This window comes from Tauraco erythrolophus, chromosome 20 (genome assembly GCF_009769465.1).
Source record: "Tauraco erythrolophus isolate bTauEry1 chromosome 20, bTauEry1.pri, whole genome shotgun sequence".
Lineage (NCBI taxonomy): Eukaryota > Metazoa > Chordata > Aves > Musophagiformes > Musophagidae > Tauraco > Tauraco erythrolophus.
Genome location: NC_141484.1, coordinates 13518356 through 13573915, shown reverse-complemented (window position 1 = coordinate 13573915; position 55560 = coordinate 13518356). Strand labels below are relative to the sequence as shown.

General features: G+C 43.5%; 1 protein-coding gene across 1 annotated transcript; it reads right to left on the bottom strand.

Annotated features, from left to right (window-relative positions):
• Positions 1 to 28348: 28348 nt before the first annotated feature.
• Positions 28349 to 49883, bottom strand: LOC104375920 (myosin heavy chain, skeletal muscle, adult-like). The gene is made up of 38 exons (XM_086624279.1): positions 49680 to 49883; positions 49447 to 49590; positions 49209 to 49365; positions 48829 to 48856; positions 48616 to 48730; positions 48434 to 48526; positions 47550 to 47613; positions 47284 to 47382; positions 47079 to 47182; positions 46863 to 47001; positions 45537 to 45655; positions 45291 to 45440; positions 44418 to 44588; positions 40154 to 40463; positions 39984 to 40060; positions 39374 to 39461; positions 39162 to 39279; positions 38864 to 38987; positions 38642 to 38778; positions 38285 to 38540; positions 37121 to 37363; positions 36723 to 36899; positions 36496 to 36641; positions 36313 to 36403; positions 35835 to 36224; positions 35467 to 35593; positions 35246 to 35364; positions 34818 to 35014; positions 34220 to 34403; positions 33968 to 34133; positions 33670 to 33794; positions 33168 to 33476; positions 30336 to 30539; positions 29823 to 29948; positions 29554 to 29724; positions 29365 to 29469; positions 29126 to 29221; positions 28349 to 28504 (listed from the first exon to the last, which is right to left on the bottom strand). The coding sequence occupies exons 1-38, from the start codon at positions 49881 to 49883 to the stop codon at positions 28349 to 28351; spliced, it is 5829 nt and encodes a 1942-aa protein (XP_086480405.1).
• Positions 49884 to 55560: the final 5677 nt, after the last annotated feature.

Genomic DNA, 55560 nt, shown 5'->3' with positions numbered 1-55560 from the left:
TGAAAAGAGTCTGACTCTTTTTAACTGCACACTCACTTTTTGTTGAAAATAGTAATAAGACAGCTACATTTTAATTTTGTCTCCAGAGTGGACAAACCCCACCCTTTCAGCCTCTCCTCATACATTGTGTCCAGTTTTGGGCCCCTCACTTCAAGAAGGACTTTGAGGTGCTGGAGCAGGTTCAGAGAAGAGTAATGGAAGCAGTGAAGGGTTTAGAGAACCTGTCCTATGAGGAGCAGCTGAGGGAGCTGGGACTGGTCAGTCTGGAGAAGAGGAGGCTCAGGGGGGACCTTATCGCTCCCTACAATTACCTGAAAGGAAGTTGTAGGGAGATGGGAGTCGGTCTCTTCTCCCACGTTAGGAATAACAGGATGAGAGGGAATGGCCTCGAGTTACACCAGGGGAAATTTAGGTTGGATGTCAGGAAGAGTTTCTTTACAGAAAGGGTTGTGAAGTATTGGAACAGGCTGCCCAGGGAGGTGTTGGAGTCCCCATCCCTGGAGGTGTTTAAAAACCGTGTGGATTTGGTGTTGAGGAGCATGGTTTAGGGACCCTGACAGTGCAGGGTGAATGGTTGGACTCGATGATTGTGAAGGTGTCTTCCAAACAGACGATTCTGTGATTCTACGATCATTTGCTCGTACCTATGTTGAAAGCTCTCTGCTGCACTCACTCCAGAATGTCCATGTCTTTTTTGTTACCAGGGAGCACCAAACTGGGCACAGCACTCCAGATGTAGGAGCTGAATGCAGGGGAAGAATCGTTTCCCTTTACCTGCTGGCTACACTGTTATGAGTGCTTGACAATGTACTGTTGGCCTTCATCCTCCCAAAGGCACACTGCTGATGATACATGTGCATCAGGACATATGACCCTTTTCTGCAAAGGTGTTTTCTAGTCAAATAACAGCCAACGTATCCTTTTTTATGGTGCTATTCTTCCCTACATGCAGGACTTGACACTATCTTTGCTAAAATTTGTGAAGTTCTTGTCACCTCCAGGCTGAAGACTTTTGGGAGCCTTCTTAAAGGTAACATTGCTCTGTAGTATATTCATTAGTCCATTTGTTTGATGTCATCTGCCCAGTTCGTGAGGATGCATTTCATCCATAATTTGGGTTGCTAATGGTGATGATAAATATCAAGCTCCTAGCATTAGCATATTTCCAGCACTAATGTGTTCTATTATGTGATTCAAATTTTGAAAAATGCCAACTGAAAGATTTGTGTTTCTTTTTGTGTTTCTTTTTATATTTCTTTTTATGTTTCTAGACATCTATACAACTTTGGAAAATGGCTTATGCCTTGTCAAGCTGAGCAGAGCAGCTTTTACATTCTTTTCATATTCTGCGTCCAGGGCTCCCAAAACCCTCAAAAAGCTGCTCTTTCCAATTAGACTGATAGGCCCCAGGAGGCTGGAGATTTCACCAGGAAAATTTTAAATGAAAACACTTGTGAAGGAATGCTGCAAGACTACTGTTATTGAATGCAGCATCAATAAAGCACTTGCAATTTAATAAGCTCAAAGCTTTAAAAGCGTGTTGTAAATGCTTTGTGTCCTTCTGCAAGAAAATATTAAGGAATGGGTTCCAAAGAAGAACTGAAGCCATCACAGTGAGGCACCATGCTGGAGGAGGAGGATATTCACATCACCTACCTGGAGTTACCAAACCAAAAAAAGCCTTTAAAAGCCTTGCTTGCCCGTACACAGAACAGAGGTAGATGAGTCCAGAAGGTGTTCAGATTCCAGCCTCCTCTTTTTTAGCATAGATTCTGATTATAAAGTGGGGGTTAGATATGTACGACTGCTTTCCTATTGTTGAAATGATCTGTGAATGTTAGCTGTGCTATCAGCTGTACAAGTCAGTGCTAGCTGGGCCCCCTTTGCTTATCAAATTGTGTCTTTTAGGTGTCAGAGATACAAACAAATTTGTTTCTGGGTTTAAACACAGAGATATACTCAGGTCTAAATTAGAAATAATCCTGTTAGTGGACAATAGAACAATTTCAATGATCTAAAAAAGTCGTACTGGAAATTTTACAGTTCTATTCTGTCTGAACGAAATAAGACTTTCTTCCCTCCCCCTCGCCTCCATGTTCCATTGTCCAAGAAAAGTGTATAAATAATAGTTAACTTCCTATTTGATCTCATGCTTAAATTTTAGTGACTGTCACCTTAAGTCAACTGCACTGATATTTCCTTGACAATGGCAGAAATCTGTTGCAAGTGACTTAACTCTGGGAAGTAGTATATGAGCAAATAGTATATAAGAACAGATAACACAGTGAGTTAAAGTACTGATCAGCAATTATTTCTTTGTATGCTAATTGTGAAAATAATTATATGCAAAGTTCTTAATTCAAGAATTTACAAGTTAAAGCTGGATATTTAAATGCAGTACTGCATGTCCAAGGAAATACCATATGTCCAGTAATAGAAAGTACCTGAGTTCCTAGGAAATTAGACAAACAGGTGACTTATTTAGATGTCATGTCATGACTTTTAGTTACCTAAATCAGCCAACCAAATGTTAACATTTGCAACAACTCCCAGTAGCATGCAGATCCTTCATTTTACTCTGTTTTGTTTCAGAGGAATAGGAGCAGTACATTCCCTTTGTTTGTTTGTTTGCTTAGTCGGTTAGCTGATTTTTGCATTTATACCAGATTTCATAGCATAAGGCCACATGCAGATTATAACCCTGCAATATTATCTGAAAAGTACTTTCATATAAATGTTTCATATACAGTAATACATATAATTTGTTACAAACCTTTAAGATTCTGCAGTAGTCTGTTCTATTGGCTGGCTCCATCTATCTGGACTTTGTGCCAGAACAGATCGTTTACTTCACTGATCCATAATTAAACATGAGGAATCCCCAAGAAGCATTTCCTGATGTGACATCAGTGGCCAGTGGCTTTAAGCACGGACACTTTGGAAAGCTTGCTCGCCATGTGCAGCCTACCCAACCATCAGCATGCTGTACTTGCCATAACCAAGCAGTGGCCAGGAATATATGGGCATGCAGCAATTGCCCACACAATCTTATAGAAATTAGACACCATGAAGAAATCTGTTCTGCAGAAGTATACCACTTTTTTGTCTGTCCCTTAAGTGTAAGTAAATTAGGCTCTTACCTCTTATGATATAAAAAGATGCTTTGCAGGCTGGAAGACGATCAGTACTGCAAAGCAGAAATGGCAGATCCCTCATTACTGCTGCACATAATTCCACAGGCAGGTCACAAAGTGAAAATACCAACACACTTTGTCTCACAGTTATTAAATCATTGCAGACACAGATACGTACACCGGGACAGCAGGGCTGCAGTGAGCCATGTGAACTGCAGGGACTCTGTCCCCTTCTGCCAGCCACAGACATGCACTTACCATGAAGTTTTCTCTGGAGACAGGACAGCCCAGATTCAAGGACTCTTTTATAGAGTCTGGTCAGCACATGCTGCAGATGCCTCCTCTGTCTTTGGGCAAAGCATTTTTGGCAAACCTTGTTTTTGGCAAAGCATTGTCTGGCAAACTGGATGAACTGAAAACTGGAAAGTGATGTTGCTAGATATAATTAGAAATTTTTGGTCTCTCACTAGCTATGTGAATAAATCTCCTATAAATAATATGAGAAGACTCCTAAGGAGGGAATTTCAACTAATGCTGACTAGAGAGATGAGGGTAACTACTAATAACCGTAGGCCATAGATGCTCCATGAATATGAGCTAAGGGAGCAGGGACAATCATTCACTGGGCAAGCACGATGACATTTGGGTGCATACCTTACCCTTTTCTGAGGCCACCAGAAGTGTGATGACAGCTGTCCTTTTACAGAGCTCTCTACTTACAGACCTTGGATATGGGATGTGGATTTTACTGCTGTCTGCACTGCTTGTCTTAATCAGATTGTTAAATATTACTCTGCCTTGATTCTTTCAGTTGTAACATAATATAGCGCAATGTATCAGGGAGAATAGCCACCTTGAACCAAATTAAGTGTTCATTAAGTTGTATTCCATCTCTGAACACACATATAAAATAACATTTATTTGTGTATCTTCCAACATTCAGGAAATGCTGAGTTTAGAGATTCTTAGGAGGACACATGACTGTGTTTGAGAGCCTTGACCAGGTTTCTGTTCCATTGATTAAATCACTTTAGGACCAATTTTACTTTTTGGCATCTAAAGAGTTCTCTTGCAATGGGATTTATAGTTTAAATTAATTTATTAAAAAATACTTTCTTTACTTTAGTGTTCTTATTTCCTTGTCAATCCCTAGTTCTTCCCATAACAGAAAAAAATATCAATAATCCCTCTCCACATAACAAGGCAAATAGTACTAATCTATTTTATCTCTCCTTGTATGGAAATCAATATTAATTATCTAATTATTAATCGACTCATTAGCTTTGACATTCTCCCCTATAATTTCTGGTTCTACCTTCTCTCTCTCAAGATCTGACGACATGCAGTGCTAATGCTACATCTCCAGAGGTCTGAACATTGTCCATCACTTGACCTCATAGTTAGCATTGCTTTTTCTGTGTACATTACTTTGCACTTACCAACATTTTTTTTTTCTCAGTGTAAGTATCACAAAATTCTTTCACAGTTTTTTCAGTTTACTTTTTCCCACTGAAAATAATCTTGTGTCATTGAGGACATTCTTGAGATATGTAGACATGCTTTTTCAGGGCCAGAAGTATTTCATCCTTAGCTGACAGAACTCTAACATATAAGACTCAAATATGTGAAACTCCATGTGTAACAACAGGTAATTTTACTGTTTGCCTTTATTGAGGCACATGGTCAGGACGGAGTAGTAATTCAGGTGCAGAAAATGTCGGGAGGACTGCATGGATGAATAAGGAGCTCATGGCAAAACTCAAGACACAAAAAGGCAGCATATAGAGGGTGGAAGCAAGGGTAGGTAACCTGGGAGGGGTACAGATACCCTGTCCGAGCATGCAGGCATGAGATTAGGAAATCCAAAGCCCAAATGGGATTGAATCTGGCCAAAGATGTCAAAGACAGCAAGAAGGGCTTCTGTAAGTAGATAGGTAACAAAAGAAAGACTAGGGACAATGTGGGCCCATTGTTGAAGGGGTCGGAGGCCCTGGTGACACAGGACATAGAAAAGGCTGAGGTACTGAATGCTACTAGCAAGACCTTCAGGAATCTTAGGTCCCAGAGAACAGGGAGAAAGTCTAGAGCAAGGCAGACATACCTTTCATGGAAGAGAATCAGATCAGGGAATACTTAAGCAAACTGGACATACAAAAGTCTATAGGCCCTGAAGGAGTACCACCCACAAGTTCCGAGGGAGATGGCTGGTGTCATTGTGAGGTCACTCTTGATAATCTTTGATCAATCATGGTGATTAGCGGAAGTGCCTGAAGGCTGGAGTAAAGCAAACATCACTCCTATCTTTAAGAAGTTGAAGAAGAGGGGCCCAGGGAACTACAAGCTCAATCCTTGGGAAAATGTCGGAGCAACTAATTCTGGAAATTGTTTCTAGGCACCTGAAGGAAAAGAAAATCATCCCCCAAGGAGAAGTCATGCTTGATCAACCTGATCATCTTCTATGATGAAATGACTGGCCTGGTAGATAAGAGCAGAGCAATGGATATTGTAGACTTGACTTCAGGAAGGCCTTTGACACTGTCTCCTGTAAGATCCTTCCTTTGCGAGTAAACTTCCCAGCCTGATACGGCCCTCGGACTTACTACCCGTTATTACTCTTCCATGTGGGTGGCGATGAAGCTGCAACACGAAGTCCAAAGGAGACTTCAGGGCCCTGGGACAGCTGATAAGGGGATCTGGGGTGCAGGTTATCTTTTCTTCTATCCTTCCAGGGAACGAGGGTCTTTGCACAACAGCCAGTGGGGCTCATTGACAGGGCTTTAAATTAGATTCCAAGCGGGAGGGGAATAATATCAAGCTTGATCAAGACATGTTGGAAGCACCTAAAGAGCAGCAGAAAGGAATTCTATCCACTCCAGCCAGGAAGTCAGTTTCATCAGGGGCCCAACTTAAATGACTCTATGCAAATGCACGCAGCATGGGGAATAAACAACATGGAGTTCAAGATTCTTAAGATTCTTAGGGAAGCAAGGAGGGTGCTCAGCAAGCTCACTACCCTGGATTTCAGGAGAGCAGACTTTGGCCTCTTCAGGGATCTCCTTGGTAAAGAACAATGGGATGAAGCCCAGGAGGAAAGAGGGGCCCAGGAAAGCTGGATAATATTCAAGGATCACCTCCTCCAAGCTCAGGAGCAGTGCATCCCAACAAAGAAAGGTAGGAACACCAGGATACCTTCATGGATGAACAAGGAGCACTTGGACCAACTTGGACACAAAAAGAAGGCCTGCAGAGAGTAGAAGAAAGGACACGCAGCCTGGGAAGAATACAGAGCGATTGTCTGAGCAACCAGAGATCAGGTTGGGAAAGCTGAAGCCCTGATAGAGTTAAATCTAGCCAGGGACATCAAGGGCAACAAGAAAAGCTTCTATAGGTATGTCAGTGATAAAAAGAGATCTAGGGAAAACATAAGCCCTCTCCAGAAGGAAACGGGGACCTGGCTACCCAGAATACGGAGAAGGCTGAGGTACTCAATGACTTTTTTGCTTCAGTCTTCACTGGCAAGAGCTCCAGCTGCACAGCGCAAGTCACAGAAGGCAAAGGCAGGAACTGGGAGAATGAAGAACCGCCCACTGTAGGAGATCACATTAGAGACCATCTAAAGAACCTGAAGGTGGACAAGTCCATGGGACCTGATGAAGTGCCTCCGTGGGTTCTGAGGGAACTGGCAGATGAAGTTGCTAAGCCGCTATCCATCATACTTGAGAAGTCGTGGCAGTCTGATGAAGTTCCCACTGACTGGAAAAGGGGAAATATAACCTCCATCTTTAAAAAGGCAAAGAAAGAAGACCCAGGGAACTACAGGCCAGTCAGTCTCACCTGGAATTGGCTGGATGGTCACACTCAGAGTGTGTCAGAGAGTTTCAGTCAACAGCTCAATGTCCAAGTGGAGGCCAGTGATGAATGATGTACCTCAGGGGTCAGTACTGGGACCAGTGCTATTTAACATCTTTGTTGGCGACATGGACAGTGGAATCGAGTGAACCCTCAGCAAGTTTGCTGGTGACATCAAACTGCGTGGTGTGGTGGACACACTGGAGGGAAGGGATGCCATCCAGAGGGACCTGGACAGACTGGAGAGGTGGGCCTGTGCAAACCTCCCAAAGTTCAACAAGGCCAAAGGCAAGGTCCTGCACATGGGGCGGGGCAATCCCAAGCACAAGTACAGGCTGGGCGGAGAATGGATTGAGAACAGCCCTGAGGAAAAGGACTTGGAGGGACTGCAGGTTGATGAGAAATTCAACATGGGTTGGCAATGTGTGCTGATAGCTCAGAAAGCCAACTGTATCCTGGGCTGCATCCAAAGAAGCGTGGCCAGCAGGTGGAGAGAGGTGATTCTGCCTCTCTGCTCTGCTCTCGTGAGATCCCATCTGGAATACTGTGTTCAGGTCTGTGGTCCCCAACACAAGAAGGACATGGAGCTGCTGGAGCGGGTCCAGAGGAGGGCCACGAAGATGATCCAAGAGCTGGAGCACCTCTCCTATGAAGACAGGCTGAGAGAGTTGGGGTTGTTCAACCTGAAGAGAAGGCTCCGGGGTGATCTTACAGCAGCTTCCTAGTACCTGAAGGGGGCCTACAAGAAAGCTGGAGAGGGACATTTGACAAGGGTGTGGAGTGACAGGGTAAGGGGCAATGGCTTTGAAGTAAAAGAGGGCAGTTTTAGATTAGATATAAGGAAGAAATTTTTTACTATGACGGTGGTGAGACACTGGAACAGGTTGCCCAGAGAAGCTGTAGATGTCCCATCCCTGGAAGTGTTCAAGGCTAGGTTGGATGAGGCTTTGGGCAACCTGGTGTAGTGGAGGGTGTCCCTGCCCATGGCATGGGGGTTGGAACTAGATGATCTTTGAGGTCCCTTCCAACCCTAACCATTCTATGATTCTATGATTTGCTTAATATAACTAAATGGAGTGGCCTTCAGTGGCCTTCCACAACTGCCCAGTTTGGGGAAATGAGGTGCCAGGTCAAGAACAGAGGTGTAAGACATAAGTGTCCTCAAGGAGACTGTGGATCCTGCTGTACTCATGAGTATCCTATACATCTTCCAGTGCACTCAATACTGTTGTCCTTAGCTGTGTCCTGGTGGAGGAAAAGTGGTCATAGCTCTGCAGCTGGACTGCTTAAGTTTCATGCTCTACTATTTCATTTCTTTATTCCTCTGACATTAGACAGGACCTTTCTCATGGAACAATACTTGGTGGTGGTTGCCTTGATTGCTAAGCCAGTCGTGACTGGTCTTACTGACATTTGAATGGTGCTTGTCCAGTCCGCCAGAGGAGACATGAACCACTTGGAGCTTTTATGCATTTTGTGGACATTCTCTGTTGGGTGTTCACCAACTTTGCTCCAGACATCACTCAACGAAGAGTAAGTTCAGTTGTTCAGATCTGTTTGGCCCATGATTTGATCTAAATGTTTTTCATTTCTTGCAGCAGCCTAGCTTTGTTTGCCATGACTGTCTTGCATAACCTAAGGGAGTCAATGCTTTTGTTCTTCAGCATGAACCACATGGTTAGAAATTTACACAAATATGTCTCTCCTAGCATCTAGGCACACATCTAACCATCGTTTCTGGGCCAGAAAATAGGGAACAAGAGGCTAGCTCTTGTTAGTGAGAGATGTAGAGAGCACTAGATTCATTCTCCTCATGTTTTGTATGGAAGACCTGGAGGCTTCAGATAAGCTGAGAGACAGACAGAACTGGTGCTTAAACAGTTTTGGTAGATGGTGTTGTGCAAACTGAAATGAACAACATGGATAAGACGAGTTACTATTCCTGGTGTTCCGAGGTTCAAGTTACCTGAAACTGCTTCTTCCCAAGCAAAGGGAAATCCTTCAGTTGTGCCCTTGAAAGACATAAAACAAGTACAAACTTTTCCAGCAGAGTAATGCACCTCACTAGGGAGTCTCCTGCTGCATGGCAAATGCATGCTTTCAGCTATCAATGCTATATGCTGCCGTCAGCATTCACTCCTTGTATCACACCCTGATATCTCTTTTATCCAGTCTACATAGGAATAGTTGAATTTACCATTGCTATGGTATTTTCTGCCGTTATGTTCTAGTTGTCATCATTTTAGTTAGATGAACCTTATACCACATTTTTCTGCTTTGGCTTGCAATTTCAATCCCAAGAAATTCTCTGCTGCTTGTTAACATGTGTCTTTTCTTCATGGAGGGAGACTCTAGTCTTTTATTTCGCGCTTCCCTGTTATTACGTGCTATGGCAGTGCAGGATCCTTTCTTTTTTCTGTCTTTTGCCAAAGTCTAGGAATCCCTAAGGCAACTTGTACGAAAGGCTACAATTTTCCATTACTTATGCTGGAAAAAATGATTACGGCTTTCTCTTCCCCTCCTGGGAAGATTCAGTCAGATTATTCAGCATAGAGCCACCATAGTCACTATCTGTCACTATCCGCTGCTATCGGTTTACCTCCCCATTGGATAAACTTAGGTATTACTAAGATGATTGTGACAGACTACTGAGCCACTGAACAGTTTACTTCGGATGAAAAAAGAGATGTTGCTCTCCCTATTCTTTCCGTCGCTCTTCATTTTTGTTCAGTCCTGGAAGGGGATGAATTGGAGAGGAGAAATGGGATATCCCAAAGTATGCGGACCCAATTTGTCATTTCAGCTCACCTCATCTTGAGGAGTTACTTCTCTAGGTTCAGCTAAGGTTTCAGTGTTTACAAATCTTTGTCATTGTCAGCTTTAAGCAGCTTTGTGAGAGCTGCCACTGAAATAGCAAGCATGTACGTTTTTTTCTACAGCTACTGAAAAAGAAAAAAAAAAGCCAAACATTTATCACTTAAAACTAAAGCATTCATTTGAGCAATGTTTCCTTCATCTTTCAGTTTTGTTAAATGGAAGAGTTAAATTCTGTCAAATGTTTAAGCTGAGTCTACACTGTTACTACACTGAAATGTAAATACTACTGCTTGTTCCTGTTTCCACATTTGTATAATTCGATTGAGTACAGTGAGATAGTACTGAGGAAGCACTGACTTACCTAGTCAGGTAAAGGATGCACCTAGGTAAAGGATGCACCTAGGTAAAAGATGACCAAACAGTGCATCAGCCTTCTATTATGAAAAATATCTAAGGAATGAAACAAACTTTGAAACAAAAAAAAAAAAGGAAAAAGGAAGTAGTTCCTGCCAGATATCGTTTTTCAGCCATTCTTTTTTCCATCCATCTCTGCAGGGCTGGACTTCACCAACGCTGGAAGCAAAACATAGTGCAGCTGAAACAGAAGAGGCAGACTGAAAGACATCTATGGGTACAGACTGTCCTGCACAGCAATGTGACTTGGGCAAAGCACTGGAGTGCTGATATTCCCCATGGAGGAGAGGAGATTCAGGCGTGCTGAAAATAGATGCTTCTTGAGAAGAAGATCATAGAATTACAGAATGACAGAGTGACTGAGGTTGGAAGGGACCTCTGGAGCTATCTGGTCCAATCCCGCTGCACAAGCAGGGCGACCTAGAGCCAGGAAACTGCCTCACTTTCTGCTGCACTTTATGATATAACTGCTTCTCCCTCATATTCTGTGATTATTGAAAATGATCTGAGAGTGAGAGGCTGCATTTTAGTGCAGTTTGAATCATGGAAGTAAGTGGAGATGTCTCAATAATGCCTGTCTCTGACCTCATGAAACTCCTCCTGTCACATTTGAGTCCTAATGGTTGTTCAAATTATGGGATTGAACATAAGAATATCTGTATCAAAATCTTCCTAGCCCAGGATCTTGTCTCTGACACTTGCCAAGAGGAGATTCCCAGTTAGAATATGTGAACATTGCAAGTGTGTAGTTGTCTTGCTGACAATACTTCCACAGGCCCTCTAATTTATTGCGTGGAGATTTTCTGAGCCAGCGATAGCATCCTTGAATTTAAATTGAAAACGAATTTTTATTCTATGACTTTGTGCATTTCCTGGAGTTGGGTAGTTTTATACCAGACAGACAAGTCGTACGTCACTCTGGTGCAAAACTTCATGTATTCTGTAGATCTTTCTTTTCTGACCTGGTAAAAAAAAAAAAAAAAAAAAAGAAAAAGAGAGAGAGAGACAAGATGAAGATAGAGGGATATATCTAGCAGTGTTATTATTTTAAAGCTCCCAGAAGACCCAGTGGTTGTCAACACTAAAAAAGACTCTGCCACTATAGGTACAATGATGGGCCAGTGCACACAGGAATGTCTTCAGCCAACCCTGGAATGAAGGTCTAATTGGATCCACAGATGAAGTAATTTTGCAAAATTCTTGGCCCAGAAATCATATCATAGAATTGTCACTATACCTGCTCATATCCAGTTCAAAAAGTTATTTCTGCAACTCAGAGGCCTACAGACATGTCTTAAATAAAAAAGAAAAGAAAGAAGAAAAGGGAGAGCAAGTACTGCTGTTGGAGAGCTATAACTGAGCTTCCTGCTCTAAATGACAAAAAAGAAAAACATAAATAATAAGGTTACAGATCAGATGAAAAATAGATGAAAAAGTTTTAGAGCAAAAATGTGTGGAATTGTTCATAAATATAACCATTACAGATTCAGAGAAGTGAACACTGAGATTATATTTGCAAGCAACTGGAACAAGTTAATGTCAAGAAATTCAGAATCGCAGGCATGGGCACATTATTGCCAGCTTGAAATTAGGACATGTAAAAATTGTGATATTCTTATTAAGGAATTAATCTGACTGAAATCTCTGGAATAAGAAAGTAGATAATTTTTCCTATTTACCAGTAAATGGGATATTGACAAGGACCATGTCTGAAGAGTGTGCTGGCATAACAGGCTGGCATTAGAGGCTGTTCAGGAGGGCCTGTTGTGATAGGACAGGGGTAATGGTTTTAAAATAGAGGGAGGTAGATTCAGGTTGGATATTAGGAAAAAATTTTTTACCATGAGAGTTGTAGAACACTGGAACAGGTTGCCCAGGGAGGTGGTGGATGCTCCATCCCTGGAGACGTTCAAGGCCAGGTTGGACGAGACCCTGAGCAACCTGATCTAGTTGGAGATATCCCTGTTCCTTGCGGGGGGGTTGGACTAGATGACCTTTGAAGGTCCCTTCCAGCCCTAACCATTCTATGATTCTATGATAAATAAGGCATAAATAGCTTCCTAGAAGAAAAATTCTGCTTTTCCTGGAATGCATGTGTACTAAAGGGTAAACTGAGAGCTGAAATGATAACTTGATATTTGATCCATGATGCACTGATGGCTCTATGTAAAGCTCTGGCGACACGTGCACTGAAGTATTCTGTGCTGTCCCAGTCATACACATTCAGAAAATACTGACTCCAGCCATATGGAGCACAAAGAGAATTTGTGAGATCAAAGGGGAACAGAGAAGTTCCCTTGAGGGAGGAGCCTGGAAGAGGTCAGCTTAGCGAAGACTTACTACTGCAGGTACAAGGCTGAGGTGGGAACAAGCACTGTAAATAAATCTGCATAACTCTCTCAACAGCTCCTGTCTGGGCCAGCAAAGCTTGAGTCCACTCCCAGAGATCATTGCTGCATTCCTGTTTGATGTCCCACTCAGAGAAACCAAAGTTGTGGGTGAGCTTCCACCCTTGCAAGCGATGATGTCAATGCTCAAGCAAACGAGAGCTGCATGCCAGGGAGAGGAAAGAAGGAGAAAATAAACCGCCTGACTCTTCCTTTCCAAAAGGATGGGCATAAGCTTATTGAGACGACTTGGGAGAGGACTCTGGTGGCTACCCTCTGCCTAAAATAACAAATATGTCCTTTGTAATATGTGATTGCAGGGTGCAGGGATCTGTGACCTGTCCTGACAGGAGACAAGACGTCCTTGAGCTTCAACAGACCCCATACAGGAGCTGCTCACCAAACCCCTGCTCAGCTCCAGACCCAGGACAACATTCTGCAGGGTGACCATGTCTGCCCAGCTGCCACATGTTCATGCCACCATACTTGCTTTTGCCTCTGTCTGATATGGCACTTGCTGGCCCCCAACACCCCCAAAGGCAGGTGAACATGTCTCAGGCCTGCCATCAGTCCCACTCGTTCAGCTCCTTCTCTCTCCATGATGTGCCAGCAGAGCATTCATCTTCTGGAGCTGCTCCTTTACCTCTGGGCCTCTTGGGCACTGACAAGCCACCCACTTGCTTTCAGATGGGACAGATCCTTATAAAGCAATGCTGTGGGGTGTTGCCTCCCTGGAGTCCGTGTCTCATGCACTGCACATCGAGGACTTGCCAAATTTGAAACAAACAGCAGTCTGGAGCCAGTATCACTGAGCAAGGCAGGAGCAACATTGCCCAGACAAGAAGAGGGCCCTAGCTTGCTCTGGCTTCAGCAGCTTTGCTGAAAGCCCTGCCAGTGTGTCCCCACTGCCTGTGTCAGCTTGTGAGTGGGATCAGCTCAGCTGTGAGCCATCCCAGCTGTGCTGCAGTCACATGTCAGCATCTGAAACCAGTAAGCATCCAAGTCTATGGCTTGACAGCCGTGGGATGGGTGCACAGAGTGTTTCACCTCCCATGTGCGTGGTCTACTCAGAGCCAAATGCAGCATCTGCATTTTATGCTGCCTGTGCTCAGCCTGCGCATGCTCAGCCTGCCTGTCCACGCAAGCAGAGTTGTGTCCACCCTCCCAGGGACCAGAGCCTGCCCTGGCTCTGGAGTAGCAGACTCTCCATGGCATGGCCTCTTTACCAGGTGCTGACCCCAAGAGGAACGTACTTGCCTTGCTGTTGCATGTTGGCTGGTGGTGACAAGCATGTTAAGACATGGCAGTTGCTCTGGGTCATCCCAAAGGCCAGCCAAGAGCAGCGTCTCCCTGGCAGTGGCTGAGAGCCTCGGGGGTGTCTGAGGCTGTGTTGCAAAGTATAGAGGTACCAATACCCACCTCCTATGTCTTCTACTGCCTTGAACCAAATGGCCTCCCATCTCTCCTGCTACCTGCACTGCCACCTGAGCTGAGCTCTTTGTGCAAATGCATCTGAATTTCACTCTGGAAATTACATTTTACTGTGGTTTTCCCTTTGAATGCCTGTTCTCTTTATGTGGACCTGGGATGTCCCAAATGAACAAGGTTGGCTACCCTAGGTCAAAGGCATAAGAGTACTAAGTACTACTACTAAGAACAAAGAGTATAAGAACTAAGAGTTCTCTGAGGGCATATTGGGCTGGACACTGACATCAAACACACCCTTCTGGTCAGTTCCTCTCCTTTTCATTTTGTTCAATTTGCTTTCCATCAAGCTTCCTCCTTGTCAGAGGTAAGCAAGTAACACACGTGGCTAACACAGAAAAGGAATAGTGAGGTTTGTGCCTTCCCGGCCAGGTCAGCCAGAGGAACTTCCCAAATATGCTCATAATTCACTTGTTATCTCAGACAGTGCCAGAATATTTCGAGCAGCAAAAGCCTCTACAGCCCTGCCAGCTGAAGGGGGTCAGCTGGCAGGCTGGCTGTCTGGTAGGGAAACATTCCTTTCCCCATCTCACAATGCTTAGTACCTCACTGTTTTCCACTTCAACAAGTTTCCCTGCTGGCTTTTTTCCAGAGTCTAGCTGTTCTAGTCTAACTAGATCAGAAATGTCACAGCTTCCTTGCCTAGATAGTTGGGTGTCTTATCAGAGTAAGATGACAGGTTAGTCTGTCTTGGTCTGCCTTTGACAAACTGCCTTTCATCTACTTTTTCCTTGTAGTGTAGATTCTCTTGCAGAGTGCTACCTCTTGCTGAAGACCAGAGCATGTTCCCTGACCTTCTGAACAGTCATTCCTTCCCCAGACCTTGTCATTGCTAGGCCTTGCTCCAGTCTGCGTGATGTGTGCATAGTGTAAGAACACAGCTCTGGAAGTCCTTCCTGTAGATTTCTTTTTAAATTAGCTTTGAAATGTGGTTAAATTTTTTACCCCTTGATATTTCATGGAGTACTGAAAATGAAGTGAAATGCAATACCTGGTAACAAATGGTAACTTTCTAAAGGGAATTCTTTCACGCTAGGCAGGTGTCACCTCAAGATATGGTTCCATTAGAACAAAAGTTCTCCCCGCCTTGTCATCTGGCCCCACAGAATGTTGAACTCTGGCCTGGCCACTATAATAGCCACAATAGGTCCCAACAGGAGCACTGCACTTCCGGCACTCTAGCAAAAGGAGTTTTCCATTGGCAGCACTTAGATCCTCTCATGATTCGCAGTCATTGAAGGCTGGTATGACTGGTGAGACAATCTTGTCCAGCCTCACTGAGAATTCCTTGCCATTCTGGATCATTTAAACAGCTGTAAATTTGAACCGGAATGAGGTTCAATCAAACAGAGGATGTAGGGAAACTTCTGTCTTGCCTACAGGCAGGCAGAGAGATCTGGCAGCAGAAAGGAACTCTCTTTGTTATCATGAAAGTTTGCTTGTGTTTTTGACAGGGGCTTTCACTCATTATGCCTGAGCCTTGGACTTTCTAAATATAACTCCTGGCCCTGAGAAAACTCCAAAGGGTAGAACTCTCCAAAGGGTAGAATGTGATTAATCTTAAATGTTGTCAGAGATTGGTGAACAGTGATGTTCTGTTTTGATGGGAAGCAGATGCTATGTATTGCCAGGGGTGGAACCATGTATATATGTATGAGTCAGAGTGTGATGTCTTGTGTGTGGGAGGGATTAAGTTGTCTGTGTTTAGTGTGGATGCAAAAGAGACTGTGTCCTGAAGGAAGAAGAAGAGTATTTAAGGATACCTTGGGCAGGGTAAGTACTTTTCAGTAGCACATTACCAGTGCACTGTTCTTTGTCACTGAAGGTTTGTTCTTGCCTGAGCCATATATTTGCATACTCTGCATTATCACTTGTCTCCCATCCTTGGAACCCACGCCATTGGTAGAAGGAGTAGGAAGTGGCAAGCAGGTATTCTGATACACCTCTTTCTGCCGTACCTTACCTGATGATGTAAGTGCCACAAGCCACCAGCAGTGGTAAGGGCTCACTAGGGCCTTGTGGCCAGAAAACAAAAGGCATGTGCAACCTTGGCCTGTCACGTCTTGTTGAAGGGACAGTGCCTGTTTTGGCAACTCCATATGACTCAAGGAAGGAGGGGATGTGTGCTACCGCCACCACATGGCACGTCTGGATGGGCTGCAGACGTTCTCGGAGGAAGCTGGTGTTGACCTGTCTCTGGAAGAAGTTGATAGCCAACACGAAGCATCATTATCATAAACTTAGCTATTCTATTTGCATCATCCATGAAGTTTCTATAATGAACAAGGAAAGGGCTTATGGAAAAATAACCGAAACTGGGGAGAATGGGAGAACACTGTTCCCCAAAGTTCAGCTTACATATTAACACAAGCTGTAACATTAGAGAAGCTTTGAGGAGAGACACAGTTGCTGCTCCAGGAACAGAATGCTGTTGGCATGGACAAGGCCTGCCCTGGCGGAATAGAACATACAATATCCTTGAAATGGGGAGCAGAGTGGTACGAAGGTAGCGCGGCTTGTCCCCATTCCTAGGGATAGAGAATGGCTGGCAAAGGGAACCACACAGCTGTCAGGAAAGATGGTTGCAACTGCTGCCTTAATGATGGTAGTGAATGGAGTCAGATCACCAAGATCCAGCTGGGCTTTTACCTGGGCAATTTGGCCATGTGAATGTTTAATAAGTTGCAAAATTCTTGTCCTTTAGGTGAACTTTGCTCATTATAATGTCATTATAATACCAAAACACACCTCCATCCTGAAAGCTACCTGCCTCCAGGCTGTGACCACCCACACTGAGCATGCACCCTGGAATTCATAGAATCAATCATAGAATCACAGAATGGTTTGGGTTGGAAGGGACCTCAAAGATCATCTAGTTCCAACCCCCCTGCCAAGGGCAGGGATACCCTCCACTACAGCAGGTTGCCCAAAGCTTCATCCAACTTGGCCTTGAACACTTCCAGGGATGGGACAGCCACAACTTCTCTGGGTAACCTGTTTCAGTGCCTCACCACTCAGAGGGAAGAATTTCGTCCTTAGATCTAATCTAAATCTGCCCTCTTTCAGTTTAAAGCTGTTTCCCCTTGTCGTATCACTACATGTCCTTGCAAAAAGCCTCTCTCCAGCTTTCTTGTAGGCCCCCTTCAGGTACTAGAAGGCTGCTGTAAGATCACCCTGGAGCCTTCTCTTCTCCAGGCTGAACAGCCCCAACTCTCTCAGCCTGTCCAGCCCCAACCATCTCAGCCTGTTTTCATAGGTGAGGTGCTCCAGCCCTTTGAAATTCTTCTCGTCTATACCTTTAATTCAAAGCAAGGAAAATTTACACCAGTCCTGACAAAGGTATGCATGACTAGAGTCACTCAAACTCCACTTGAAAGTATAAAAATTGCTTAAGATGAGGGGGTGTTGGGGGAAGACCTCTGTTGTGGTTTAGCCCAGCCAGAAGCTCAGCCACCACTCAGCTGCTCACTCACTCCTCTCCCTCAGTGAGGTGGAGAAGAGAAAAATGTCACAAAAGTCCTGAGAGTCGAGGTAATAACAGAGAGGAATCACCCACCAACCATGGCCCCTGGTAAAACAGACTCGACTTGTGGACAAATCAATTTAATTCATTAACAGTTCATTCAGAGAGGATAATGAGAAACAAAGCCAGATCTCAAAAACACCTACTCCCCCTCCCTTCTTCTGGGCTCCACCTCCTCCCCAATGGCAGAGCGGAACAGGAAATGTGGGGTTGCAGGTTGGTTCATCACACACTGCTTCTGCTGCTCCTTTCTTAAAGGAAGAGGACTCCTGAAACTCATTTCCCCCTGCTCCAATGGATCCCCTCCTCACAGGACAGACCACAGACTTCTCCAACATGAGTCCTTCCCGTGGGATCCAGTCCTGACCCATCAGATTGCTCCAGTGTGGGCTTTTTCCCCAGAGAGTCATGACATCTTAGGGAGCTGCCACCCGTTCTGGCATGGGGTTCTCCACGGGCTTCAGATGCCTCTCCACCTCGTCATCACTCCCCAGCAGCTCATGGAGATCATTCTCTATGACTTCCTTCAGGCACAGGCATCTCTGCTCCAGCATGGGGTTCTCCACGGGCTGCGGGTGGGTTTCTGCTCCATCGTTGATCTCCATGGGCAGCAGGGGAGCCGCCTGCTGTCTCACCACGGGCTGCAGGGGAATCTCAGCTCCAGCACACCTCCTCTCGTTCCATATTCACTGTCCTTAGTGTCTGTGTGGCCATTTCTCTCAGGTCTTAGTCCTCTCAAGGAACCTCAGCTGTCCCAGCAGGACGAACTCCTCCAAGAGGGTGTCCTGACAGTGGGGCACTTCGGAGCTCTCCAAGCCTCCCACCTCCCCTCTCTCTTCAGCATAGGTCCAGCCTCCCTTCGGGGTCCTTTGTCCCCCTTTTAAGTAGGGAATTCACAGAGGTGCTGATTGGCTCAGCCCTGGCTCGAGGGGATGGGGAGAGTCTCACCTGTCCAGCTGGTTTTGGAGCTGGGGAATCCTTTCACAGCTAATTACAGGGGCCATTTCCACAGCTGCTCCTGTGCTGCCAAAACCCCATCACGTAAAGCCAGCACATTAAGCTTTTTCACAGCTACTTACAGAGGCCATTTCTGCAGCCCCTCCTGTAAACTCAGCACAACCTCCATTGGAACATCTGGGATCAATCGACAGGCTGGACCTCTCTTCTCCCCCCATAGGGACGTCTATTGGGTAAGAGCTCTGTGTTACATGTGTTTAGTTACTAACATCTTGCTAGCTAGTTAGAATTGTCACTGATCAGTTTTGTTTTCGCAGTCAGTACCTATCATCGGCTGTCTTCGAACCTGTATCCTGTCATGAGCGTATGTAGTAAAATTTGTCATCTATAAATATAAGTTTCTGGAAACTTCAGTAATTGATACCTGGGATATAAGGGATTTGTTCTGGTGTTGCTGCCCATGAGGGTCCCTGAGTAGGTTAGACGATCAGCCTCTGACCTTGTGGGCTGTCCAGAGGGATTTGTCCCGGGGACATTATCAGCGTGAGCCTGACAGACCGGTCAAATTGTAAAGGGTTCAAGGAACCTCCCTTTCTCCTTAAACGGGGTGTGGCAAGGTGGGTCAGGTACAAGGGTCTCTTGTTTCTTGGGAAACGAGCAGGCTGGTCAAATTGAAATGGACTCAGGGCAGTCCCGCTCTCTGTCCTCCATCTCTCCAATATTGTGTCTTAACGTGACAGGGCCATATAAAATAAGATGACAAGAACGCAAGCAACAGTATTTCTTGTACTTATTACAAGAATAAAATGACAGTACTGCAAACGTAAGAGTATATCCCACAGCAGGGGAATCTTTTCTAAGTGAAGCTCCTGACAAACTCATACAGACCACAAGAAAAAGCATGGTCTGCAAGATATCAGCCACCAGCAGGCTTATGATGAACTTGCTCAGCTAGTTAGCTCAACACGGGTTGCTGTGACTGAGACATTCCTAGGCTCCAGAGGAGAACTCTAATTTCCCTGGAGAGTACCTTGTGTTGCTCTTAGCAGGTCTGTAGTCTCACTGATTGGTACTTTTACCTAAAACAAAGCTCTGAGTTGTGTCGCTGTGGCAAACAGGTCATTAAGGCCACTGCTGGCCTGGCCTTAGGCCACTGCATGAAGGTGGCCTCAAATCAAAACCTCGATGTCATTGGTTCTCTATGGAAAGCAGTAGATAAACAGGCAGCACGGTGATACAAGCAGTGCTAAGCAGAAGCCAGGATTTGTTTGGCCAACAGCCGCTTTTATTGTGAACGCTGGTGTGCTCGTGAGTCAAGTGGCAGAAAAGTCGTGTGAACACTGTGGAATGAAGATCAAGGTTGTGGAAATTCAGAGAGCTGTGGTACAGCTGTCACACCACAGTGTCCTGCAGCCCATGCACAGAAGGAAGACAGTATACCGTGCCCTGAGGCCACTGCTCCAGAGTCACGGTGGTGGTGTTACCAAGGCTGCACCACGTGCTCCTGTGCCCGAGACATGCTCTCTCGGGCACGAAGACAGTGTAGATGTTGCTGTTGAGTAGCCACTCTGAGGAGGCAGTATGCTTGGAGGATGATCTCCTAGGTCCATAGGCTGTCAGGATACATCTTGTTGTGTCTCCCAGAGATGCTGCAGTTTAGCACTGGGAACTGTCACATGAGGTGCTGTTTTATGTGTGCCAAGTGGCACAGGAAAATTTATGTGCTGTTCCCCATGTAGCAGCTGACAAGGAAATGCAGAAAGGCATTCAGTTTATTTGCTGCTGGTTGCTTCATACTTACACATGACACAATCTATTTATCTTCCCCCTCTTCACGCAAGTGTTGATTTTATAGATGTCTATCACATCCTGCCTCAATCGTCTCTTCTTCCATCTGAAGATGTCCTTGTATGGGAGAAATTCTCTGTCTCTGATATTACTTTAGACTCTTCTCTGTACCTTTTTGGGATTTGATTACCAAAGCTAAATTCAATATTCAAGCTTTGGGCACATGAAGGATTTATACCATGACATAATGACATATTCTGATCTGTAATGAGCGTCTTCCATAAAAACTCCTGTTCCTCCATCTGTGTTGTCAATCTGCTTTTGGGCTGACAATTTACAGAAACATCATAGATATACCAAGGTCTTTTTTATAAATAAACAATTTTTCAGGATGTAGAGAAATAATTAGTTAGTAAATGTTAAATACCAATAACCTAAGTATCAGCTGACATGTTAGGCAATCATCCAATTATTCTATGTCATGACATTCCATGCAATTTTAGTGTCACGTGCAGATCTTACCATGATTTTGTCATTTTTTAAAGTCCTTTTTTCCCAGGCCCTTTATGTACATGTTGAACTACATAGATCCTAACTCACATCTCTGTGGGACTCTGCTGGTGGCTTCCTGCCTCAGCTAGGCATTTCTTTCCATGTTCCACGTCCTGTCTTTTAATTCACGGGGTAAATATTTCTTACTGGTCAAAGCAACTTTTGCCCATGTCATGTGGAAACATGCTCATACTTTTCAAAATCCTGTTATATTGTATTGACTCAATAATTTTTATCCATGTCCCTGTTGACTCTCTTGAAGTCAAATGTATTGTGAAACATGACTTTCACTTTCAAATTCTGTTCTTATTGTGGTTTCTACCAATTTGTCTGATGCACATGTCAGACTGACAGATCTACTTCCCTACAATTAGGAAAATTTTTAAAGTCTAGTATCACAGCTACATTTTGTTCCTTTTTTATTTTTTATTCCTGTTTTATTTTTTTTTAATTCAATCTGTTTTTAAATATTCCTGGGTATATAAAATTTGCTGCAACAGATGTGTTACTGTTCAGTGTATTATTTTCTCCTACACTTTGAAGTATACAATGGAGACCTTAAATTAACAGGGTTCCTCACATTTTTCTTTATTAATAGATGTTCTTTCTGGAAACTTCCTCCTTTCTGAAATAAAAAACAGCACAAATTGTTTACCTTTTCTATTTTTTTTCCTTTAGTGCTCTTTTTATACTTCAATTGTTATGGTTTCTTATGCATTCTCTCATACATGTCTTCTGCTTGTGAAATGCTTATAATAGACATTTAAATACATAGACATATATTGATGCTTGAGAGAAAACCATCTGGATCACCTTTTAGAACTTTTGCTCACATTGGAACAGATCAGTGCCAATGATGTAGTTAATGGGACTGTTCTTCAACGCTAGCTTTTGTCACTTTCAGGGTTAAATATTGAAGCTGTTGGAAGAGTTTTGGCAAACACTGAAGCACTCAGATGTGTGGAGGCATATTTGCTATGTAATAACCCACATTAAAAAGCTCACAGATAGCACAAACAAACATAACATTTCTAATTAAACTAAGTTTTGTACTTCTTTGCATTATTTGATATGCCAGATTATTTTATTCTAAAGTGTTCCCCATGGGATTTGCAGTTTGTAAATGCTGTTGTCAGCCATGGTCTCAGTATGAGCAGGGCATGCTGGAGGCATTGGTGCACTCTGTGGACCTCAATTAACTGTCTGAGATGGAATAGCCAGCCTCTACTGCAGCAGAATTTCTGCTGCCCGCTGTGTAAAACGAGAGCTCCCAGGAATGTTAAGACAAGATGAGAAGAAATGCTGATGCTCTAATCTACTAGTGCAAAGCTTCTCATCCATACCCTTCTGCTAAGATGCACCTGAGTATTGGACCGTGGCAATGGTAAGGACATATTTTGTGTACAAAAATCAGTAAAAGTTAGGTCAGGTTAAATTAAAGTGTGGGTTTCTTTTTGTATTTTTTACAGGCTGTTTTGTGCTATACTGTGGCTGGTATTATGTGTTGCTTGGTAAGAAAATGTGTTTTAGAGATCTGCTCTGGCATCGCTAATAGAGAATTCCATGCTGGTGCAGAAAAAAAAAAAAAAAAAGTAGAAAACATGAACTGACCTCTGTAAGAAAGTTGCTAATGACCATAATGAGGGACTTGAATGCATCCTCTAGGATGAAAAGCAGTTCAGGACATTCATTGCATGAGCTATGTGAGATGCAAGCTAAAATCCACAGAGCTAAAGCATAAGCCCCAGGACAATGCTGCTGGTGAAGGCTGGAGGGAGTTCTTAAGTTGTTTTTTGTATGGTTGGCTGGCTTTTCTCTCTGCAAGTTCTGGCCCTTTATTCTTAGTGCTTGGTATACGCGCGATCTTGCTTCAAGTCACGCAAATCAAAGTGGTGACTTCTCCTCATATGCAATATTGCAAGTTGCATTTTTGTTACCATCCTTTTTCAGTGTGAGTTCCAAGCAACTTCCTGAAAAGCTATGTGAAAGATAATCTGCAGAGTAAGGGGAAGGTATCATTTCACTGAGCAGTGGACAGGAAGGTAAAACTATGACCTGGGATGTTAGGGTAAGTAGTTCTTGAAAGTGCATCAGAGTTAGCTGATTATCCTTCTTCTACCATCACAGCTAAACTGAGACAATAACATCTGAGCAGTGTTTTAAATAAAATGAGGATGATATAGAGGATACTTCTTCCACCACACACTGGAGATTCAGTTACAGAGAAGATGAGTGGGGTGGAAGACTGAGAAGTCAATGGGAAGAAGAGGATGTCTGGAAATGTCTAAGATGTTGGAGAGTGAAGCAGAATGACAGAAATCTGTGTTCAGAGTTTAATATTAGAGACAGTAAACAAGCAGCTTGCAGTGAGAGAAGAAAAAAAAATTATGTAAGATATGATTCATCTATGGTAGAATCTTAAAGATCTTTGTATCTTCCTAAGTAAGAAATTCTTTACCCTGAGGGTGGTGAGGCACTGGCACAGGTTGCCCAGAGAAGTTGTGGTTGCCCCGTCCCTGGAAGTGTTCAAGGACAGGTTGGATGGGACTTTGAGCAACCTGGTATAGTGGAAGGTGCCCCTGCCCATGGCAGGAGGATTGGAACTAGATGATCTGTAAGCTCCTTTCCAAATCAAACCATTCTGTGATTCTATGAATCTGTGATTTGTATGGAAGTATATCAACTTCATTTTCTAAGCTGACTCTTTTGAGGATATAAATGGAAGTCATACACACATTGCATCCTTTTGATGCAATCCTCTGTATGAAAAATCTCAAAAATCATAAAATTGCAGAACAACACAGGTTGGAAGGGACCTCAACAAATCATCTGGCCCAGCCTTTCACAGGAAAGGGAGCCTAGATGAGATTATCTAGCACCCTGTCCTATTGCATTATGGAAGCCTCCAGTGGTGAGGACTTCACCCATTTCCCTGGGGAGGTTGTTCCAGTAAATGATTGTTCTCATTGTAAGAATTTCTTTCTTACATCAAGATGAAACTTCTTCCAGTGCAACTTGCACCCATTTTACCCCTTGTCCTCTTCATATGGTTCCTTGTGAGGAGCGAACCTTCATCCTCTTTGTAGCGTCCTTTAAGTACTGCAAAACTGTGATGAGGTCCCTCCCTGAGCCATCTCAGCCAAAGACCTAACTCCTTCAGTCTTTCTTCATAGGGCAGGTTCTCCAGTCCTTTGATCATCTTCATGGTCCTCCTTGGGCCTCCTCCAGTCTGTGCATCTTTCTTTATTTGTGAAGATCAGAACTAGACACAGTACTCCACATGTGGCCTGACAAGTGCTGAGTAGAGTAAGATGGTCACATCTCTAACTCTACTAGTGATGCCCTTATGGTTGCAGCCCAGAATTGGATTTGCCTTCATTAAAATATGAATTTCAATTATGTGTTAGCTCACACAGGGCTTCTGGTCTACTGGCTGGGATATAGTGTAGTTGCCCTGCAGGATATACTTAGGTCAATGCTGTGAGAAGATTGGAGCTGTGAGGAGAAGGACCATGACCTCACTGCTCTTAACTTCAAAGTTGTTTACGTGAAGGTCGCATTCACACTACCTGTGTCTCAAAGATTTACCTGCTTATAAAATAGCATCTCATGCAGGTCTCAGTGTGCTGTGCTCTCAGCTCTCCCAGGAGCATCCCACACTCTACTCACCCTACCAGTACCTCTGCTTTCCCAAGGTGCCCCTCCCTTCAGTGTTTTCAGCAACATCACTCATAAGGACTCAGAGTGTGAGGAGGCACCAGACACAGCCTCCCTGCTTATCCCTTCTGCAGTGCCAGGACAAAGCAGGCATTCAGAAAACGGATCTGTTTCCCAAGACACTCTTTTGCCCAGTGAGACAAGCATTGAGGAATTAAGGCAATGGGCATGAAATGGGTGGATGGGCTGTGGGTTCACAAGAGCAGTGTGGATTCCCCTTCCAGATCATAGGTACAGCAGTTACAGTCACTCCCAAGCGAGTTCCCTGCATCCCTGTGTTCTTGTCATCACACCTTTGGCCACTGAAGCCACTATTCTGCACCTAGGAATGGCAGCTACCTGCACTATGACCCAACTACTTGAAGAGGGCTGATGTTGTAACTAGCAAATGCTCTTACAGAAGATCAAAAGAGCAGACTGAAAGTCCAAGGTCAGGTACCAAAAGCTGGATGATGTTAGTTTGGTTATTCTCCTTTCTTCTTTTCTCTTTTTCTTCCTTCCTTTCTTTCTTTCTTCTTTTCTTCCATCTTTGGTTTCAGTCTCTTTCTCCCCTCCCTTTCCTCAGTCTTTCCCTCTCAGTCTTTCTTTCTTAATCTCTTCCTCTCTTTTTCTACATTTCACTCTTTCTATCTTTCTTTCTCTGTCCCTCATTCTTTCCCTCTCCTGTTTTCTTTCTCCCTCTTCTTCTCTCCATCTCTTTTTATTTCCTATTTATTTCTCTGTTCCTCTCCTTTTCTGTCACTGAGGAGGAATGCACTTTTTGGTCAAGGCAATGTTTCTGTGGCCTGAGTGCATGGCCAGTATGTACTTAGAGAACTGGAAAGCTGAATCTGGCATTGCTGGCAAGAAGCCTGTAAGGAACTGCTTTCTACAGGCCAGAACTATTTTCTTCATGTCTTAATGGCTCTTACAGGGCTGAAGCTTTTGTGCTCAGGACACACACCACACTCTTTGATGCCCAAGCTGTTTAAGGTCAGAGGACTCTGTAGTCCATCTGTGGCTCTAGTGCATCTCATCAGCTGTATCTATTTTAAACCTTCTGTTAGACATGTTCCTTTATGCCTGTTATGAACCCATGTTTTCCCCAAGATCAGTTACCTTTGCATCAGCACTTCTTCAGGTCACAAGCACTCTGACTCCAGAAATAGTGTATCAGTGCAAAATGACTCCTGTCCTCCATCTAAGGCAGTGAATCAAAAAGTGAGGAGAAATTAATTTTCCTTACCCTTCCCACTAATGTTCCACTCTGATTCCAAGAAGTCCCTGGTCATGCTTTCTGGGATGGACAGTGGCAAGGCCAGGTCAGCCCAATGCAATATGTGGGACTTCTCTCCATTTCACACACATGCAGTTCAAAGTAGATAATCAGACCAAGGTGTTGTCATTTAAGAAACCTGCAAAGTTCACTTTCATCAGCTGAGCTTTTAGGAACAAATTCTCAAGCCATAATTTCTTGCAGGTGAGAGATGAGCCCCGGCATTTTCAAGTGCTTCAAGTGCATCATGGTTCTTCCACAGTCAGGTCAAGTTGTTTATTTTGGATGGTCATTGTAATATTGTCCAAGTGGAACAGGGATTTTAGGCATCAAAATATGGTCCCCAAAGTTGTTCCAATATTTGCTGGTCAGTCAGCAAGTTGAAAAAGGTACCCATGGAGCTAGAAGTGCTTCTCCACATTTTTCCTGAGCCACGGTTGCAATACACTGACTCAAGTTTTGTGTTTAGTGTCATTTGTTTGTTAAGAAATACGTGCTTTAGTCCAGACAAAATCCTTTTGCTTCCTTTCAAGGTGTGGAAACAAAGGTTTTGTCTGGAAAGAAAGAATTCCACTTATTTCTTGGAAGCATGTTGTGGGAAGAGAGAGAGGAGAGAGGTGGTTTCCCTTCTTTGGTGCCCAGATATCACTGGCATTGCTGCAGCTTTCACAGCTTCACACATAAAGATGCTGTCTCTCAAGAGCATGACTTACAGTGACATAAGAGTCAACACAGGGTGTCATCTTTTCCTTAAATATATTTAGCAGCTGCCTAGCAAAGTACTTCCATATTTAGTTATAACATGGGAGGATTCCTTGGGTGTAAACCTCAGCGTGCTTTGGAGAGGGAGGACCTCCTAATCCTGAATGCTGTTGCTGCAAACACACTGAACGCTGTGGTCAGTGCAAAAGGTTTCCTTCCTGCTGTCTCCTCTCCTCCAATAATTCCAGGTCCCTTCCCCAGCAACTTCACAGCTTCTTGAAGTACTCCCTGGAAATGAAGTGGTGCAGAGCTAGCCAGGAGTGTCGAGGGAGCCCTAAGTGTCCCTGTAGTGAAAGAGAGCCAAGTCTCCTTGGCCATTCCTGACATCTGCTAGTAGAATCTGCCCTTAGCAGCTGTGCAACGCACCAGTGCTGCCAGAATGGCTGTTCTGTAAGTACTGCTCTCTTGCCTTGCAGGAAACAGGCTGTAACTTGTTTAAAAATTCAGACCAGCACACATTATGTGAGTGACTTGTTGCTTCTCTGTCCAGCCAGGATGCCATTAGTATCTACATGCCAACTCATCCATTACTGCAAGAATCAGACAGGTAGGACACAGTTTGACATTATCATCTCTTTTCTTTTTTTTTCCCCTCCATAAAGTGCTAGATTTTGTGATTTCTTTAAAGCTGTAATGTTCCCAGAATTATTCCCACTTGAAGTCTTATCTTACATGTTCAAAACTAGTTCCTTTAGCTTTTTCTATTCATCTGTAACTCCACATTGTTCCTTGTCACAAAAGCTTTTTGTAGTCTTATATTTCAGTACCGGAAAACACTATACAGTACTGCGGCATTCCCTACCTTCTTCTGGCTCTACGTGTTACATTGCTGTAGGTTTATTCCATAGGGAGTTCCATTGACTCTTACCTCTATGAATCTATTAATCAATCTGTTTCATTTTCAACAGAAGCATTGTGTCTCAATATTGCCTATTTTATCTAACAGAGAAAGTAAGGAACTGCAATGTCTTCTTATCAACACAAAATTTGTTTTGATTTAGGACTGATTGCTAATAGCTTCTTCCAAAAAAAAAACAAAAAAAAAAGCTCTGCCTGATTTTTAATTTTGCTCAATAAAAAGACAATCTCTAGAGTATGTGACCTTCACCTGCCTTGTTCAAAGAAATCAGCATCTTAGTCCTTGCATAAGATCCTTCATTAGGACTCAAAGACATCCAGATGACTTTGGGACTCCAAAATTTTTTAATGGGGCAACTTGCCTCTAAATCCAACTTGCTAAAGTGAGAATGGGACCAGCCAAAGAGAGCGTCTGTGTACTGCACTTGTTTAGAAATAGGATTTCCCATGACAGAAAAGTTTTTACTGTGCCAGGATAAATAAGGTACTCATACTGCCTTTGTCCTGATCTTCTCTTCTTGCCAGTTTGGGAATTAAACTAGTGGTGTTCCCTACCCAGTAATGTAGTACGATGCAGAGGAGAAATGCTGGAGACAGGATAATTAAATCTCTACTGCTAACCAAGGGTTATAGGGAAATAAAATGTTTCAATTGAAAACAACCAAAAGTTGGATAACTACAGATTTGAATTTTAACAACGCAAGCACTGCTTCTGCTGTGTATGCAAAGTAATCTACAGTCTTTATTCTCTAGACACTGACATGGGTACAAAGACTCATTGCAGCAGAAAGTGACCAAAAGGTTCACATTTTGTACATCCCTCATGTCACTTTGCTGCCTCATGGCAGCCTCACTCTTCCTCGCCGATCTTTGTGCTGTGAAACTCCCGGCTCTTCACTCGGAGCTTGTTGACCTGCGACTCTGCAATGTCAGCCCGCTCCTCGGCTTCCTCCAGCTCGTGCTGGATCTTGCGGAACTTGGAGAGGTTGACATTGGACAGCTCCTCCTGTGCGGGCAGAGGGAGTCGGTGGTGAGGAGCCAGGGCAGGGGTTTGGCTCCTCCTGCACCTCGGCCTTGCAAGGCTGCAGCTCTTCCCTGGGGAAGGCACAAACCTCCATCCCCCACCCACACTGCTTACACGTAAGCCTCACACAGACCTCCTCATCCTCCCTTATTCAGGACCCCACTATGAGAAGCTTCACCAGTACGCTGTCACTCTTGAGGAGTTATTTCATCACTCAGATTTGTCATTTGTGTACTTACTCTCCCACTACTTGCAATGCAACTACCAGTGTGACTTATTAGGTTGAGAAAGACTCTGAAGCTTTCTGCTGTCATTTACTACCAGAGATTCATGAATTTCTCAGTCACTGGATGTGGTCCCATGTATTGTTTAATCTGACCTTCTGTATAAAACACACTGCAGAACCTTTCTCAGTTCATCCCCAACTGCTGCAGGATGCCTAGAACTCAGCAAGACTTCATGACATGACAGTAAAATGGTGTAGGGAAGACTTTTGTTCCTTGAGTGTTTCTTTCATGTTCCTTTCCTGGTGTTCTTCCTCATTCAATGAGCATGCTTCCCTGATGGAAGATGGCTCTTGCATATTCTCCAAGCAATACTTACAGCTTCCTCAGCTTGTCTCTTGTAGGATTTCACCTTCATTTGCAGCTTGTCCACCAGATCCTGCAGCCTGAGAATATTCTTCCGGTCTTCCTCAGACTAGAGTGGTTGGCAAAGAGGACAGAGAGTGAATTATTGATTTATCACTATGTGAGGTCAATAATTCCCCTTGGGGATGGTGTGTGCAAAATTGGACTTGCTGTGAGAAAACTTTGTCAGCCCAAGGAGGCCTCCTGCCTTACCTGGTAGGTCAGCTCCTTCACCCTCCTCTCGTACTTGCGCACACCCTTCACGGCTTCAGCGCTGCGCTTCTGCTCAGCATCCACCTCCCCTTCCAGCTCCCGCACCTGCAACAAGAAGCCCATCTTTGGAGCTTCCCTGCTGGCTGCTTAGTGACATGTTCTTCATGCCCAAATAAAAGGCCTACGCACTCTGGCCTCCAGCTTCTGGATTTGCTTCTTGCCTCCCTTCAGAGCCAACTGTTCTGCTTCATCTAGACGAAGCTGCAGGTCCTTCACTGTCTGGTCCAGGTTCTTCTTCATCCTCTCCAGGTGAGCACTGGTGTCCTGTTCCTTCTTCAGCTCTTCTGCCATCATGGCCGCCTGATGAGAGCAAAGGATCAAAGCCATTTGGGGCTGGAGACATTTTGGAGGAGAATACATCCACCATCAGCAATAAAAGAAAGGAGTCCCCAACTCACATCTGTGATGGCCTTTTTGGCCTTCTCTTCAGCATTGCGGGCTTCTTGGATCGTATCCTCCATTTCACTCTGAATTTGGGCAATGTCTGTTTCCAGCTTCTTCTTGGTGTTGATCAAGCTGGTGTTCTGTTAAATAACAAAAAATATTGTACAGTTAGTTCCAAAACAGAACAGTTAGTTCCAAAACAGAACAGTTATTTTAGAAAGTTAACGTTTAAATTTAAAATTATCATCTATATATCTAATATTAGCATTCTCCTTCAAATAATGCATTTTGTCAGGTCATACAGAGCTAGATAGCAGAGGGTTCTTAACATTTTAAGAAGCACTTCTGACTCCTGTTAATGCAATCCTACTCATTTCACTATAATCCAATTCTTTTCACAGGGATAAAAATTATGATTCAAGCCAGGCTTTTTATTACAGGAGATTATTTAAGAATTTATAGAGATTAAAAATCTGGAAAGGGGGAAAAGAAAAGGCTTTTGAGATTTTGAATATCCTTAGTCTAACCTGAGTGTGGAGGAGCTGAACTCTCTCACTTGCATCCATTAGTTCCTGCTCAGCCACCTTCCTTGACCTCTCTGTCTGCTCCAGGGCTGCCCGGAGCTCCTCAATTTCAGCCTGCAGCAGGTTTGCTCTGCGTTCCACCATGGCCACCTGCTCCTTCAGGTCCTCCTGTGTCCTGAGAGCATCATCCAGATGTATCTGGGTATCCTTAAAGAGAAGAAAAAGAAATTATAAGGTGGCACAGCACTGTTGCACAATGGCAATTACCACCAATCTAATAATTATTGTCAGTATAATATATATTTATTTATAGATATAATACATATTTGTATGCAGAATTATTACATCAGTATATGCAGAGTATCTAGGAACGTGAACAGGAGATCGATACATGGTATTGCACACTGCCCCAGGCTGAGTGACAGCCCTGCCTAAATTTAAGGCTATGCAAGGGGACAGCTGACAGCAGTCAGCTGACTGACAAAAGTAACTTACAAGATGAAGGAAACTGGGGCAGAAGAAAGAACCTTCTCCCATCCTCTGAAGTGTCCCTACATAACAGACATGATGCTCTGGGATTGAAAAACGAAGTGCACATGAGTAACTGACAGGATCCAGGGAAAGTCAACCATTTAAAGTTGATCCAATCACCCACTTGCATCAGAATCTGTAACACTGGAAAAGCGCGGAAGCTAATAGTAACTGGAGATTCCTTACTGAGAGGCACCAAAACATCCACTTACCATCCAAACAATTTCTCTAGAGAAGTTTTCTGCCTATAAAGAGCTCACATTTGTGATGTCACTGAGAGGCTGCCAAGCCTGATAAAACCTTCAGATTATCTTGTGCTCCTACTATTCCACGTAGGCTTTAATGATATTTCAACAAGGCAACTTATAACCATGAAAAGAGACTGTATGACCCTTGGAGCAATGCTAAAAGGATCTGGAGCACAGTTGGTGTTCTCCTCTATCCTCCCAAGTCAGAAGGTGTTTAGGCAGGAGGTGAAAAAATGAACAGGTGAATGCCTGGCTGTCTAGCTGGTGCAATATTCAAGACTTTGGTTTCTATGATCATGAATCTACCTTTGAGAAGCTTGGTCTGTTGGGAGCTGATGGGATTCATCTGACCAAGTGGGGAAAGAGGGTCTTCACCAATAAGCTGGCTCGAGCTTTAAACTAGACTTAGCAGCTGAAGGGAACAGAGTTTTGAGTAACAGAGAAAAGCCAGGAGCTGCTGATGTATTAGGAATCAACGGGGAAACATCTGTGAAATGCTCCAAAAGAATTAGGGTTTGTTCCTCTAAAAAGGTGATATGGTTGATGGCCCAACTGAAATGTCTTGATCCCAATGTACACAGCATGGGTAACAAACAGGAGGAGCTGGAAGCCACTGTGCAGCTAGAAACTTAAGATCTAATCACTGTCACTGAAACTTGGTGGGATGAATCACATGACTGGAGTGCTGCAATCAGTGGCTGTAAACTGCTCAGCAGGGGCAGACGAAGAAGGAGAGGCTGGCAGGTTGCCCTCTATGTAAAAAATAGATTGATTGCACAGAGCTGTCTTTGAAAAACAGTGATAAGCCAGGTTCAGTGCTTATGGTTCAAAATTAGAGGCCAAGCCAATGAAGGAAATGTCATGACTGGTGTTTACTACAGGCTACCTGACCAAGGGGAACCTGTGGGCGAAGTAGTATTACTTCAACTATGGGAAGCTTCACACTCACAGGCTCTGATCCTGCTGGGGAACTTCAATCACCCTGACATCTGCTGGAAAAGCAGCACAGCAAGCTGTAAGCAGTCCAGGAGATTCCAGGAGTGGATCCAAGGTAATATCTTTATCCAGGGGACAGACAGCTTAACTGGAGGAGAGGCATGGACCTGTTGCTTACCAACACAGATGAACTAATTAGAGATGCCAAGATTGATGGCAACCTGGGCTGCAGTGATCATGCACTGGTGGTATTCACAGTCTTGAGAGATATGGGCCAGATGAAGAATAAGTTCAAGACTCTGAATTTAGGAGAGCAGACTTTCAGGTTTTTAGGGAATTACTGGATGGGACGCCCTGGAAAACTGCCCTCAGGGATAAAGGAGTAGAAAAGAGTTGCCAGCTTTTTAAGAAAGTTTTTCTTAGAATACAAGAGCTCTAAGTTCCCACATGTAAGCAATCAGGCAAGGTAGACAGGAGAACAGCATGGCTGAGTAAGGGCATCCTGGTCAAACTGAAGTGTAAGAAGGAAATGCACAGGCAGTGGAACCAAAGACGTGTCCTGGAAAGAAAGTAGGGATGCTGCCTGGATGTTCATAGGATCAGGAAAGCTAAGGCACAGTTAGAGCTGAATTCCTGTTGTCTTAAGTTTTGTTGTGGCCTAACCTTGAGTACTGCGTGCAGTTCTGGGCCCCACAATTTAAAACAGATGTTAAGGTACCTGAATGCATCCAGAGGAGGGCAACAGGTGATGAAAGGAAGACATGTCCTCTAAGTTTGAGGACATGGGGTTTGTCTAGTTTGGAGAGAAAGACACTGAGGGGTGACCGTATTGGCCTCTATTTCATGAGGAGGGGAAGTGAAAAGAGAGGTGCTGATCTCTTCTCCCTGGTATTCAGTAACAGGAAATTATGGATGCCTCATCATTGGAAGTGTTCAAGGTCAGGTTAGATTGAGTTTTGAGCAGCCTTGTCTAGTAAAAGATGTCGTTGCCCATAACAGAGGAGCGGATCTACATGATCTTTGAAGATCCCTTTCAACCCAAACCATTCTATGACTCAATGATTCTAGGATATTAGACAAACTAGACACCTAGCTTGTGCAAATCCTTTGCTTAACATACCTTGAGCACTGCCTGGGTGTTTCTCAGGTTCTTTTGTGACTCTGCAGCCACGCGGTTGGCATGGCTCAGCTGGATCTCCATTTCATTCAGGTCTCCCTCCATCTTCTTCTTCAGCCGCAGGGCTTCATTCCTGCTCCTGATCTCAGCATCCAGGGTGCTCTGCATGGACTCCACAATTCTGAGGTGGTTTCTCTTCATCTGGTCAATCTCTTCATCTTTCTCTGCTATCTTCCTGTCAATCTCAGACTTCACCTGGTTGAGCTCAAGTTGGAGGCGCAGGATCTTCCCCTCTTCATGTTCCAGGGAGGCCTGGACAAGTGGACACAAACATTTTTAAAGTTGATAAAACTACTGTTCGTGTTCAAGGTAATTACAGACTATTTCAGGAAATCTCAGCTGGTTGCACTTCCCAGCCAGTACAGAGGGAGACCAAGTATTCTTTAGCCATATTTCCCCATTGATTGTATTTTTAGTGCAGACACCTGCAATTATGGGCATGTACCTCAGCTTCCTCCAGAGCAGCTTGGATTTCAGATTTCTCCTGCTCAATCTGCTTCTTGATTTTCTCCAGCTCATGAATTGCCTTTCCTCCCTCAGCAATCTGCTCTGTGAGGTCAGAAATCTCCTCTACAAAGAAGGGTGAAAAGTGACACGAACAGGCACAGAGTTGAATGGGGAAAGGTCCTGATGCACTAATGTGACAGGCATCTTTACAGACCTGCAAGCACTGACCCCTTTAGTGGGGCAGATAGACAAGCTTATGAGAAAGCCCTGCCAGGAGCAGGGGGCCAGGGACTTACGCTGCAAGTTCTTGTTCTCACGCTTCAGCGTTTCCAGGTGGTCCAAGGACTCCTCATAGGCATTCTTCATCTTAAACAGCTCCGTGCTGAGAGACCGAGACTCCTTCTGGGAGGCTTCCAGCTCAGCCTGCGTTTCCTCATACTTCTGCTTCCATTCTGCCAGGATCTGAAGAGAAACAGGGTCTCAGTATGGATGTGGCAATCAGGAGGGGATGCTCTGCCCAGGAAGCCCAGGGCTGGAGCCCAAAAGACCTTGTCAAAGTTCTTCTGCTTCTTATCCAGGGCTGCGCAGGCAGCATTGGATCGCTCCACATCAATCATCAGGTCTTCCACTTCATTCTGCAGCCTCTGCTTTGTCTTTTCCAGAGAGGCACATTTGGCATTGACGGCTTCAACGTGTTCCTCTGCATCCTGCAGGCGCTGTGCCAGCTTCTTCCTGGGAGGTGGTAAGCACAACTCATAGTTTGAGAGCAAAGGAGAGGCTGTCGTCTGTGGATGATGGGCTTTTCACAACAGTATGTTTTATCATTTCATGAATATGTATCCTACGCACAGAGAGTGCAAATCGTCTCTCAGCCAGTCATTGTTTTCCCAGTTCTGATTTCCCAGCCTGAACAAGCAGTGTGCCTTCTGTGTCTAGTGTCCACTGGTTTTCTGAACCATTCTCTGGGTCAAGGGAATATTTTCCTCTACATTTCTTAAACCACACCCTTTGGGGGATATACTTTACCTCAGCCCTTACCGTGCCCCAAAGCACAGCTTTAACTTTTTATGACAATATCACAAGTGTGTCTTCAAATTCCCCTTTTTTGCCTGCCCCTTTTTTTATCTTTCCCACATTCCCACATACTTGGCCTCCTCCAGCTCCTCCGTGCGCTGAATGGCATCTGTCTCGTATTTGGTTCTCCACTGGGCCACTTCGCTGTTGGCCTTGGACAGGGCACGCTGCAGCTCCCCCTTGGCTTCCTGCTCCTCCTCATATTGTTCCCGGAGCAAGTCACAGTCGTGGCGAGCAGACTGCAAGGCGTGGGCCAGGGCGTTCTTGGCCTGGGTAGAGAGTGGGATTGAGACAAGGAATGGTAATATCCTGGGAAATCTGTTCCAATTAATTAATTTAAGACTGCAAACATGACCACTGTGAAGAACAGAGTTAGGCTTGGAGGACAAAATCACACTCCCCACTAGGAAAATCTTCTCCTAGTATAGCTTATGCTGTCCAAACTAGGCAGTGTGAAGTTAAGAATGTTTTCAATGGCCATTTATAGGAAAAGTCATCACCTTTATCTCTTCCTCTAAGTGCCTTTTGAGCTCCTCAATCTGTTGCGTGAAAGCCTGCTTGCCTCTTGACAGCTGAGAAATCAGAGCATCCTTTTCGTCCACCTGACGTGAATATTCACCTGGAAAAGCACAAAGAAAGGAAATACACTCATTGTCACTAGTGACCCAAACAAGCTGGTTTAGGTTACTCTCCCATTCCATAACACAGAAGAGGCTGTCACCTGATTCTGTTTGAAGGCGAGCTCTTTGAGCATTGAGGTCATTGATCATGCGCTGATGCTCTTCTTCCTTTGTCTTTATCTCACTCAGCTGGTCTTCCAGTGTGCGACACATCTTCTCCAGATTTGCCTGTGGAGATCACAGAGAATGAAAGAAGATTAGTATCTGGACTCCTACTTATTTTGAACAGCAGAATTCTCACCAGAATTAAGAGAACAGATGTGCAAGCTATATACCGATCATTTGTGTTAGAAGGTTAGAAGTACACTTCCATAGAGACAGAGAGTTACATTGTAACCTGACCATATTTATAAAATATATGTTTCCACATTATTTATTTTCAAGTTGTTTTCAGTATATTTTTCAGTACCTTGGCTTTGGAGACAGACTCCATGTTACTGGCCAAGTCGTCAATCTCCATCTTCAGCTCACTCTTCTCCTTCTCCAGCTTCTGCTTCACTCGTTGCAGGTTGTCAATCTGCTCCCCAAGCTCAGCTGTGCTGTCCGCGTGCTTCTTCCGCAGGGCGGCAGCCGTGGCTTCGTGCTGCAGCGTGGCCTCTTCGAGGTCGCGGCGCATCTTCTGAAATTCTGCCTCGCGCTTCTTGTTCATATCGATCTGAGCTGCAGTAGCCCCTCCTGCTTCTTCCAGGCGCTCGCTGATCTCCTCGAGCTCCCTCGAGAGGTCAGCCCGATGCTTCTCTGCTTTTGCCCGAGAGGTTCGTTCAGCCTCAATTTCCTCCTCCAGTTCCTCTATACGAGCCTGGGGAACATTAGGGACCCTTCACACACAGGCCCTTCTCCTTCCGGACCTGAGACTGGGTGAGAGAGGGGAAGGAACAGAGACTTGCCTGCAGCTCCTTGATCTTCTTCTGTAATTGCACACCTAGGGCTTGTTCATCCTCGATTTTGCTCTGAATCTGGCTGATTTCAAAGTCTTTCCTTTGGGCAAAGCAAAGCAAATCGTGTTAGAGCTCAAAGAAAACAGACAAGTGCACCAGCCCAGTGTTCAGGTGCCCCACGGCCACACTTACTTCTTCAGTTTCTCATCCAGCTGCTGCTTATCGTTTTCCAAATCCATTATGCTGTCATGGGCCAGCTTCAGGTCTCCTTCCAGTTTCCTCTTAGCTCTCTCAAGGTCCATGCGCAGTTTCTTCTCTTGCTCCAGGGACCCTTCCAACTAAATAGAACAAGAAATCAGTGCTCTGCCAGCCAGGTCTAACTCCATACCTGTCCTGTTCTTCTGGGCAATCATGCTTACATCGTCCACTTGCTGCTCCAGCTTGGTCTTCGCTTTGGTCAGCGTATTGACTTTGTCCTCTTCTGCCTGCAGGTCATCCAGTGTCTGCTGATGGGCCTCTTGGAGGGCTTTCTTTTCTTTTGTCAGCTTGGCAATGGTCTCGTCCAGGGCTGCCATCTCCTCTGTGAGGTTTTTCACCTATAAATATAAGCAAGTGTCAAAATCAAGTGGAAAACATGTCTGCTGGCTCAGTGACATTTTCACTTTGCAGTGGTTTGCCAGGAGTTTCATTTATCCTTTGGATGCTCAGAAAAGACCTAGCTCAAAATTATCCAAAACTAACATATCTAATGGTAGCAGACTCTTACTCTGAGAGTCGGTAATGTCTGGACCATTTATGTGACTCTCCATGTGTGTACCTTGTTTTCAGTGGCATGTTTTTCCTTCTCAACCTTGGCCAGTGTTAACTCAAGGTCATCAATATCTTTCTTCAGCTCTGAACATTCATCTTCCAGTTTCCTCTTCTTGGCTGTCAGCTCGGCATTAATTTCTTCTTCATCCTCAGCTCTTTCAGTCACTTCTTTTACTTTGGCTTCCAGCTGGATTTTGGTTTTGATGAGCTGGTCACACCTTTCCTCAGCATCAGCTAAAGCATCAGCTTCCTGGTGACAGGATACAGGAAAGTTATTTAATGTTGAAGGAACACATCTGCATCAATAAGACCTTTAGGATTACTTTTTGAGAAAAGATTACTGTGCAATTACATTATAAATCATGAATTTAGAACAAGTTTTAATCAGTTTTGTTTTTTTCTGACTTTTTTAATTGTCAGATACTGCATCTAGCTCTATGATATTTCACATAGTTTATTTCTGGTATATCAATGGGTTAATTAGATTGAATTGGTTTCCTTTTTCTCTGTTAGAAATTATTTCATTTTATGATGTAAATAATTCCACCATTGAGAAAATATTTGAAAATCCAATTAACAGATTTATATCCAGTCAATGCAGTTAGTGGACAGTAGAACATGATTCATCTTTTCCTGAAATGGACACATTAACTCAAGGGTGTTTTCTAAATGTTGCCTAAGTTACTGAGAGGCCAAATGGCATTGGAGACAAACATACAAGGCTGCCACTTGTGTCATAGGATGTAAGGAGCATTTGCATCTTCTAGGCACACTAGCTGCAGGGGCTCAGGTGAGATGTGCCAGAAGAGCACCAGGCTCTTCATTTTGACAATTGAATTAAGGCAGAGTTCTTGGTCAATTAAATCACTGTCCCCGCTCCAATAAATACACCACAGTGACGATAATGAGGCTTTATGTCATGAACTCACATGAAGACATGTACATATAGGCATTAAGACTAAAATGTCTTTATTTAGCTTAAACTCAACTTTGTAATAGTCAGACTGAGCAGGGAAATAATGTGGACTGAATTTTACCTTTAGTTACATGATATTCAGCTTAAAATATTTTGTAAGGCAATTTAGTGTGCAATTTGAGAGTTCTGGAATATGAAAGAAGAGTAAAATCTTATTTACTCACTTCTATAAAAAAATAGAATAATGTTACTCACAGCCTGCACTTGGAGCTGCAGGTCATTTTTCTCCTGCATCAGTTTCACCATCTTCTCCTCCAGCTCCTTCCTCTTTGCCTCAGACTTTGCAAGCTCTTCCTTGGTTTTCTCAAACTCTTCTTTCATGTTGGCCATCTCCTTCTCAGATTCTGCACTCTTCAGCAAGGGCTTGATCTTGAAGAACAGCTTCATCCAGGGCCAGTGCTTCACATTCATGAAGGCACGAATATTGTACTGGATGCAAAAGATGGACTCCCTGAAGCGTAATTAGAATGTAGATTGAATATTTTCAATATGACAAATGTCAACACTTTCCCTCAAGTATAATGACTTTAACTGAAGATGAGCAATGTCTACCTCCTCTCCACCATTCTCTGGTACTCCACTCTCATCAGGAAGCCCCTGCACCTGGCCTGTGTGCGGGTGATGAGCTGTGCCAGCTTCTCATCCCTCATCTCCTCCAGGAGTCCCAGCAGCCCAGCTTTGAAGAACACCTTGAGAAAGGGAACGTTGCAGCACATCATGGTTGGGTAGAGCACAGCACGGACATGCAGTGAGTGAGTCAAGGAGGGTTTGTACCTTAGTGTGGCCAAATTTGTACTGTGTGTGGTCCACATCGATTGACCCCAGAAGCTTCTCAGAAGCCTTCTTGCTGTCAATGAACTGTCCCTCTGGGATAGCACTGGCATTAAGCACTTTATATCTGTGAAAAGAGAAAGAGAAAGACAAGATTAGTTTTTCCCAACCAACACACTCTAGCTACTGAACACCACTATCTCATCTGTAGCTCTTTTTGACAACAGAATGCAGCCTGAAGGAACTTACATGAATGAACCCACATTGCTTTTAATGATGCTGAGCAGTGCTGTGCTCTCACCTCTGTTTGAAGTCAGCATAGAGGACTCTGCTGGGAAAACCTTTCCTGCAAATTCTGATGCCTTCCAGCACGCCGTTACACCGCAGCTGGTGTAGCACCAGTTCGTGCTCCATGGCACCTAGATATTTACAGTATAAATGAATACCACAGTTTCCAGTGTAGAGGAGAATGGATGTATGAGAGAAAGTTCTTTTTCTGCTTTAGTGACTTACCAGGTGTTTTTGTTTCATTTGGGATGATGCAACGGACAAAATGGGGGTGAGTGCTCCGTAGATTGGTCATCAGCTTGTTTAAATTCTCCTATGGGGTCATGTGTAGCAGCTTAGACCAAAAAAATTTACTTCTGTATACTCTATATCTAGATGCCAAGGAACTAATCTAATAAATCTGAGGAGGAAGAAGCTTTCAAATTCAAAATTTAGATTTAATGAAATCTTATATATACTTCAGTGTTCTTGTAGAAACAAAGTTTAAAATTCTGCACTTTAGTCTGGAGGAAATACAACATTACTGTAAAAAAACTCTAACACAAGTTTTATAGGATTAGCATTTATATTATGTTCCAGATTCTGAAAAATGTTTTTCACAAAGAACGTTAGTGAAATTTTAAAAGAAGTTAAGGAGATCAGCTAAAGACTGCTTGAAACAAATCTCAAATGCGAACAGATAGTTACTATGAAAAGGCAGTGAATAATCTCTGCTCACCTCATACTTATCAGTATTTAATCATAATATCAAGGTCATGAGAAGAACAGGAATTTAGATAGCTCAGATTTGAAACTATGTTCATGTCCCTTTACGGACAATGAAATTCATACTTACTCGGAAAAGAGCTGAGACAGTCTGGAAAGAAGAGCCCTTCTTCTTGCCACCTTTCTTGCCACCACCACCACTAGCCTCTTAAACAACAGAGAGTTTTAAATATTATCTCTTTTATTCATCTTTACATATCATAAATGTTGGGGAAAAAAAAAGAATTTTAGAAAACTAACCTGCTTCTGCTCCACCATAGGAGGCAAAAAGTAAAGCCAGTGTCTTCACAGATGATTTCTGATACAATCCAATTACAGTTTCGTTCAAGGGATCCTTGTTCTTCTCAAGCCAGCCAGTGATGTTGTAGTCCACTGTTCCAGCATAGTGCACCAGGGAGAAGTGGGCCTCAGCCTTGCCTTTGGCAGGCTTGGGCTTCTGGAAGTTGTTGGACTTGCCCAGATGCTGGTCATAGAGCTTGTTCTTGAAAGAGGTGTCAGTTGCCTTGGGGAACATGCACTCCTCTTCCAGGATGGAGAAGATACCCATGGGCTGGAAGATAGTACAATAAAGAAGAGAGATTGCCTGTAGAATAACATGACCACAACTTGTTCTTAAAGGGAATAGAGTAAAAGACAGGAAGCTGAGAAACAAATCCATGTCCTTGCCATGAGGAAAATTTATTTCTAAAAAGTGAGTTTAAAAGATTTACCTGCTTGACTGACAGTGATTCAGGAATGTTTTTTTATGTCAAAAAACATGTTCAAAAATCAGGAGGAAAAAGATTATATTTAAAAATGTCTTTCACAAATGTATCCTTTTTATATTTACTTCTGCTTTTGTACTTTTAATCAACTCTCTAAATTATGCAGAACTAGAAGTCTCTTTCAGTTTCTTGCACTCAGAGGTCAGGCGCTGACTGTATTGGCCTGTACTCACTTTATTATGAGCCATCAAGAAAAAAATGTATTATCCAGAAAACTTTATTTCAGAACCTTAAAAAGATACTTACTGTAGGAGCTGCTCTATGTTTTGGAAAAAAACATCGTTTAATCAAGAGGGCAGAGATACCTTTCACGCAAAGAAGGTGTGTGAGGAATGACTTATTTATCTATGAACTTTATATGTGAGTTTATGTACAGATCAAGAGATATAAATAAGAAAAGTTAGAGATGTAAGCACGCCTGCAGGGCTGTGATCTTTTTGGTATCATGGAGACATGGTGGCATGGTTTCTATGACTGGAGTGTCAGAATGGAAGGATACAGGCTCTTTAGGAAGCACACGCAGGGCAGATGAGGAGGGAGTGTCACCCTCTATGTCAAAGGCCAGCTGGAGGGCGTGGAGCTCAGCCAGGGGATGGATGAGGAGATGACCGAGAGCTTATGGATCAGGATTAAAGGAAGACAGGGACAGGTGACGTTATAGTAGTGGTCTGCTACAGGCTGGCTGACCAGGAAGACCAAGTGGATGAGGCCTTCTTCAGACAGAGAGGAGCAGCCTCAAGTTCACGAGCCCTGGTCCTCATGGGAAACTTCCTCCACCCTGATCTCTCTTGGAGGAAGAACACAGCAGGGTGCAAGTAACCCAGAAGGTTCCTGAAATACATTGATGACAACATCCTTCTCCAAGTGATAGAGGAACCAATGAGGAGAGGTGCTATGCTGGACCTTGTTCTCACCAAAAAGGAGGGGCTGGTGGGGAACGTGATGCTCAAGGGCAGTCTTGGCTGCAGTGATCATGAAATGGTGGAGTTCAAGATTCTTAGGGAAGTGAGGGCACTCAGCAAGCTCACTGTCCTGGATTTCAGGAGAGCAGCCTTTGGCCTCCTCACAGATCTTCTGGGTAGAGTAGCATGGGATAAAGCCCTGAAGGGAAGAGGGGCTCAAGAAAGCTGGTTAGTATTCGAGAATCACCTCCTCCAAGCTCAGGAGCAGTGCATCCTAACAAAGAGGAAGCCAGGCAGAAAAACCAGGAGGCCTGCGTTGATGAACAAGGGGCTCCTGGACCGACTCAAACACAAAAAGGAAGTCTACAGAGGGTGGAAGCAAGGACAGGTAGCCTGGGAAGAATACAGAGAAATTGTCTGGGCAACTAGGGATCAGGTTAGGAAAGCTAAAGCCCTGACAGAGTTAAATCTGGCCAGGGACATCAAGGGCAACAACAAAAACTTCTATAGATATGTCAGTGATAAAAGGAGATCTAGGGAAAATGTGGGCCCTCTCTGGAAGGAAACAGGAGGCCTGGATACCCGAGATATGAAGAAGACTGAGGTATTCAATGACTTTTTTCCCTCATTCTTCACTGGCAAGAGCTCCAACTGCACAGCCCAAGTCACAGAAGTCAAAGGCAGGGACTGGGAGAATGAAGAACCACCCACTGTAGGAGAAGATCAAGTTATAGAGCCTCTAAGGAACCTTAGAGGTTTTGTAAACTTGTAGAAGTTTTGTAGACTTGTAGAAGTTTTACAAGTCCATAGGACCTGATGATCTGCATCCACGGGTCCTGAGGGAACTGGAGGCTGAAGTTGCTAAACCATTATCCATCATATCTGAGAAGTCATGGCAGTCTGGTGAAATACCTCTGACTGGAAAAAGGAAAACATAACCCCCATTTTTAAAAAGGAAAAAAAGGAAGACCCGGGGAACTACAGGCCAGTCAGTCTCACTTCTGTACCCGGCAAGATCACAGAGCCGATCCTCCTGGCAACTATGCTAAGGCCCATGGGAAAAAAAGGTGATTAGTGACAGCCAACATGACTTCACTAAGGGCAAATCGTGCCTGACAAATTCGGTAGCCTTCTACAACAGACTTTTACAGTGTTGGTAGATAAGGGAAGAGCAACTGATGTCATATATGTGGACTTGACCAAAGCATGTGACACTGTCCTGCACAACATCCTTTTCTCTAAACTGGAGAGACAGGATTTGACCACTCATGGATAAGGAATTGGCTGGATGGTCGCACTCAAAGGGTTGTGGTCAATGGCTTGATTTCCAAGTGGAGACCAGTGATGAGTGGTGTTTCTCAGGGGTCGGTATTGGAACCAATGCCGTTTAACGTCTTTGTTGGTGACATGGACAGTGGTATTGAGTGCACCCTCAGAAAGTTTTCAGACGACACCAACTGTGTGGTGTGGTGGACACGCTGGAGGGAAGGGATCCATCAAGAGAGACCTTGACAGGCTTGAGAGGATGTTCCTGTGCGCACCTCATGAAGTTCAACAAGGCCAAGTGCAAGGTCCTGAACATGCATCAGGGCAATCCCAAGCACAAGTACAGGCTGGGTGAAGAATCGATTGAGAGCAGCCCTGAGGAGAAGGACTTGAGGGTGTTAGTTAACGAAAAGCTCAACATGACCCAGGAACGTGCACTTGCAGCCCAGAAAGCCAACCATATCCTGGGTTGTATTCAAAGCAGCGTGGCCAGCATGCCAAGGGAGGTGATTCTGCCCCTCTACTCTCCTCTTATGAGACCTCGCCTGGAGTACTGCCTTCAGCTCTAAGGCCTCCAACCTAAGAAGGACATGGGCTTGTTGGAGCATGTCCAGAGGAGGGCCGCTAAGATGATGAAAGGTTTGAAGCACCTCTCCTATGAAGACAGGCTGAGAGAGTTGGTATTATTCAGCCTGGAGAAGACGAGGCTCCAAGAAGACCTTCTAGCAGCCTTCCAGTACTTAAAGTGGCCCTAGAAGAAAGCTGGAGAGGGATTTTTCACAAGAGTGTGTAGTGATAGGACAAGGGGAAATGGCTTTAAATTGAAAGAAGGTAGATTTGGATTAGATATAAGAAAGAAACTCTTCATCCTGAGGGTGAGGAGGCACTGGAACAGATTGCCCAGAGAAGTTGTGGCTGCCCCATCCCTGGGGAAGTGTTCAAGGCCAGGTTGGATGGGGCTTTGAGCAACCTGATCTAGGGGAAGGTGTTCCTGCCCTATCAACTAGATAATCTCTAAGATCCCTTCCAAACCAAACCATTCTATGATTCTGTATTTCAACAACTAAAACTGAACGTATGAAACTAGCCATGGATGAGACCATTTTTTTGAATAGTGTTTAACCATTTTCAATTAAAAATAATAAAGTCCTGAAAATAAAAGATTCATAGATTCATAGATTTCTAGGTTGGAAAAGACCTTAGAGATCATTGAGTCCAACCATCCCTAATCCCCATTAAACCATATCCTCAAGTAGCTCATCCACCCTATTCTTAAACACATCCAGGGATGGGGACTCAACCACCTCCCTGGGCAGCTTATTCCAGTGGCTGACAACCCTTTCAGAGAAGAAATACTTCCTAACATCCAACCTGAATCTCCCCTGACTAAGCTTATGCCCATTTCCTCTTGTTCTATCACCCATCACTAATGTAAAGAGCCCTTCCCCTACCTCCCCACCATCTTTTCTCAAGTATTTATAGGCCATAATCAGGTCTCCCCTCAGCCTCCTCTTCTCCAGGCTAAACAATATTGAAATATTGTTATATTGATATTTGAAATAAAAAAATTACCTTCTCAATGAGCTCAATGCAGGCAGCCAGGTCCATCCCAAAGTCAATGAATGTCCATTCAATTCCTTCCTTCTTGTACTCCTCTTGCTCCAGCACGAACATGTGGTGGTTAAAGAACTGTTGCAGTTTCTCATTGGTGAAGTTGATGCACAGCTGCTCCAGGCTGTTGAACTTCCCAGTGGAAAATAAAAAACAAAAACCACCATGAACTGTCAACATGCAGAGTTCTTGTTCAGTTTCAATCCTTTATAAATCTCTCCAGTTAAAACACAACTTTATTATCAGGACAGCACCATAGGACCTACATGCAACTCCCCCCAAAAATACCTACAAAATGAAAATGGAAATTTTTCCAGAGCAGATATTCCTAGTGAATCTCCTACACTTTATAAAGTACTTAAGCATTTTTTGTTCAGTCAAAAATACGAGTGTATGCCCTGGTCTCCAATTTTTAATCATTTGATATCTCTGATTAAACAGTTATTTATTCATGCCTTGGTCCTTTAAACAGTTTACACATCTTCAACCTCTTACGTATTTGTCCAGGGGTCTCCAAATCCTAGTTCTGCTCTAGAAGTGCTTATATAAAATTATTGTAATTATTTTTTTGAATTATTAACATTAATCTCAAACTGTAAAAATATTACAACATTTAAAAATATTTACTACTTCTACACAAAAAACATATCTCTGTTCTTATACTGATGAAGGATTCTGAGGATTTTGCTCTGTGCTACGAAAGAAAACGAAGGTTTTTTTTCCATAAAATTGTAAATGGCTAGCATCTTAAACTTTCAGAAGAATATTACTTGCAAGTCCTCTGATATACTAATCTGCCCCTGCTAGTGCAGGCCTCAAATCTGGAATCCTTACATCAAAGATCTCGAAGCCAGCAATGTCCAGGACACCAATGAAGTACTGTCTGGGCTGCTTGGTATCCAGCTGTTGGTTGATGCGAACAACCATCCACAGGAACATCTTCTCATAGACAGCTTTTGCCAGGGCACCCACTGAATTGTTCACCTACACCAAAGAAGAATGAAGCAGAAGAAAAACAATATCTGAAGCAAATGATAAGTTATACAAGCCAGAGGTTCCCAGTCGCCAGCTGGTTGTTACCTGCTGCACGGTTTGACCCTTGGTCACGTATTCATTCCCAACTTTGACTCGGGGGTAGCAGAGGGCTTTGAGCAGGTCTGCTGAGTTCAGACCCATCAGGTAGGCGGCCTTGTCAGCAACTAAGTAGAAGGACAAGGAGATAGAAAGATTAAGACTAACATGTCATGCAACATTTTGAGTGACAAACTCTTTCCAGAGCAACTGCAATATTGAATGTCCTTGTGATCAAATTCTGCTCACTGGATCTCACAGAAAGCACGACAGTGATTGAAACAAAATCATCTTTGTTTTGAAAGCTTTTCAGACAAGTACAACTAAATGCTATTTGTGTCTTTAAAAATCTTCACAGAAGCATCTAGAAACAATGTAGTATTATAAATTCATCCTGAAAGCTCAAGTCAATCACTTCAGTCTAGAGCTAATTGGTATCTATAAGCCAGGCAATAAACTGCCAAAGTGTTACTACGTTGGCAACCTGAGTGTAATCCAGAACATACACTTAGGTACTTGGGCTACCTGTATTCTTCAGCAAGAGGTATAACCCTAAAGAGGAATGCATTCCAAAATTAGAGGTAACAATTCAGAAGTGCCCCTTTCTGGAGAGTTATTGTTATAGTCATAGCAGAAAGGCAGGCATATTCATTCATTCAGGATCAAAATCTAAAAATTCAGTCCTGAAGCTGGCCATCTGAGAGTGTTCTTTGGAAGAAATAGACAGGTCTTAGTCGTTTTAAACCATGTATGCATTATGTGACATTTAAGTGATTAAGTAGTCATCTGAGAAGTAGAAATCTAAGGCAGTTCTTCCCTAGCATAATGTACCTATGCTTCGCTTCAACTGATGTTCAAATAATACTTCTATGTAGTGACAGTTATGGGCTGAATATCCAAAGGAGAAGAAAGAAATTGAAGGAAAGTTCCCTTTTACCTGGGCAAAATTCCTAAATAACGTGCGATTTATGAAGAAGGAGCTGAATTGAATTTAATGCCTCTATTTTCTTTAAAAAAGCAACCAGAAATATATTTTCTGAAAAATTTTCACTTCTCAGCGGGTCTCTAATATAAGTACACCGAGCAGGCTGTGATACCCAGAACTGTGATAGTCCAGGAGAGAATTATGGACACATAGGAAACTTATACTTCAAATAAAGATTAGGTAGCAATTGAAAAAAGGGCATATTTTGGATGGCAGTTTCGTACCTTTATACTAGCTCTACCTAAACACTTTTTTACATATTTCCACGCTTCTCTTTCTCCATCTTCCAAATACTGAATTACTATTGCTACTTCTGTTTCTAACAGGTCAACCACAGACTTTGCAAATACCTTCTGTGCCATCAGGCTCTGCCTGCTCCTCACGTTGCTTCTGCTTGAACTTCAGGTTGCCATAGTGCATGACAGCCCCTGTCAGCTTGTAGATGGCTGTTTTTTCATCAGCAGTGAAGCCCAGGATGTCAATGGCGCTCTGCAATTCAAAGATTAAAATAAAAGCTTTGTCTGGGAGAGATGACAATAGATAAAACTTTTGGAATTGTTACTTACATCTGTAGCCATCAACTCCTCCTGGTCATTGATGCTGGCAACAGTGATTTCACCCTGACTCACAAAGTGATAGTCATATGGGTTGGTGGTAATGAGGAGCATGTCTGAAAGTAAGAAGAGGGGACATGCAGGCTTAGTTTAGTCAAGAAGCTAATAGTGTGAGCCAATGTTCAGCGATCTGCCTCCAAGTTAGTCATCTTCCTACCAATTAGCTCTGGCTTCTTGTTGGACATGATCTGATAGAATATGTGGTAGCTTCTTTCCGCCTTGAGCTGAAAAGTGACTCTGGACTTCTCCAGCAGATCTGGAGGGAAAATTTAGTTAGAAACAGGAAGAAACAGCAAAAACATAAAGTAAGGAGAAGATAGGAAGAAAAACAAGGAAGGCAGGAATAGATGGTTAGGTGAAAAGGTGTTGTATGGATAGAAGGTTGAATGGATGTGTTGTGAACAGTTCAGGAAAGTGTCTTACATGTTTCGATATCAGCAGAAGCTAGTTTTCCTGTGGCACCGAAGTGAATTCTGATGAATTTGCCCTTTAAAGGAATAGAAGTGTCTTAAGATTTAAATCTCAAAAATATGTCTGAAATGGAGAGTTTACTCCATTGGGCACAAGATTTTTACTTAGAGACATTTTCTTAAGAAAAGCTATATTTCCATCATTGACATAAAGTCATCTTTTAAATTTTTGACTGTGGAAAGAATCAACAGTGGCACAGCTGTGTATTTTATACATGTTGAATGCACAAATGGGAAGGAATGGGTGGATTTCATTAGTCAAACTCTTTTAACTGTATCCTGCATACCGACAGTAGTCGTCTTAATGATTCAAAAATAGCCATTTAACTAGTTGAGCTGCTTAAAATGCTCTTGTTACCAATAAGTCATTTCACCTCTGATTAATTGAATTTGACATAAAGCAAATATACTATTCAAGTATAACTTTCTCTCCTCACCCCATCTGTTTCTTTCTCTCTCTCTTTTCCTCTCTTTCTCTCCCATCTTTCCTATCCTCCCTTTCTTCCTGGCATTCTGCCTGTCTGTCTGTCTTTCAGCAAATGAACAGAAGCGTCAGTGAAAATAAACAAAACTATTGTTCAACACTGCAATACGTTATTGGAGAAAGAGCATATGTTCTGTTATTTTAATTTGCATCTCAGTGCAAAGCAGAATTAATTTTTTTTTTTTTTTGTATAATCACTGTTTTTGTAATCTGGAGAATTACTTTTAGGGTACGCAATAAAGTCTTGATAAGAAAATTCAGTCTTACTCTTGAAAACACAATGGCTGAACAATAGAAACTAATGCCAGACACTCTTTACTATTTTTCAGGAATAATTTGGTTAGGAAACTCACAAAGCGTGAGGAGTTGTCATTCCTCACAGTCTTGGCGTTTCCAAAGGCCTCCAGCAGTGGGTTGGCGCTGATGATTTGATCCTCAAGCGTTCCCTGCAGGATTATAATTATTGCTGGTTATCCTTTCCAAAAATCACGTCAGGAACAGAGGAAAGCATTGATTCAAGCCAGTGTCTATTTGCCTGCATTTTGCCTGACTGCTGCTCCTCCTTCTTCTTCTCCCCGCTGGCTGCAATTGTTGCAAAGTACTGGATGACACGCTTTGTGTTCACAGTCTTCCCTGCACCGGATTCTCCGCTGTCAAACCAGAGAGAGAAGGAGAGAGCGTGTGGTCAGGCAGGAGGTCCCCTGGCACTGGGCAGCCCCGCAGGGACCTGAGCAGGGAGGGTACGTACGTGATCAGGATTGACTGGTTCTCGCGATCTGTGGGAGAGGCAGAAATACAGTACTTAAAACTCCATGAACAACACAGAAAGAATGAAACAGAGTCAGGTAAGTTTAATGTTCTTAACTCCATGCTGTCAACTTGACTTAAAAAAACCAACCAACCAACCAACCAACCAACCAAAAAAGCCTCCTCAACACCTCATTGAGTGCGTGGGTGTCTTTTAATTAAAACAGTAGAAACAATGATGTGAAGATAGTAAAACACACACTAGTATGTATGCATGAGAACTACAACAGATTGGAAATAGTCTCCTCATATTACTGAGACAGAGTATCCTTTCAGAGAATTTTATGGTACAATCCCTCTGAGACAGATAGAGCCACTCACCAGTCAGCATGAACTGATAGGCGTTGTCAGAGATGGAGAAGATGTGTGGAGGGGCCTCCTGGCGCTTCTTGCCTCGGTAGGCCAACACCACCTCCGGGTTGTACACCGGCAGCCACTTGTAGGGGTTGACAGTGACACAGAAGAGACCCGAGTAGGTCTGCGAGGAAGGGAGACAGCACTTAGCCTGGCAGAGCAGTTGCTCCCAGCTGCCCAAAGGAAGACTGCTGCTGGTACTTACGTAGATCATCCAGGCTGCATAACGCTCTTTGAGGTTGTACAGCACAGCAGGTTCGTGGAGGTGGGTCATCATGGCCATGTCCTCGATTTTGTCATACTTGGGAGGGTTCATGGAGAAAACTTGATCTTCCTTTACTGTCAGGGTCTGTCAGATGAAGAAAGAGATGTTTGTATGTCAGTTAAGAGCTGAGATCAGGAATTACATACAGTTTTTAAGTCTTGAGTTTTACTCACTTCTCCACCTTCAGTCTTGACAGTGACCTTCCCTGATTCTTTGCTCTGGACTGTCCCTTTCACAAAGGATTCTTTAGGATGAGCCACGAAGACAGATGTCTTGGCATCAAAAGGCCTGTTCTGGGCCTCGATTCTCTCCTTTTCTGACTTTCGGAGGTAAGGAGCTGCCTCCCCAAAAACAGCCATCTCAGAGTCTGACGACATGGCTGCACTTTATGGAGGGTCTCGTCAGCAGAGAACACTGTGGAACAGCAGATGTGTTGCTCAAATGTGTCAAAAAGAAAGTGCTTGTTAGTAGAAGAAAGGATGGGAAAAGAAAGATGTGATAGTAATACTATTAGTAGCAGTAGCTTTTTTTGGAAGGAATTGTATATTTCTCTATTGGTGTGATTTTAGGAGATCGTTTGGCTTAGAGTCCACTATACTGAAATTGCATCTGAAATATTCTATAGTCACTTAGTAGTCAAGTGTTTAGGCACTGTACTGTAGAGTTAAGAACCTTAAAACTCCTTTCAGTTGCTGAGGCGCTCTTTCACAATTCACTTGAAATTATTATAATGCAGTGTCTTCCCAATTGATGCTAATTCAGAAAGCTTAGAAGGCTCATACACCACTGTCTTGTGCAGCATACAGACAACTTGAGCACCTAAATGGCTCAGTTTCACTCTCTAAAATATTTGGATCATTATAGTAATGAGTTCTTGAATCCAAGCGGAAATGGCTACAATGCCTGTCAAAAGAAGAGTAATGCTGTTCCAGAGCACATTGACATAGCTCCATTTCTATTATTCTCTTTCGCTTTTTAAAAATTACTACAATTTTAAGGGAAAATAAAGTTAAACACAAAGATTCAAAGCTCAACTCAGGAAGTTAAAAAACAACTAGTTTTTAAGCCAGGATTAATTTCTCTGAAAAATTATCTCTGACACCTCTTCCCTCCCCCCCCCCCCGAGAAAACAGTGAACAGCTTATGAAAACTTTTATTATTTCTAGGCTGTATAGAGATAGGTACCTGATATTGACAAAACCTTTTATATTGTGTTATAGTTGTACTAAAATGAGAGAGTAACATGATAATTCTTTATTTGTCCCTGCAGGAACAGGTGGTGGCTTACAGAGGAGGAGCGCTGCAGCTTCCATTTTTCATGAGGTGGAAAACAAGCAGAGCAGTAAGGAGAATAAATGACAGCGCTGCGTTTTACAGAGATGACCAGCAGAGCTTTGTTGCTCATATTACAATTCTTTCTACTCTTACTTCTTTAGTGATTTCATGACAACTTTTGGACAAAATAATATATTAATTCACATGCTCTGAAACCAAATGTTGAATTTTACACTTTTTTCTACTGTGCTTATCCAGTTCTAATGCTGTGACAGCAAAGATGAGAAGCCAGCACACCTCACTCTCTGCTAGGTCAGTTAGGCAGAAATGAAGAACGTCACCATGGGGATTTTCTGGTCTGCCATCCATGGTCAGAGATTTCAAATATAGCTACTTAAAGATTTGACCACATGATCTTTCCAGGTCCCTTCCAACCTGGGCTTTTCTGTGATTCTGTGGTTCACTTGGAAGCCTTACCAGCCTTGGGCAACCCACCACTTTCTACCGTGACCACATTGGGTTTGAAAACATAGGGTGAGGCAGTGACCATTTACTCAGTTGTACAGAAATCCCACCCAATAAGATCTTTCTCTGCCCTCTAAGAATTAATAAATCAGGTTCTTACCTCTCGTGACACCAGCTGGGTGGCTTGCAGGCTGGCAGATGGCGAGTACTGTAAAATAGAAATGGCAACTCCTTTCTTGCTGCTGCACAGAAATCCGGAGTGAAAATGTGCAGGTGTCTTGAAAGCAGATTTAAAACCTGAACTGAGAAATTCAGTGCTCTCCTGGAAACGAGCACTAAAGGCAGCAGAAATGCTGTGGCACTTAAGGGCACCATCCCCTTCCTGCAAGGCTGCGGACCCCATACACTTACCTTCAAGCTTTCCGTGGAGACAGGGCAGACTTGTCACAGGGACGTTTTATACGATCTAGTCTGCAGATGCTGCAGATGCCTACCCTTTCTTCGGTCAAAAAAATTTTGGCAAACCTTCTTTGGCTAAGCATTGTCTGGCAAACTGAACTAAGGGCATAATTGTCATTTGACATGACTAGATATAATTAGAAAATTTTGATGTCTTACTGACTATATGAATACATCTCCTATAAATAATGTGACAAGGGTGTTAAGGAGGGAATCTGGACTAGTCAAGGCACTTAGAGAACTTGGATGCAGGACTTATGGATTCTATTGCTGGCTTTCCCACCGACTCACTGTATGACCCTGGGTGGATTGCTTGGTATGTGCTGCAGCTATCCCAGCTGTACAATGGGGATGACAATATTTATCATCTTCGTGTGATGGTGTGAAGCTTATAAGAAATGCCTAAAAGCAATACATTAAGCAGGCCACTACAAGGGAAATAAGTATTACTAAAAGCTTTTGGTGACTGTGTTGGTAAAATTCTGAAAGTAGGGGAGTAATCTGTGTCCTTCAGTGTTATAGTACTGGTGCCTGAGAGTCACAGACATGGCAAGATGACTGGCAAAGAGACAAAGATTTGGTCACAGCAATAGGAGGCTGGGATCTAGCTGAATTGCTGGTTTGGAGGCTCAGAGAGAGATTTGAAATCACTTCTGATGTATGCAGAAAAGCGTACATGCACTCATGAACATGTGCCCATCTGTACACTTGAAATTGCAAAAAAGTGGGCAATTCTCTAAGAAGTTTTGTTATCAAGCCTGTGTATGAATTGATATTAAGGGAGATGTTGTAAGGTATGCTGTGATTTCTGCTACATAGGTCACTGCAGCTGAACAACAGACACTGCATTCTTTTCTTGATGTTTTAATTCATCAGAAAGTACTCATATTGACAATTCAGTAAAGGACTTCAGTTCTTTCCTGTGCCTTTTTTCCAACTCTGACTTGTCAATCTGTACCATAAATAAAGCAAATTGCTCAGGTAAAGATTTAGCTGTACAGAAATTTATGCCATTTGAATGTTCATACCTGTTTTCGACAAGGAGCGGTTACGGGTCATTACAGAGTCATAGTAATGACTCAATATCAGCCAAGTTTTTTTTCTATTCCTGCAGAAATTTCTACTCCTGCAGAATTCCAGAGCCCTTCCACCATTCCAGATCTTAGCTCGCACATGCAGAAGACCACCTAGGTAAAGACACTTGCAGTCCCTAGTTTATTCACCAATACACAGCACTTCTTTCCAATTACTCTAGCATAAACAAACCACAGTCTCAGCTAAAGCCTGTCTCCGGTACGCGTGCTCCCACTGTCGAATTCACCAGCTGGGAAAGAAGCAAAGACTCCTTTAACCCTTCCCTACCTACAACTCACAGAAACTAATATCTTGCACATTTAGGCATTCATACAGTTCATGCAACAAAAGCTATCAACAAGTTACTGCCTGTACCAGAGCACCAGAAGTGGTAGGCAGACCTGATACTCTGAGAAAGGGGGATTTGCTGGTAGCCCTGCAGAGTGACTCATCTGGTTTTGGGGAAAGGGCACTGTCACTTGAGCTGCTTTAAATGCTGTCAGATCTAAACACACTCTTCTCCTGGTCATTGGCATTTGGGTTATTGAAAGAGGTCAGGGACACAGGGACAAGGCTAGAAAAATGATGCATGGAATCCAAGATAATATCCAGCACCAGGCACTAGCCTGTGCAAGAAGAGCTTGCTCTAAGAAGGGCTCTGACATTGCAGCACCCACATTTTGGGTGACTGGGCCCCACCCTGAAACCCAAACCTGTGTCAAACTGAGGTGCTGGGGTGCCGTTTGGTGTCCAGCAGCCCAGTGGGTTATTGGTCCTGGCTGAGGAGGGGACAGGAGGGCCTTGGCAGATCAAAGCATGGGTTTGAGAAGACCGTGGGAGGAGCAGGGGTGGCTGAGACCTCTCCCAGGATGTGAGAGCTGAGGGTTTTCTCCCATCAGGCTGAGGAGGGAGCTCTGGTCTCCCATTCCCAGGGAAGGTCTAATGTCTGAACTGTAAAGACAGCATCCTCTGGCAGCAACGGGTTAAGTACTAAGTAGACTGATAGAATGGCTTGCGTTGGAAGAGACCTTCAAAGATTATCTAGTCCAAGACCTCTGCTGTGTGCAAGGATGTCTTTCACTAGATCAGGTTGCTCAAAGTCCCATTCAACCTGACCTTCAACACTTCCAATGATGGGGCATCTGTAACTTCTCTAGGAAATGTGTTACAGTGTCTCACCACCCTCATAATAAAACATTTTGTCCTTATTACTATTTGAAATCTCCCCTCTTTCAGTTTAAAACCCTTGCTCTTGTCCTATTACTTCAGGCACTAATAAAATGTCTTTCTCCATCTTCTTACAAGCTCCATCAAAGTATTGAAAGGCTGCAAGAAGGTCTCCTCGAACTTTTCTCATCTGCAGGCTAAACAATCCCAACTCTCTCAGCCTTCCTTCATAGGAGAGGTGTTCCATCTCTCAAATCATTTCTGTGGCCCTCCTCTGGACCCGCTCTAACAGATTCATGTCTTTCCTGTGCTGGAGACCCCAAAGCTGAACACAGTACTCCAGGTGGGGTCTCATGAGAGCAGAGTAGAGGGGGAGAAGCATCTCACTCAACCTGCTGCCCACACTTCTTTTGATGCAGCCCAGGATGTGATTGGCTTTCCGGGCCGTGAGCACACATTGCTGGGTTATGTCCAACTTTTCATTCACCAGTTTCCCTGAGTTCTTCTCTGAGTATCTGCCATTTCTTTTCTGCGGGATCTTTCTCTCAGTGGTACACAGCAAGCCTCTTATGCAGTGTTGTCAGGCTGGGACAAAGTGCCCTCAGGATGTGCCTGGATCTCCAGGGGCTATATGGAAAGTATAGCTGAGTGCGACTTTAAGGACCGAAAATCTTTGAATTTCCAGTGGCCAATGACAAAGTCAATCTTCTCAGCAGAGCTCTTCTGGGGTTTTACTGTAGTTGGGCAAGATGGGGACTCAGCTGTGTAACATGGCCAGGCAGCTTTGGGCATGCAGTCAGCCAAGGGAAGATCTGGTTTATAAGCAGAAGGAAGCAGCCAGTGAGTCGAGGTGTCTCCAGGTGTTGATAGTCATTCAGCAGTGGTTTTAGGATGGCAAGCTTCAATGTAGCATCAGGTCTGTTTACAAAAGTTTAGAAACCCAAAGCCTTCTATGGAATTTGTCCCAACCCCAGGATAGCTTCTCACACGTGAGCCAGGCCATGGAAAAGAATTCCTTCCTCTCTCCCTAATATCCCTCAGTAGTCAGACAATACTTTCTCTAGCCGCAAATAATTCAAGTTTTTCTTAGTTAAAATCCAAGTGGGTTTGATCAGTGTTCCCAGGAGGATATAACTACCCTGTGTGCTATTCCATAGCTATATAACAGAAAATATCCATATGTACTTTTATGGCAGTATTTCATTAAAGATACATGAATGATATGCCTAATTCTCAATTTTACTTAAGGACAGATTATAACATTCTGTACACTTCATTTCTGTGTAGTATATTATGAATATCAGGGAAGATAATTAAAACAATATTAATAAAAATTCTGAAACGATAGTGAAAATATTATATCTTTAATTGTTGTATGCCACAGTCCTGCAATATTTACATGTAAGTATACATGGATATTCAGATCTTAACTGTTACATTGCTTTACAACTTTTCTGTACATGAGCAACATGCTGTTTGCCAATATATTTCACCGTCCTAAACTCAGGTGACACCCTGTATTGTTACAAATAGAGTTACAGTGTTTATTCTGTCTTTTCAAATACTCTAAATTCTCTGGAACTTTTTTTCAGTCTTCATCTTTGCTTATAAGTC

Excerpts from the sequence above, each read along its gene's own strand:
- LOC104375920 (XM_086624279.1), bottom strand. The coding sequence starts at position 49,883 with ATGTCGTCAGACTCTGAGATGGCTGTTTTTGGGGAGGCAGCTCCTTAC. Across the intron at positions 39,462-39,983 it reads CTGTCTCAGCTCTTTTCCGA|GAGAATTTAAACAAGCTGAT; the intron begins GTAAGTATGAAT and ends ATGACCCCATAG. Across the intron at positions 35,365-35,466 it reads TCGCCTTCAAACAGAATCAG|GTGAATATTCACGTCAGGTG; the intron begins GTGACAGCCTCT and ends GTGCTTTTCCAG.